Genomic DNA, 72,089 nt, shown 5'->3' on the forward strand with positions numbered 1-72,089 from the left:
CCCCTTAATTGTCCACATGGGTTTCCTCCGATCTCTCCAGTTTCCTCCCATAGTCCAAAGATACGCTGGTTCAGTGGGGGAGTGGGCCTAGGTAAGATGTTCTTTCAGAAGGTCAGTGCAGACTCAACGGGATGAATGGCCTCCTTTTTCTCTTGTAGGGATTCTATGGATTATACCTAAAGTCACACCTCTCCAGATAAAATACAATTAAAGGGTGTGGTATAATTGGACCATTATATAACCTCTCATGTGGTTTGGTGATTCCTTTTGCCTGAGATTGGGTGGGATTTTCCGGTCACGCCCGCTCCAAGACCTTTAAAATGTCCTTCCCATCCATGAAGATTCATTCCCGTGGTGGGCTGGCCTGGAAAATACCCAATTTGGGATATTTAGTGACATTTCACGAAGTTAAAGCCTTACTAGGTTGTCATTGTTGTATATCAACACATTCAGTCCCAATTTTAAAATACATTCTGCTCCTAGTTTGATATTAGATTTCTACCTAGAATTAACGAGTGAACCCTAAGGCATTTTGGAAAACAATGGAACAGAGTTGTTTGGAACCTCAGAATTTCTCTGCAGCATAAGCTGAGGTATTGAGGAATGGCACAACTGAGAGGCTACTTCTTATTTCTAAATGCCCAGAACCCTCAGTATTTTTCTTTTAGTTACGATTGCACCACCACTGGACGAGGGTGTGATCACAACATGACAAATTTACATCGACAGATATCAGTATAAATTGTGGACGTAGGAATATTGATGTTTCAGTGATGAATTACGGTCGTTAAGCATTTTGAGCTTAGCGACCATAATTCCATAAGATTCCGGGTAGTCAAGAGTAAGGATAAGAGTGACCTGCGGGGGAGGGTGCTTAATTGAATGAGGGCAAATTACATCCAAATTAGGCAGAAACTGGGGAATGTGGATTGGTAGCAGCTATTTGAAGGCAAATCCACATCTGACATGAGGGAGGTGTGTGGGAGGCTTTTCAAGACCAGTTGATTGAAGTGGAGGACAGGTATGTCCCTGCAGAAATGAAGGATAGAAATGGCAGGATTCGGGAACCATGGACGACAAGGGAAATTGTAAGCTTAGTCAAAAGGAAAAAGGAAGCATACAATAGGGCTAGGCATCTAAAAGTTGACAAAGCCCTAGAGGAGTACAATGAAAGTAGGAAGGAACTTAAACGTAGAATTAAGAGGGCTAAAAAGGGCAATGAAATCTCTTCAGCAAACATGGTCAAGAAGAATCCCAAGTCTATATTAAGAGCAAGAGGGTAGCAAGAGAAAGAGTAGGCTCACTCAAGGACAATGGAGGGAAGTTATGCGTGGAATTACAGGAAGTGGATGAAATCCTTAATGAGCACTTCGTACGATATTCACCAGGGAGAAGGACATGACGGATGGTTGAGGTCAGGGAAATGCTCTTGAGAATGTCAATATACCAAAGGAGGAAGTGCTGGGTACCCTAAATTACATTTACTGAGAATTAATTAATAATCTTTATTGTCGCAAAAAATTGGAGGGGGATCCGAAGGGGAGGCAGAGAGCACAGAGTCTCACTCTATGCAGATGATCTGCTCCTCTACATCTCAGACCCACAAAGCAGCATGAACGGAATCATCGCGCTCCTGAAAGAGTTTGGGGCCTTCTCGGGCTACAAACTCAACATGAGCAAAAGCGAGATCTTCCCAGTACACCCGCAGGGGGGGGGGGGGGGGGGGCAGGACTAAAGTGGCTGCCGTTCAAACAAGCCCGACACAAATTCTGCTACCTGGGGATCCAAATAGCCCATGACTGGAAAGGGATCCACAAATGGAACCTCACCAGCCTGACGGAGGAAGTAAAAAAGGACCTGCAAAGATGGAACACACTCCCACTCTCCCTCGCGGGGAGAGTCCAGACGATCAAAATGAACGTACTGCCCAGGTTCCTCTTCCTGTTTAGATCCATTCCGATCTACATCCCCAAGGCCTTTTTCAAAGCGCTGGACAAACTTATCATGGCGTTCGTATGGGGGGGGGGGGGGGGGGGTGAAAATGCTAGGATCCCAAAGAAGGTCCTACAAAAAACAAAATCCAGGGGGGGGCTAGCCCTCCCGAACCTACAATTCTACCACTGGGCGGCAACAGCCGAGCGAGTAAGGGGATGGATCCAGGAGCCAGAAGCCGAGTGGGTGCATGCGGAGGAGGCCTCCTGCATGGGGACCTCCCTCCGGGCCCTTGCCACGGCAGCACTCCCATCCTCCCTCTGAGGAAGAGGAAGAATAGTCGGGTGGCCAAGAATCAGGGGAAAATGGACGGGAATCGGGGGAAGGTAGCCGGTGGGGGGGGGGGGGGGGGGGGGGGGGGGGGGGGGCTATTGGTTCGTTATGGGGGGTTTGTTCGCATGGTTTTACGCTTATTTATTTTTCTTGTTAATTTATTGTTTTTGTATTGGAAGGGAAGAGTTACTGTTTTTCTCTGTTGTGATAAAAATTTGTTGTTGAAAACTTGAATAAAAATTATTCCAAAAAAAAAGGAAGGACAAAGCCGCAAGCGACAGTCTGATGGCAAGCTGTGGCCCAAAACCAAATTGTAAACAAATGCCTACAAACATGTGCCTCGGCCATATTGGGGAATGTAAAATATGTATGCTGGCTAAAGGGGGCGGCCACAGTTGTTATTATGAAGGTGCTTACCTGTAACTATACATGTCAATGTTTGTGTGTTTTTTTTTCCAAATAATTTGTAATTTGTTGGATATAAAATATGAAAACTCAATAAAAAACATTTCCAAAAAATAATCTTTATTGTCACAAGTAGGCTTACATTAACACTGCAATGAATTACTGTTGAAAGCCCATCATCGCCACATTTGGGTACACAAAGGGAGAATTCAGAATGTCCAAATTACCTAACATCACATCTTTCGGGACTTGTGGGAGGAAACCGGAGCACCCGGAGGAACCCCATGCAGACACAAGGAGAACGTGCAGGCCCCACACAGACAGTGACCCAGGATGAGAATAGAACCTAGGATCCTGGCCCTGTGAAGCAACAGTGCTAGCCACTGTAAGGTAGACAGGTTCCCAGGGCCGGATGAGATCTATCCCAGATTACTGTGGGAGGCAAGGGGAGAAATAGCTGGGACCTTAACAGATATCGTCACATGCTCTTTGACCACAGGCAAGGTTCGAGAGGATTGTTGTTCCCTTATTTAAGAAAGGAAGCAGGGATAATCCAGCAAATTATAGGCCAGTGAGCCTGACATCAGTGGTGGGGAAGCTTCTGGAAAAGATACTGAGAGACAGGATATATGCACATTTGGAGGAAAATGGACTAGTTAGTGACAGGCAGCGTGGTTTTGTATGGGGAAGGTCATGTCTCACCAACTTGATTTAGTTTTTTGAAGAGGGGACAAAGAAAATTGATGAGGGAAAGGCTGTGGTTGTAATTTGTATGGGCTTTAGTAAAAGGCAAAAGAGAAACCAGAGTGTACTTATATGGATTTTAGTAAGGCGCATGACAAGGTCCCAAATGGCAGACTGGTACAAACTAAAATCACATGGGATTCGAGGTGGGCTGGCTAGATGGTTACAGAACTGGCTTGGTTATAGAAGTGATGTGGAGATGCCGGCGTTGGGCTTGGGTGAGCACAGTAAAAAGCCTTACAACACCAGGTTAAAGTGCAACAGGTTTGTTTTTGAATCATCAGCTTTTCCTCACCTGAGGAAGGAGCAGTGCTTCGAAAGCTAGTGATTCAAAACAAACCAGTTCGACTTTAGCCTGGTGTTCAATGACATCTTACTTGGTTATAGAAGACAGAGAGTAGCCGTGGATGGGTGTTTTCAGAATGCAGACCTGTAGCTAGTGATGTTTCGCAGGGCTTAGTCCTGGGATCTCTGTTATTTGTAGTATATATAAATGATGTGGAGGAAAATGTGGTGGTCTGATTAGCAAGTTTGCAGATGACACGAAGATTGGCAGAGTTGCTGATAGTGCTGAGGATTGACAGAGGATAGAGCAGGATATAGATAGATTGGAGACTTGGGCACAGAAATGGCAGGTCGAGTTTAATCCAGACAAATGCGAGGTGATGAATTTTTGAGGATCAAATCTAGGTATGAATTATACTGTAAATGGCAGAACCCTTAGAAACATTAACATACAGAGGGATCTGGGCGTGCAGGTCCACAGTTCCCTAAAATTGGCAACACTGGTGGCCAAGGTGTTTAAGAAGGCATATGGTCTGTTTGCCTTCATCTGCCGGGGCATTGAGTAAAGGAGTTGGGAAATCAATTTGCAGCTACATAAAACTTTGGTTAGGCCGCATTTGGAGTATTGCGTGCAGTTCTGGTCACCACGTTATCTGAAGGACGTGGAAGCGTTGGAGAGTGTGCAAAAAAGGTTCACCAGGATGTTGTCTGGTCTTGAGGGTGTTAGCTATGAGGAGAAGTTGAATAAACTAGGATTGTTTTCACTGGAAAGATGGAGGCTGAGGGGGGGTGGGGGGGGGGGGGGGGGGGGGGACCTGATAGTGGTCTACAAAATTATGAGAGCAACAGACAAGATGCATAGACAGAGGCTTTTTCCAAGGGTGGAAGTGTCAATTACAAGGGGGCACAGGTTCAAAGTGAGTGGAGAAAATGTTAAGGGAGATGTGCAGGGTAAGCTTTTCACACAGAGAGTGGTAGGTGCCTGGAACGCGCTGCCAGAGGATGTGGTGGAAGCAGGAATATTAGCACCATTTAAGAGGCATTTGGATGGATATGTGAATAGGGAGAAAATAGAGGGATACAGATTGAGTAAGGCAGAAGATTTGTTTTTGTTAGGGCATCATGATCAGGACAGGCTTGTAGGGCCGAAGGGATTGTTCCTGTGCTATACTTTTCTTTGTTCTTCTTATAATGGTTAAAGTTCACATAAGAGCTCACTGGGCTAAATTGCTGGCTTTTAAAGCAGACCAAGCAGGCCAGCAGCATGGTTCGATTCCTGTACCAGTCTCCCCGGACAGGTGCCGGAATGTGGCGACTAGGGGCTTTTCACAGTAACTTCATTGAAGCCTACCCGTGATAATAAGCGATTTTCATTTTCATTTTCAAGAGTGTGGCAAGACATGGCGACAGCACATAAGGATTTATAGATGCCAATGCATTTGGATGTAAAAAGTTTTAATGTTATTAATTCACACTCAATAAAGTATGTCGTTTCTATGTAAGAAAATAATGTGCATGCGCTAAATAAAATAGATCATGTTATTCATCAAATGAATTGTATGTACAAAACGTTACATACGAATGAACATTCATACAAACATACAAATTAGGAGAAGAAGTAGCCCATTCGGCCCCTCGACTCTGCTCTGTCAGTCAAAAAGATTAAGGCTGATCTGATTGTGGCCTCAACTCCACATTCCACCTAACCTTGATTATTTAAAAAAAATAAATTTAGAGTACCCAATTCATTTTTTTTCCAATTAAGGGGCAATTTAGCATGGCAATCCAGCAACCCTGCAATCATTGGGTTGTGGGGGTGAGACCCATGCAGACATGGGGAGAATGTGTAAACTCCATACAGACAGTGACCCAGAGCCGGGATCGAATCCACGTCCTCAGCGCCGTAGGCATCAGTGTGAACCACTGTGCTACCCTGCCGCCTGGAGCCGAAGAAGATGAGAGAAATCTTCGGAGCGCCATGGGCAAAGAATGTGACATTACGAAGACCATTTTTAGAATTGGTCAGTTAATGAGGTAAATTGTGCCGAATTTAGCAACATGATTGAAGCTTTTACACACTTTATATTGTGCCAAACAGGTGTGGCACTCGTCAGAAAAATGTGTAAGTGCAGGATTTGCGATAAAAGAAGGTGTACAGAGGTACACAAGAGCTGATCTAGTGATGGGGAAGGTGATGGAAATGGTCCAAAAAGAAACAATGTCAGATGTTCATCGTAAAAATCCAGACCACAAGTCCTATGTCACACGAAGACTTGAATTGACAGTTCAGAATCGCATTTTACTTTGGGGAATCCAAGTGATTATTCCTCCGTGTTTGTGTAGTAAAATGACAGACCAACGACATGAGAGACATCCTGGTGTGGCATGCAGGTGGTCAGGATTAGATGCTCAAATCAAAGAGTAAGTGGGGCAATGTTAGTCCTGTGCAAAACTAAGAAACATTCCACCACTACAACCAATACATTCATGGGAATGGCCGACCCCGCTATGGCAGAGAATACACATAGACTACCCTGGTCCAGTGGAGAGTCACATGTTCCTAGTGATTGTGGATGCACACTCTAAATGGCCAGAAGTCGTTACTATGAAATCACGACAACTGAATAGACCATTGAGAAGCTAAACAAAATATTCACAAGATTTGGTACACTGGAGCAGGTTGTAAGCTGTGCTCAGTTCACATTGAAGGATTTCAAGGATTACTTAAGAGGGAAGAGCATATAGCACATAAAGTCAGCTCCATAGCATCCTGCAACAAATGGGTTGGCCGAACGTTTTGTTCAATCATTGAAACATTCCATCAAGGCATCGAAGGACCAAGGCGCTTTGGCAAGAAGAGTGAACAAATTCTCAATGTCTTATCGGAATACTGCACACGCAACACAGAGTTCACCAGCAATGGTGCTGTTCAGGAGGAAACTGTGAACACAGTTTGATTTGTTACTACCACCTGATATTTCACAGATTGTCAAACGACAACAACAAGCACAGATTGCTCGGAGACAACAAAACCCTAAAGAGCGAGTATTCAATCAAGCAGACCGAGTGATATCCAGAAGAAAAACCAGCAATGAGAACTGGATACCTGCTGTGATCCTAGCAAACACAGGTTCAGTATCATATAGCACACAGGCAGACAATGAAAGAGTTTGGTGATGTCATGCTGACAGCTACTAGCTTCACAAAGTGAATTCACAGACCTACTTCTGTTGGCAAATATAGACAGCGATAATTCTGAGCAGAAGCCAGATGCAGAGATAAGTTCAGATTTTGTTTCTGAGGCCTTCCCAATACCTATAGAGATGAACACTGGAGTAACTTTCCAGCAGATGGAAGAAGGACACTTCCAAGGTCTCGAGTAGCCAGGTTCCAGAACGTTGAATACAACCTCAAAGGAATAGACGTCCACCTGAGAGAATGTCTTACTGAGTTACTCTATACACTAAATATGTGTATAGAGATAATGCACAAGTGGGTCTGTTGTAAAAAATGTTAAGCAGTTGTCCTTGCACTAAAGACATAAAGGGGAGGGGTGTTATGTATCAGAGAATACATCCCTGCTGGGGAAGCATCACGTGATTTGTGCAGGTTACCGTTCTCCACCTTGAATTGTACCACCTCCCTAATAAAATCTCTCAAAGTGTGTGTAAGAATCCCCAGTGTGGGCACCTCCAGAACTTTTCTCTTTGGGGCAAACTCAAAGATATAACACACAAGAATACTCAGTTTCCTCTGTACCTCTGTACCACTTTCTCGCCATTTAAATAATATGCTGCTTTTTTATTCTTCCTGCCAAAGTGGTGAACAAGAGCTGTTGGGAGTACAGATGGTCAACTTAGCTCACCTGAAATTTTCTTCTCTGCTGCTGTTACATAATGTCAAAGGAGAGAATGCTCAGAGCTATGTTTCATCTTAGAAATGCTCTGGGGGCAAATTTCACATTTATCGGTTGGGCAGTAAGCTGACACAGAAATGAAATGAATGAAAATAGAAATTAGGCATGTTCTATAATGCGCTACTTCACCACAAAGCGGTGGTGGTGATTATTATCCTGTAGGCTAAATCTTAAGATATCAACAGAGATCAGCATGGCGCCTCTGAAGAGAGCTGGTGTATTCAGCTGGTGAAGGAACAATGGAACCCTTGTGGTGGGGCGGTAAGGTGAATTTTCACCCCTCCCCTCTCGTAATGGAACATAACAAAACAGTTGTTAATGAATTGATGTTTCATATTGGCATGAAGCTGGTGGGAGAAAATGCAATTTTAATGATTTGAGGAGACTTGATTTTAATTTGAATAGTGCTTAGTCAATGCTCCTTAGCTGTTCTCTCAAAACGGCACAGCAATTATTGGTCTCCTATTTTTTACATCTGTTTGTTAGTAAGCAATTCAAACATTTTCCAATGGTAACCACTTTGATTATTTACCCTGCTCGTTTCAATTGAATACATTTTAATCTATCATAGATGGTACACCAAGCCATCCAAACAAGGATTAACTGAAATTTTAAAAGCTGAAATGAACCACTTGATTTATGCAAGTGAATGTGATCCATAGCAACGCTAAAGCCATAAAAGGCAGCAGGTCAAAGGTCAATCAGGAGCGGCATCCCTAGTAGAGTTTTTTTATCCCTAACCCAGGTGTGTCAGGCCAATTCATAGTACTGTTCATTTGCTGCATTAGCTGATATTGGAAAGCTCAGACATCACTTGGGATTAGGATTGCCAACTCTGGCTGGACATATTCTGGGACATGTCGGCAGACTTGATGTCACAAAAATCCGGATGTGAGAGAGGAAAACATACCGAGGCCTTTACTGAATCCATTGCAAAGGCCCATATCATACCAGCTAAAACTCCCTGTATAAAGTCTCACCAATTCACACAATTGTTTTTTTCAAAATAATAAGCTCGGACTAAAACAGCACTCCTTTCACCTCAGGTTTTAGTGGAAAAAATGCTTTCTAGGCTTAGCTGTGTAAGTTTTGGATCCAGCATCCCAGAGCTCTCTTCTTTTACCCCCTTCCTTCAAATTGCTCCCATTCGATGGGAAGAGACAGGCAAAGGCGTCCATGAGCTCAGTACACATGCACGACCTTCCTCAGTGACAGTTTAAATTTTATGTCATCATGTTGCCCAATATGCAATCAGATCAACATCTGCAATGAATGATGTGCTTCTGTGTACAAATTATTGTGCAAAATAAAATAATTTCCTTAAAATATCCACCGAGACGTTCCAGCCTCACCGGAGTGGGTTTTCCCCACAGCGGATCAGCGATCCATTCCAATCCCCATGGGACTTGAAGGTCTCTCCAGTGTGAGGGATTGGAAAATCACACCCAACATTTTAAAATCTTCTGGATTTCTTTCAATAGCTACTGGGAAACTGATACCAATCCCAATAGTCTCCCTGCCAGCAGCACTACTTGGGATTGAAGCTGGGACATTCCTGCTCTTAATGATGCATTTATCATCAAAGATGCTTCAATTAACCACCTCTACAAAAGGGTTGGGATTGGTCAAGCTTACGATAACTATCAAGTAAGAAGTCTTACAACACCAGGTTAAAGTCCAACAGGTTTGTTTCAAACACGAGCTTTCGGAGCACGGCTCCTTCTTCAGGTGAATGGAAAGGCTTGTTCCAGAAATGTTTATATAGACACAGTCAGAGATGCCCCGGAATGCGAGCACCTGCAGGCAATCAAATCATCAAAGATGCAGAGAGAGAGGTAACTCCAGGTTAAAGAGGTGTGAATTGTCCCAAGCCAGTTCAGTCGGTAGGCCTCTGCAAGTCCAGGCTTGTTGGTGGGGGCCGAATGTAATGCGACATGAATCCCAGATCCCGGTTGAGTCCGCATTCATGCGTGCGGAACTTAGCTATAAGTTTTTGCTCAGCAATTTTGCGTTGTCGCGTCTCCTGAAGGCCTCCTTGTAGAATGCTGACCCGGAGATCAGAGGCTGAATGTCCTTGACTGCTGAAGTGTTCCCCAACTGGAAGGGAACAGTCCTGCCTGTTGATAGTCGCACGATGCCCGTTTATTCGTTGTCGCAGTGTCTGCATGGTCTCGCCAATGTACCACGCTTCGGGACATCCTTTCCTGCAGCGTATGAGGTAGACTACATTGGTCGAGTCGCACGAGTATGCGCCGCGTACCTGGTGGGTGGTGTTTCCACGTGTAATGGTGGTGTCCATGTCGATGATCTGGCATGTCTTGCAGAGATTACCCTGGCAGGGTTTTGTGGTGTTGTGGTTGCTGTTCTGAAGGCTGGGTAATTTGCTGCAAACAATGGTTTGTTTGAGGTTGCGCGGTTGTTTGAAGGCCAGTAGTGGGGGTGTGGGGATGACCTTGGCAAGATGTCCATCCTCGCTGATGATGTGTTGGAGGCTGCGAAGAAGATGTCGTAGTTTCTCCGCCCCAGGAAAGTACTGGACGACGAAGGGTACTCTGTCAGTGGTGTCCCGTGTTTGTCTTCTGAGGAGGTCGGTGCGGTTTTTTGCTGTGGCGCGGTGGAACTGTCGATCAATGAGTCGAGCGCCATATCCCGTTCGTACGAGGGCATCTTTCAGCATCTGTAGGTGTCTGTTGCGCTCCTCCTTGTCTGAGCAGATCCTGTGTATACGGAGGGCTTGTCCATAGGGGATGGCTTACAACATACAACAGACACCTACAGATGCTGAAAGATGCTGAATAAACGGGCATCGTGCGACTATCAACAGGCAGGACTGTTCCCTTCCAGTTGGGGAACACTTCAGCAGTCAAGGACATTCAGCCTCTGATCTCCGGGTCAGCATTCTACAAGGAGGCCTTCAGGAGACGCGACAACGCAAAATTGCTGAGCAAAAACTTATAGCTAAGTTCCGCACGCATGAATGCGGACTCAACCGGGATCTGGGATTCATGTCGCATTACATTCGGCCCCCACCAACAAGCCTGGACTTGCAGAGGCCTACCGACTGAACTGGCTTGGGACAATTCACACCTCTTTAACCTGGAGTTACCTCTCTCTCTGCATCTTTGATGATTTGATTGCCTGCAGGTGCTCGCATTCCGGGGCATCTCTGACTGTGTCTATATAAACATTTCTGGAACAAGCCTTTCCATTCACCTGAAGAAGGAGCCGTGCTCCGAAAGCTCGTGTTTGAAACAAACCTGTTGGACTTTAACCTGGTGTTGTAAGACTTCTTACTGTGCTCACCCCAGTCCAACGCCGGCATCTCCACATCATGGATAACTATCAAGGAATCTTCCTACTTATGCATTGCTGGGAAAATACTTGCACAAGTTCTGCTGAACTGTTTGGCGCTGCATTTCGAATAGGGCCTCTCGCCAATGCCGAGCAGTCATTACTGTCCTTTTCACAATGGAGGAGGACACCCTGGAGGTTGGCAGGGTGGCGCGCATAAAAGGCAACAGCCAGGGAGAGATGGGTATGTTGGCATTAGATAATGCATTGCCACACGGCACTTAATTATGATCATGTTGCTGTCACCGCTAACTGAGCTGTCATGATAAAGAGGAAGAAGAGCATTACAGAACCTCTTTGGAACTTAAAAAGACCAAAAGAGAAAGTTCAGAGGAGCAGCGATTATGGTAACAATGAAAAAACAAATACACATTGGCCAGACTTTTACCAGCGTGTCATGAGTCCTGCAAATGCAGGTCCTGAGCCAGCCTTGGTGTACAGTGGGACCCTGGATGGGATGTTACCAGTGGTGGCCAGTTTAGAAGACACCGCTGGGAACACTTTTCCATTTCGGATTGTGACATGCATCTCCAAATGGCTGGCCCAATCAGAGGGCCCACACCTTAACAGCCGTAGCAGAACCAACTCCAGCAAAGCCATTTAAACTGCAGGGGTGGCCAATGCCATCGGGGATATGGGGGGGGGGCGGGGGGGGGGGGGGGGGGGGCTCCTCCTTGGGCCATTGAACACTGAGGAAGGAAAAGGCCACTGTACCCCCCCCCCCCCCCCCCCCCCCCCCAATCTGGAAGCCACAGAGTGGCCACCTTAATGTACCTGGCTGTCTGCAGGGGCAGGGGCTGCCGTTCCATGCTGGTAAAATGTGGCAGGGGTGTAAAATGTCTAATAAAACATTGTAACTGGGCCTGTGTCTGGTTTGCACACAGCCAAACCACTGCCATTTCCAACTTATGCTGGTGTGAAGTTGTCAGTAGTCCCTTCTGATTCTCTTTGCTGCCATTTTACTATCCTTGCCACCTCCCAGCCCATCTCCAGAGAGCTGGTAAAGTCCCAGGCTTTGAATCTAGAAGTTAGAGAAAACTTACCTAACACACAAACAGATTTTTCTGGTATAAGGCATTTGACAATTAACTAAAACACCAGCCTAGTTTGTGTACTCAAGTCTCTGGAGCAAGGCTTGAACATATGACCTGGTTCAGACGTGAGAGGGTTCTGTAGTGGGCCTAGTTTTATCGAAAGTCACTTAGCCTCAGCGTCCCAAACTAAGGAAGGAGAAATTGCAACAGGATTGGCCACGATAAATTGCCTTTAGTGTCCAAAAAGGTTAGGTAGGGTTACTGGGTTACGGGGATAGGGTGGAGGCATGGGCTTAAGTAGGGTGCTCTTTCCAAGGGCTGGTGCAGACTCGATGGGCCAAATGGCCTCCTTCTACACTGTAAAATACTATGAAAAACTCTACAAATTCTATGATTCCCACTGTTGATTCTGTCACCGCAAGATGAGGATTGGCTGCAATGTTTCCCGTACTTGACAAATTTGCATGCACCATCAATGTTCAGACTCAAAGAATGACCACATGGACAAGACATGCAGAGAGAAGGGGGAGGCCGTGGACATCAAATTGAGCCACTGTGTCTTGAGCAAAGGGGATTAAAATTCACAGGAAAATGTAATTGATAGAACAAACAGGAGAAAAATATTTCTGAAAAATAATTTAACTGAGACAATTTACTAATGCCTATGGTATCGAATGTATGACTAAGTAGGTTTCACTATGAACCAGGGGACTTTGAACTGATTAAAACAACCTATGCCCCATTTACAATGAAGAGGTAACTCGGTCATACAACCTCATCGACATAGTCTGAGAAGTCTGGCATGCTGAGCTTTTATTCTAAAGGTTAAAATATGGCACTCTCTCATCATTTGGTAATTTTAATTGACTCTTCTAATAAAAGAGGTGAAGTTCCAATGTACATTTTGTTTGCAATTTGCTAGTGATATCAGAACTTTGCTCAGCAGCAAACTGTAAGCAGTCAGCATCACAAGGTCATACACGTGCATGTTCAGTGACGACTTTCCACGCTTGTTATCTGCAATGTAGCAAGTCCCAAGGTCACTCTGTTCGTTAGCAGTTGATCCTGCGAAGAGGTGAAGTTTCATGGAGATTGTGGTCTCTGCCAAAGACACAACAGTCATTTTCAAAATCAGACAAAGTGAGTGAGTTAGTGAACCAAAAAAAAACAGCTTATATGTTAAGGATCAGAAGTTAGATGAGCTCAGATCACAAAAAAACGACACCATAGTTCGAAACTATTCGAACTAAAGGGTCGGAGTGAGTTCTGAACAACATGAGAATCAGAAACCTCGGATAAATATTATGCCAGATTTAATGATTAACAATTCACCAGAGTTGGTAACCCTGGAAGTAACTTAACACATATGGCTTCTATTAAACACTGTACAATTCCATTTCATATGGTCATTAAAGCTCAGGCCAAAAATGATAGCACCTCTGTGTGAAATACAGAAAGCAATCTTTGGATGAATGGGATAAGCTCCAGGGAGAATCAAATGAGAAATATAATTTAAAAAACAAAGTACCAGCAAAAAATAGAAGTCGAGTATATTCCTATGAGTCTGAGAAATGGTGAAGAATAAGACCACAAAAGCGGTATAAAGAGATCAAAAAAACAACTTAAAAACCCATTTGTCTTCACAAATGATAGCTGTGGACAAATCTCAACCATTTTAGCTCGGTCAAGAGCCCATTATATGTTGAAACACTGTACAAAAAAACCTTATTATTTTAAAAAATAAATTTAGAGTGCCCAATTTTTTTTTCAGGGGCAATTAAGCGCGGCCAATCCACTTACTCTGCACATCTATTTAGGTTGTGGGGGTGAGACCCACGCAGACATGGGGAAATGTGCAAACTCCACACGGACAGTGACTCAGGGTTGGGATCGAACCCGGGTTATCGGCGCCAGGAGGCAGCAGTGCTAACCACTAAAACAAAACTTATTCTGAAGATGAAACTACCCTGAATATATTATGAAGATAATCTTTGCCTTTTAACAGAAAAAAAATAATATAACATGAGCCAGAAGAGCTGAATCATAGGGCATTTAAACATATTTGATTAATAAGTTAACCATTCCAAATGAGCTACTAATAATCAGGAAGCACATTTCCAGTTGTATAACTGAGCAGTAAGGACAGGTAACAATTTAGCCTATTATTGAAAATTATTATTCAGTCACCTCTGTGCGATAACCAGTTGTGAATCTCTCCCAAAGTGAAGTGACCTCCACAATCACTTTACAATAAAACAGAAAATGCTGCAAAAACCCAGTGGCCGGGGTACTCTGTCAGCCGCCGCCGAAATTGGGAAAGGTGATTGGGCGGAGAATAGGTTATGACGGCAAAATGGTGCCGGCTTCACACCAAATCTTCGGTGCCTCGACATCAGCTTCAATGCGTTCCACTCTGCACATACAGTAAACACCGTTTGCTTATCATTAGCAGGCCTGACCTGGAATTCTCCGGCGCCTCTGTGATGCTCCGTCTTCAGTGTGGGAAATTCCTGGGGCTGATTTAGCACAGGGCTAAATCGCTGGCTTTGAAAGCAGACCAAGGCAGGCCAGCAGCACAGTTCAATTCCCGCACCAGCCTCCCCGAACAGGTGCCGGAATGTGGCGACTAGGGGCTTTTCACAGTAACTTCATTTGAAGCCTACTTGTGACAATAAGCGATTTTAATTTCATTCATTCATTTTCATTTCATTTCATTTCAAATTCCTGATGGCGAGGTTCACTTGTGCATTTGAAAATTGGGAAATAGGTGGTTTTGCTAATGAGGACAGAGAGGAGAGAGGACATGGAGAGGCGCGACCATGGGCTGCCGGTCCTGACACTGGCCGGGCTGGCTGGGGGAGGGGTGTACCTGCCAGGGCCGGATGCGGTGGGGTGACAGTGGGACAGGCGTGGGGTTGGGATGGCCCCCCACTGGACCGGGGTGTCCAGCCATGGACTGCCATTGCCGTGACCTGCAAAGCAGCCATCTTGCTGCACCCACCGCGGCCCCTTGTTCTGCAGTGTGCAACCGGCCGTACGGGTGCCCCCACCCCATCACCCCTCGCACCCCAGTGCCCGCCCTCCACTCTACGGCCCAGCTCCGACCCTCCACCCCACTACCCTCTCACACCATCCTCCACCTAACCACCCCCCAGCCAGCCGCCACCCTCCAGCAGGGCATCACGTGTCCCGCCACAGGGTGGAGGCAGATGGAGGTCCCGGAGCGTACTGCTGCCCTGGGCAGTGCCAGCCAACGGTAACCTGGCTGCAGGGATGGGTGCCAGGGCAGAGGACCCTCAGTGCCGAGCACCGATGGGGCCAGTGGTGCAGGGATGGGGGGGGGGGGGGGGGGGGGGTGGGGACATGCAGAGGCAGAGTCTGCTGTGCCAACCAGGCCACCGTGTAGCTTGTTTGACCTCGTTGGGCACGGGGGTGTGCACCATACTAACATGATGGCCTTTCACGCCCTGCAGGCAATGGATACTGAAAAAACCCAGCAATGGTGGCCTTCCTCCAAGTTGCTGCAGCCGTGGGGGATGCACTGTGACTGAACGAGTTGAAGCTTCTCAAGGAGGAGGAAGTTGCAGCAGCTGAGTGTGCACCAGAGAAACAGGATGCAGCTGCTGAGGATGGAGAACTGGCCGCTCAAAATGCTGAGGAGGAGGAGGTGCAAAGAAGGCGCCACATGACGCCTCGTGTGTACCGGCAGCGCCTGTCATTTGAGAACCTGCCGGACCGGGCATGCCATTGAAGACTCTGGCTGAGCAAGGGGACACTGCAACATATCTGCCGGATCATGATGCACCTGGCACCGCAGGGGAATGGGGGAAGGACACCCACTCCCGGCGGTCGTCAAGGTAACGGTTGCCCTGAACCTTTATGCCATGGGCTCCTTCCAGGCGGTGAGTAGGATCTCACAGAGTTTGGTGCACAGGTGTATCTGTGCCGTAACAGAGGCCCTATCTGCCCAGTCGGCACAATACATTAATTTGAATGTGGACCGAGCCCACAGGGATGCCTGGGCAGCGGGGTTTGCTGCAATTGTCGAGATGCCCCAGGTCTAGTGGTGATTGACAGGATGCATGTTGTCCTATGAGTACCAGCAGATGCCAGGCCGATCTTCACAAACCGATAAGGGTTCCACTCGATGAGCATGCAGCTGGTCTGTAACCATCAGCTGTGGATAATGCATATCTGCATCCAATACCCGGGCAGTGTGCATGACGCCTTCATCATGTCACACTCGCCAGTTCCAGGCCTCTTCAGGGCGCATCTTCATCTGGGGGTTAGCTACTGGACGACAGGAGTTATACACTGTGCAGGTGTCTGATGACGCCTACCCGGAGGTCACAGACTGATGCTACAACGACGCCCATGCTGTGACCAGGGGCGTGATCGAACTGTGCTTCAGCATCCTGAAGATGCAGTTCAGGTGCCTGTACCGCTCTGGAGGGAGTCCTCCCGCATAGCGCTGGGAGGGTCGCCCGCATCATGGTGGCCTGCTGCATCCTTCACAACATCACGCAGCAGATAGGGGACGTGCTGGAGGAAGAGGATAAACATTAGTCCTTCCAACGTGAAAGATGTAGAGGAGGGCGAGGATAGGCAGGACATGGGACCCGGATAAGCACGGGACGCCTGGCCATGCGGTGTTGGCCTGGGTGACACACATGGCCAGTAACAACCTCTAGCTCCTGCACGCAGTTTGGCTGGATGCTCACCAACAACCCTGGCTCTGCGATTTCATGGCCACAATGGACGGCACCATCAGTTTCAGAAGCCCAAAATCTGTCTGAACGGCACCTACTTCCTGGGATGAAGTTTCAGACTGTGGTGGGTGAAAAATTATTTTTGACGTTAGACCGCAGAGCCAGTTATTAACTTGCAGCTGACTCCAAATGAAAAGACAAAGCTGCTGTACCTGACCTGTGACAGCATGCCAAAAACACACCAAAAGCCCACGAGGCTGACAGCATTCTGAAGTAGCATCTCCCAGGAGTATCCAGTGCTGAGTAAAACAAGCATTTTGTTGCTATTGCATATCACAACAACCTACATGTGCAAGATTGGATTTTCCATTCTCGGAAAGATGTAGATGGCACAGTGGAACTGGCAGAAGTCTGCACTTGATACATGCATTGCTCTCTCCTCCTGTGAACCTGATTAAGATGAGATTGTGAGGACCAAACAGGCTCCCATTTTGCATTAAAGGTGTGGGTTGCGAAGGTCGATTGGTTGGCAAAAGTGAATCCCAGGAATCAAAGATTTGAAAAACACTATCATGGAGTACAGGAGCAAGGAGGTTGTGTTAATTTGTGTAGACACGAGTTCGACCTCAGCCTCTCAGCGCTGCATTTTCAGAAGGATGTGAAGGCATTAGAGAGAGTGCAGTAAAGATTTGCAAGAATGGTTTCAGGGATGAGAAATTTCAGTTATGAAGATAGATTGGAGAAGTTAGGACTATTTTCCTTGGAGAAAGGAAGGTTGAAAGGAGTATCGAGACAGGTGTTTAAAGTCATGAGGAGATGGAGAGAATAGATCAGAGAAACTGATCCCAGTCATGAATGGATTGAGAATGAGAGGGTACAGATTTAAAATAATGAGCTTAAGAAGCAAAATCAACCTGAGGGGGAACCTTCCCACACAGCGAGTGGTTAAGGTCTGGAATGCACTGCATGAGAATGTGGTGGAGACAGGGTGAATCAAATCATTCAGAAGGGAATAGACTGTCATTGAAAAGAAGAACATGCAGAGCTATGGCAAAGAGGCCATTGCAGATACAATGAGCGAATGGCCTCTTTCTGTGTAGCAATTCTGTGATTCTCTCTCCACAGATGCCGCCAGGCAGGCTGCATTTTTCCAGCACTTTCAATTTTTATTTCAGATTTCCACGATCTGCTGTATATTGCTTTTATTTCGTAATATTTCTGCCAGTTAACCCTTGCAGTGGCACAGATGGTGTGCATGCTCGGTAAAACTCACGTCAAACGTTAATGCAATGTAATCATGTCAATTTTTCAGAACCTCAGTTGTTGAAGAAGCACTTTTTGGGGCACTTACTTAGCCAATGGAAAATTCATTTTTACAATTTCTGTCCCAATTCTGATATGGGCAGTGGAATGCCTCTGATGGTACAGTTGGTAAAAGCAGAGAAGAAATGAAACACACAGGGGAGAAGGCACTAAATTCCTAGGCTGTTGGATGATTTAATCTAGGGTGACAATAGGGAGACTAACTTGCCCTCAGCAACCTTTCAGCTGCTCTTCATTATCCAGGGACCAAAGCTGGAAAATCCATATATATGAATGGAAACTTAAGGATATAAGAAATAGGAGAGTGAGGAAGCCATACAGTCCTGCCTGTCTGCTCTGCCATTTCATAAGTTCATGGCTAATTCCTGGCCTAAATTCCAATTATAAATTATAATCTTTATTAGTGTCACAAGTAGGCATACATTAACACTGCAATGAAGTTACTGTGAAAAGACCCTAGTCGCCACATTCCGACGCCTGTTCGAGTACACAGAGGGAGAATTCAGAATGTCCAAATGACCTAACAGCACGTCTTTTGGGACTTGTGGGAGGAAACCGGAGCACCCAGAGGAAACCCACGCAAACACTCGGAGAGTGTGAAAACTCCGCACTGACAGTGACCCAAGCTGGGAATCGACCCTGGGACCCTGGCGCTGTGAAGCAACAGTGCTAACCACTGTGCCACCGTGCAATTTCCAGGTCGATCCCCATAACTCTTAATTCTCTCAGAGTGCGGAAGTCTGTCAATCCCAGCCTTGAATGTGTCCATTTTCATCTCTCTGTGATAGAGGAATCCAACGATTCACAACCCCCCAGTAAAGAAATCTCTGCTTTTCTCAATCCCAAATGGCAATTCCCTAATCCCGAGTCTATGGCAGTCGATGGAAACTGCCTCTCAGTTCCTAGACCACCAAACACTCTCAGAATGTTGTGGTTCAATTAGATCATCTCTCTTTCTTCTAAACCCCAGGGAGTATTGGCCTATTCTACCCAATTCCTCCGCATGGGATAGTCATTTCTTCTCAGAAATCAACCTAGTGAACTTTGCTGCATTCCCTCTAAAGCAAGTATATTGTTTCTTAAAAATGGAGATCAAAACTAGACACAGTACTCTAGACTGGTCTCAGCCAATGTCTGCACTCCAATCCTCTCCAGCAAAGGTCAAGATACAATCTACCTTCCTAATTTCTTGCTGTGCCTGCCTGCTTATATTCTTTGTTTCATGTACAAGAACACCCTAATCCCTTTGACCACCAGCATGCAGGGCAGCACAGTAGCATTGTGGATAGCACAATTGTTTCACAGCTCCAGGGTCCCAGGTTCGATTCCGGCTTGGGTCACTGTCTGTGCGGAGTCTGCACATCCTCCACGTGTGTGCGGGATTTCCTCCGGGTGCTCCGGTTTCCTCCCACAGTCCAAAAATGTGCAGGTTGGGTGGATTGGCCATGATAAATTGCCCTTAGTGTCCAAAATTGCCCTTAGTGTTGGGTGGAGTTACTGGGTTATGGGGATAGTGTGGAGGTGTTGACCTCGGGTAGGGTGCTCTTTCCAAGAGCCGGTGCAGACTTGATGGGCCAAATGGCCTCCTTCTGCACTGTAAATTCTATGAACGGTTCTATCTAATAATTTCTAACTATTTAAAAATATTCTGATTTTCTATTTTTCCTAGCAAAATGAACAGCATCACATTTTCCCACATTATACTACTTTTATGCATCAAAGAATGCACCCTGCTGGTGAAACATCACGTGATCTGTAGTGACGCCAGCAGTGTCTTTTGCATGGGGCATCAGTTCTCCATCTTACATTGTGTGAGCAACATATCCGAATAAACCCCTCATTGTGTTTGTAAGAAACCCAAGGTTGTGGCCCTTCTGTACCTTTTCCTTTTGCCACACTTAGAGAACATACCAAAAGGGAAAACTAGCGACACGATTGCGGCAAGAAAAAAAACTTGCTGAGGCAAACATCGTCAGCAGGAAAAGTGGAAACAACGACAAGAATGAAAAAAGATTCTCGGGACCAGACTTAATGTCGGGTGAAGAAAAAGCCACTGATGCTGAAGGTTTAAAAGAAAACGTGGCTCACAACCATGAGTAAGCAGTGAATGGTAGAACCCTCAAGGGTATTGACAGTCAGAGAGATCTAGGGACTGTGCACGTGGTGAAGTGAAATGGGCTACGGGAACGGGGATTCAAATATCTTCCAACTCTGCCAGCCACTACTCAGGAAAAAGACAAGCCACAGACAGGAAAAAAGGAAAATTTTGAGTTTGCATTGTGGATAAGGAGGTCTCTTATTTCATACATCAAAGAGAAATGAAGGGGTGGAAGGTTGGTTGAAGGATAGACACTGGGAGCCAATATCCAGAATGGCGGGAAAAACAGGCACCATGGATGCATTTGATGAAAACGGTTAGAACTTGTACGAAGAGAGATTTCAACTTCATCTCATAGCTAATCAAACATAGAATCATAGAATCCCTACACTGCAGAAGGAGGCCATTCGGCCCATCGAGTCAGCACTGACCTTCTGAACGAGCACTCTACCCATATCCACTCACCCAACCACCCCTCCCTACCCCCGTAACAACATAACCTAATCTGCACATTCCTGGACGCTAATGGACATTTTATCATGACCAATCCACCTAACCTGTATATCTTTGGACTGTGGGAGGAAACCGGAGCACCCGGAGGAAACCCACGCAGACATGGGGAGAATGTACAAACTGCACAGAGACAGTGACCCAAGGTTCGAATTGAACTTGGGTCCTTGGCGCTGTGAGGCAGCTGTGCTAACCACTGTGCCAACATGCCAACCATTATTCTGTTTTTCACGCCTTCATTTAGATGATTAGATCTCCTGCCGACAGCAGGCTGAGTCACATTCAAAAGAATAAAACATTTTGTTGCGCATACAAAGCACTTTTCACAGCTGGGTTGCACAGTGGTTAGACATAGAACATACACCTAGAACATTCAGTGCAGAAGGATACCATTCGGCCCATCGAGTCTGCACTGACCCACTTAAGCCCTCACCTCCATCCTATCCCCATAACCCAATAACCCCTCTTAACCACTCATGGGAGGAAACCGAAGCACCCAGAGGAAATCCCCACAGGGAGGAAGTGCAAACTCCACGAGACAGTCGCCCAAGGTCGAAAATTAATCCGTATCCCTGATGCTGTGAGGCAGCAATGCTAACCTGGCCAGCACGGTAGCACAAGTGGAGGGCCGAAGGGCCTGTTCCTGTGCTGTACTTTTCTTTGTTCTTTGTTCTTTGTAAGCAGAACAGCAGTTCAAAAACTTGACATTGTGGGGAGTGGGCCTGGGTGTCGTGCTTTTTCAGACGATTGGTGCAGAATGGCCTCCTTCTGTACTGTAGGAATTCTATGATTCATTTATTTTTATTAAAAAAAAAAAAATTTAGAGTATCCAATTCCTTTCTTTCCAATTAAGGGGCAATTTAGTGTGGCAATTCATCGATCTTGCACATCTTTTTGGATTGTGGGTGTGAGACCCACGCAGGCATGGGGGGAATGTGCAAACTCCACACGGACAGTGACCCGGGGGCAGGATCGAACCCGGGTCCTCAGTGCTGTGGGATTCTACGGTTCTATGAGATAAGTGCTGTGCACCGAACAAGCTTCACCTCTTCCATGACTTTGAGGTTAGTGATGCTATTTTCGCTTTCTTGGGGGCCTCGCTTAACTTCACTCATATTGAGTGCCGGTAACAAAACTGCGCCAAGGCTGGACATGGGAAGCAGGCAAAGGTTGGAGGGGGTATATGGTGGAGTAAAGTCTGGGCAAGGGACGCAGGTTAAACAAGGAAAGGAGGAAGGGAAGGGTGTCCAGGGAAGGGCGAGTGGAGTGTCTGCGGAAATGGGGTGAGTGTCTTAGAGCACTGAGTCAGTGGTGTCAAAAGTGGAGCCCTGGGGGTTGCACTCAGGGCACTGGTAATGGGAGGGAACAGTTATAGTCAGAGGCGCAGGTCTAGTTTGATGGTCTGGTAGGTGAAGGTAATAATTATAATGTTTATTAGTGTCACAAGTAGGCTTACATTAACACTGCAATGAAGTTACTGTGAAAATCCTCAAGACGCCACACTCCGGCGCCTGTTCGGGTACGCTGAAGGAGAATTCAAAATGTCCAATTCATCTAACTAGCATGTCTTTCGGGACTTGTGGGACGAAACTGGAACACCCGGAGGAAACCCATGCAGGCACAGGGAGAATGTACAAACTCCACAGAGACAGTGACCCAAGGCTGGAATTGAACACGGGTCCTTGGTGCTGCGAGGCAGCAGTGCTAACCACTGTGCCAACGTGCCAGCCATAGAGGTTCTGTTTTTCATGCCTTGATTTAGATGGTTAGATCTCCTGCCGACAGCAGGCTGAGTCACATTCAAAAGAATAAAACATTTTGTTGCACATACAAAGCACTTCTCACAGCTGGGTTGTACAGTGGTTAGACATAGAACATGCACATAGAACATACAGTGCAGAAGGAGGCCATTCGGCCCATCGAGTCTACACCGACCCACTTAAGCCCTCACCTCCACCCTATCCCCAGTTGCAGTGTGATTTTGGTTTCGTTTTCAGAGGTGGATAGCTGCATTCAAAGCAAGCAGCTGTATAATGATCTATCTCTACTAGCTAAGGAATGTCTCCAGATCATTGATGATTTCAAAGTAATACCTGTTTCTGTAGAGCATTTAAACCTACTGTCTTTATTTTAAAAAGGATTTAACTTGTGGATGTTGTTTGGAAAGTTATCAAGGGTTATCTATAGAGTACTGTATCATTTTGGAGGGTGGTCAGGATTGGTTGTTGATAAACTGTTTACTGTGTGTTTATAAAATATTAACAGGATTCATAGAATAAACATTGTTTGGTTTTAAACATACTTCAACTCTCTGTTGCATCACACCCGTAAAGTGGGCCCTTGTGCTCCCCATAACCAAAATCTATTTAAAGTTGTGGGTCAGGTGAACTCCATGATATATTTTGGTGCACTCTAAACCCTGACCCATAATAGTACCCATTATACTACCTCAGAAACTAGGGAGCAACTTTTAAAACTACAAGACAGGATGACCAACGTGCATGAGAAAAATACAGGTACAGAATTACGAAGTATAAAGTTGAGATAATACAAGTTGACATCCGGATCCCACAGAAGGTATGTGGCAACCAGCCAAAATGACAAGGAATTGTTCAGAACTATTGTCCGAGAAGGTCAATACACACAAATGCCCAATGGCAAACCATAATGAAGGACAAATCAGATCCATTCCAGCTCCTCAATCTCCATACAGTTCTATTCCATCTAGGACAAGATTCCAGGAGCAGCATCCAAGAACGACAATCCCGTAGATCACTATGAGCAATTAAAGAAATCTCCAGACATGCCACTATCACGAGATCTGGGCATATCAGCAGATTACCTTCACAATTTAGGCACTCGTAGATTTATCAGTTCTACACACATGTCCTGGTAACTAAACATGAACATGCATTGTAAATAGTTTCATTTCTTTGGAAGGGGGAAAATTACAGCATCTTTTTTAAAAATGCTGTAATATGCCTTTAAGAAGGGAAATGTATCATGTGATCCTTTCTTAGTTTCACTCTTGCTTTGAGCAGATCACACATAGCTCTGAAGTATTCTGGGCGGAATTCTCCCATCGGGAGACAAACCGCCGACGCTAGAGTGAAACCCGGAGTGTTTCCCTCCGGCGTCGGAGGCCGCTCCTCGCCCCCTATTCCACTCCCCCCCAGGGGGGCTAGGAGCGGCGGCGCGTGAATTCCGCGCGCCGGGCCTTGACGCTTGTGTCAAAGCGGCGCCGAAGTGACGTCAGCCACGCATGCGCGGTTGCCGTCTTCCCCTCCGCTGCCCCGCAAGACATGGCGCCTTGATCTTGCGGGGCGGCAGAGGGAAAAGAGTGCGTCCTTTAGAGACGCCGGCCCGACGATTGGTGGGCACCGATCGCGGGCCAGACATCTGCTGAGCACCCCCGTGGTGCTCGATCCTCCCTCCGCCCCCCACAGGCCCCACATTCACCGGTCGCGCGCTGTTCACGCCGGCAGCGACCAGGTGTGGTTGGCGCCGGCGTGAACCGGTCGGGTTCGGCAAGCCGCTCGCCCCATTTGGGCCGAAGAATCGGCGGTCACCGATTCTCCGAGCGGCCTGTCGCAAAACGCGACACGCCATTTTGGGGGGGGGGGGGGAGAATCGCAGGGGGTGCCAGGGCGGTGTGGCGTGATTCGCCGGGCCCTCCCGCAACTCTCCCCCCTGCCGTGGGGTGCGGAGAATCGCGCCCTCTATGTTTATAACCATGTCTAACTGTTCCCATATTCCTAGTCTTAATAAATGAACATGCAATATGTTAACCCAATCCTTCATGAGTAACTGGTGCCTTGTGCCTTGTATAGTAAATAAGCCCACAGTTATTATAATAACATGAAACCTCCCACCTTCCGTTTGCTATCAATTTGAGCTCATCCAACACTCTGCTGCCTGTATCCGAGCTCACAAAACACCTTGTTCGCCCATTATTACACTTGTGCTCGCTGACCTACTTTGGCTTCCAGTCTACCAATGTCTCACTCTTGCAAGTCTTTTCCCTGTGTCCATATCACTTCATTACCTTGCCCTTCCTTATCACTGTAACCCATGACCAGTCCCACAATCCTCTGAGACTTTGGAGTCCTCTCTCACTAGCCACTCATGCATTTCACAACTTTGCCTCTCTGTTGTGACTGCCCTCTGGCATCTAGGCCCTTGAAATCACTCCCTAAAACTGTCCATCTCTCACTCCTCCTTTAAGATGTTACTTAAAAACTCACTCTCAAAGCAAACTTTGCATCATCTGCTCTGATGTATTTTCTTGGGCTTGGTGCCATTTTTTGTTGATTCTGCTTCTTTGATGTCCTTCTAAATTAGAAGTTTCACGTTAATGCAAATTGTTGCTGCAGCTTTTATATATCGCCACATGTGATTTTCTTTGTAGTCTCTCAGAATATTGTTGGAGGAACTTACTATTAGAACATAGAACAGTACAGCACAGAACAGGCCCTTCGGCCCTCGATGTTGTGCCGAGCCATGATCACCTTACTCAAACCCACGTATCCACCCTATACCCGTAACCCAACAACCCCCGCCCTTAACCTTACTTTTTAGGACATTACGGGCAATTTAGCATGGCCAATCCACCTAACCCACACATCTTTGGACTGTGGGAGGAAACTGGAGCACCCGGAGGAAATCCACGCACACATGGGGAGGACGTGCAGACTCCGCACAGTCAGTGACCCAGCTGGGAATCGAACCTGGGACCCTGGAGCTGTGAAGCATTTATGCTAACCACCATGCTACCATGCTGCCCTCGGATTGTCCTATTGTCAACAGGACTTCCAGATGTCCTGCAATTTCCATTAAAGATTAATTTATTTCTAATTTAGTAATATTGTATTGTCCCCAACTACCAAATATGCATCAGGTGAATCAGGAAAAGTATTTTAAAAATCTTTTATTACAAACTATGATGAACTTTTATCCATCTTCGATGCTCGAATTGGTGTAGTGCATTTGATAAATCATTGCAACCGTAGCCAAAGATTTAATAGAACCACATGGCCATGCCCCCATTGTGTCTGAGCCGACCACTTGAAAGAACCATGGTCTCTACTCATCTCCGCTTCAGGTATTTATCCAGTTTTTGGTACTCATAATGTGACATGAGCATTTTAACGTATCTTCCATGGCAGAATTAAGCAATGGAATGAAAATACCATAGTGCATTCATTCACAATTAATCAATGCAGCCAGATCTGTTGTGAACTTTTATGGAAAGTACCCCAGCATTTGTACGGTAGCATTGTGGATAGCACAATTGCTTCACAGCTCCAGGGTCCCAGGTTCGATTCCGGCTTGGGTCACTGTCTGTGCGAAGTCTGCACATCCTCCCCGTGTGTGAGTGGGTTTCCTCCGGGTGCTCCGGTTTCCTCCCACAGTCCAAAGATGTACAGGTTAGGTGGAGTGGCCATGATAAATTGCCCTTAGTGTCCAAAATTGCCCTTAGTGTTGGGTGGGGTTACTGGGTTATGGGGATAGGGTGGAGGTGTTGACCTCGGGTAGGGTGCTCTTTCCAAGAGCCGGTGCAGACTCGATGGGCCGAATGGCCTCCTTCTGCACTGTAAATTCTATGATAATTTGTAATTTTACTTTTTATCTTCAGGGAGTGTTGCACTGTTGGAAGTGCTGTCTCTCAGATAAGGTGTTATTACATGGCCCCGTCCACCAATCAGGAAGGGAAAGCTTGCATGACTGTAATTTGAAGAAAGGCATAGAAAGTCTGGCCAATATTTATTGGTGTACCAACATCACCAAAAACAGATTGTGTCATCATTAGTACATTACCGTTTGTGGAAAATCGCTGTGCACAATTCCAGTGCCTTGTTTCTTATATAACTACCGTGTCTATGGTTTAAAAGCACTTAATTGGCTGTAAAGCACTTTGGAATACCCTGAGCTTGTAAAAGACCCTCATTCTTTCATTTATATCAGACTGTTTAGAAGGCCTATAGAGCAACTCGCTATCTGGGCTGCAGTTTACCAGCTGTCTGAAGACAGTTTGGAAGGTGGGAAGTGATGACCATCAATTCAGTTGAGACAGTTTGTACCAAAGAACAGTGGCTTTAATCAACTAGATGTGTGCCAACCTGTAGCTTCTCCCGCACTGAGAGCCTGTCTCAGATTGGCCGGTTATATACCTCCTCAGAGGGGCGGAGCCACAGGCGGAGCCAACAGCAGCATCAACACAACAATTCAACAGCAACAGTAACAGTAACAGTAACCACAGTAAGTATATATAATAGTGGATGTCGATGACAATAATAATAATAGAACAACAGTGAGTATATACAATAACCATACGTGGCTCACCACATTCACCCCCTGTTAAGAAAATAAAGTCCGGCGGGGGTGAAGTGGGCTCACAGGTTAAGTCTCACAGGAGCCCGTATCATCTGCTGCGAGCGCCGCAGCCCCGGCTGCGGTGTGGGCACAGGTGTCGAGACCATCTGCTCCGTGAGCATGTCATCCTCACAACAGGGTCCCGGACAAGGCGCCGGCGCAGGGGCGGAGCTAGTGGATCCAGGGAGGAATGTTGGTGTAGATGGGGAGGTAAACGGAAGGGGTGCGGTGATGGTGGGCGTGGGGGTACTCAAGGAGCCAGGTCCCAGGGGGAGACTGTGTCCTGCCGTCCGTCGCAATGTGCCACGTAGGCATACTGAGGGTTCGCGTGAAGGAGCTGGACCCTCTCGACCAGGGGGTCACCTTATGGCTCCTCACGTGTTTCCGGAGTAGGACAGGCCCAGGCGTTGTTAGCCAGGACGGAAGCGCGACCCCGGAGATCGACGTCCTGGGAAAGACAAATAGCCGGTCGTGAGGGGCCTCATTTGTTGCAGTACACAAGAGTGACCGGATGGATTGGAGCGCATCGGGGAGGACCTCCTGCCAGCGGGAGACTGGGAGACGTCTAGACCATAGGGCCAGGAGGACAGCCTTCCAGACCGTAAAATACTCCCTCTCCACCTGCCCGTTTCCCCGGGGGTTGTAGCTGGTAGTCCTGCTCGAGGCGATGCTCTTACTGAGCAAGTACTGCCGCAGCTCATCACTCATAAAAGAGGCGCCCCGATCGCTATGTATGTAGGTAGGGAAACCGAACAGGGTGAAGATACTGCGCAGGGTCTTGAGAAAGTACGCGTTACGGTCAGTGGAGGGGAGGGGCCCTTTGAAATCCATGCTGAGGCTTTCAAAGGGGTTGGAGGACTTCACCAGGTGGGCCTTGTCTGACCAATAGAAGTGTAGTTTGCACTCCGTGCAGATATTCAGCCAGCGACTCACTCTGGTGCTGGCGCCGCGTGGTCAGGAGGTATCGAGAGAGTACCTCGTTCACTGGCCTTACAAACTGTTCTTTGAGCAGCTCCACTTGGAGCTTATTAATAATAATAATAATAATAATAATAATAATACAACAACCGTGAGTATATACAATAGCCATACGTGGCTCACCACAGGAAGTTTGGAAAAATGGCAACGGAAGACATTGAGAGGGGAGCCCACATGTTGGCACTGCCACAGGATATTATCATAGGTGGGAATGCCGAAGTTGGGAGTCTGTCAGGTATGTTGAGGCATCCTCCCAGTGGCTTCACACCAGGTAAGGTGGAAGGACAACCTTTCTTTGAGGAGATTTCTTGGAGGGACCCCTGTGGCAATGACCACCCTTATACTGCTGGAGAGGTTTACCCTTCTGATCTCTGGCCCTACTTGCCTGCCTGGCGCTGGCGCATTAAATAAAAATTCTTACCAACCCTGCAAAGGTGCCTCAACCTGGAGATATGATCTCCTTCTCCCTGCAATACAATCACTCTGCAGTGACCATCTCCATTAGTGGTGTTTCCAGGTCTGCAGGGTTGTTGGCTCTCTGGGCCAGCAGCTCCAAGAGGTGGGCTACCATCCACAATGGAACAGCAGCCACAATGGCAGCCTCATAATAGGCTGCGATTGATAAATGTTGATCCGATAATGGCATTGCAATATTGTGCCCATGGCGTATCTTCCTCATACATAATGTCATTATAAAAAAACATCAGAGTAGGCATAGCTCAGGTGAGTTGTTGCAGTGAGAAATGAGTGCCTTGCAACTTCTGAAAATACTTTAAATAATCTAAGAGAAGGTTAATAAGATATAAAAGAAGTTTTAAAAACAGGAAAAAGGTCATGAACAATTTTGCACATACACCGTTCCACAAAATGAATGTCCCAAGTCTAAAGCAAGAGACAGTCTCAGAGTTTTGGAGGGGAGGACCTACGGTTCCTCCTTGATGAGGTGAAGAGGAGGCATGAGTGATTGTTGGGGTCTGAGGGGGCAAAGAATGGCCAGGAAATTATCGTGGCATCAAAGAGTGAAGTGGCAGAGGCCCTCATTACAACCTTCATGGTCCCATTGTCAGGAAGAAATACCAGCTTATGATTGCGAAAGATCAAAGAGCCAGTGAGCAATAACATAACAAATGAGAGGAGTTCTTCTCTATGGGTGGAATAAAGTAGGCATTCCGCTGATTTCCAGGTGTGGGATAAATATGTTTTCAGTAATTAAGATGTATTCAGTTTATTTTTCCCTTGTTTAACGTAGATTTGTAAACACGTTGCTTCTTTATCTGTTCCTGGCCGGGTTTGGTGACTTGTTATAAGTATCTTTCTTGGGGATGTGCCATTAAATGCCATCTGGGTACCAAATATTATTACTTTGACATGTGAGTCATAGTCCATGTGAATATTTAACTCTGTAAATCCACGCAGAGACAAAACATCGCAAAATGTAGCCACATTTACCCTCAACAAGTATACAATCAGAAACATCACTATTTTCACATCATCTCATTCAAAGCATTGTAGCACCATTGCAAAGCACCAGAACATGGTAGATTGATAGCAGTATATGGAGAAGGATGAATTATTCCAGCCATGACATTAGGATTGTTTTATATCAAACTGGAGAGTGATAACCACTTATCTCATTCAGTTTTGCTTCGTTCTGACTGCACAGCTAACATCTTTATTTTCAAGTTACATGTTATTGTACAAGAAAGGTACAACTGTGCAATTCACAAGGTCACTCCTCCCACTCACTTCATTGGGAAACAGAATGTTCCAAGGTTGCAAATTAACACTGAGTCACTAGACGGGGGCCAATACATTTGGCAGTAGACCAACAAAAGTGGGAATACAATCAGTCTGCTGGACCAACAAAATTATCTAACACACACCCATTCTTTTGTACACAACTAGTTGTTCATGCAAGTTTATTTTTACAAGACATCTCCAAGAAATACCTGTCTATTGCTACAATCATGATGTTTATAAGATTATTACATTTTAGGATTGTAACTTTAAATTTAGGGTAAATGAAAGAAGGCATATGGGCTGTTCTGAAGTCTGCCTGATACTAAGCCTGGATGGTTTGATTGTTGGAGATCAAAGGAAGGTTTAGATAGTTTTTACTGAGAAAGAGGTGCAAGATATTTATGCTTGGAGACATGGTGTTAAGAACTGGGGAAAAATTAAGATTAAAGAAATGAAATAATCTTTATTAGTGTCACAAGTAGGCTTACATTACCACTAAAATTAAGTTACTGTGAAAATCCCCAAGTCACCACATTCCGGCACCTGTTCGGGTGCACTGAAGTAAAATTCAGAATGTTCAATTCACCTAACAAGCACGTTTTTCGGGACTTTGTGGGAGGGAACTGCAGCACCCAGAAAAAACAAACGCAGGGAGAATGTCCAGACTACGCACAGCCAGTGACTCAAGCCGGGAATCGATCCCGGGTCCCTGGCACTGTGAAGCAACAGTGCTACCCACTGTGTTACCGTGCCGCCCATATTGGGGAAAAACAAAATAAATCAGGGATTCGATAAGAGCAGCTGTCTGAACAAATTTTGGGATGCGAATTAGCAAATCAGTGAGAAAGGCAAGTGTTTACCGAGGTGACGAGAGGAAAACAATGGGGTATAGAAGAGGTAGCTTCAAGAGATAAGAAAATTGACAATTACATGCTAAAAGCTGACTCAACTGGTTGGATAAAATCAAAGGGAAAGAATTATATATCCATAGAATAATAATAATAATCTTTATTGTTACATGTAGGCTTACATTAACACTGCAATGAAGTTACTGTGAAAATCTCCTAGTCGCCACACTAGGGCGCCTGGTCCGGTAGACAGAGGGAAAATTCAGAATGTCCAAATGACCTAACAGCACGTCTTTCAGGACCAGAGGCAGACACGGGGAGAACGTACAGACAGCACACAGACAGTGACCCAAGTCGGGAATCGAACCTGGGACCCTGGAGCTGTGAAGCAACAGTGCTAACCATGGTGCTACCATGCTGCCCTGACAATGACTGGGGAAAGGCAGACAGTCGCATCTACCATCGCTACCATCACAGTCACACCCAGTTTTAGAAACAATCTCCAGAAAAAAAGTACCAGATTTCGCCTTCGCTGAAACTGAAGACGGTTTTCTCATACTTGGCAAATAGCCTGTGCATGGCAACTATCTGCTGGATTTAGCTCATAGCATTATATAATGTTGGATGTTGTTTGGGATCAAAGGGGAGTCTAGGAGTTCAGAATGTAGGTGTTTGGGAACCAAAGGGTAACTTCATGTAATACTGTGTACGTACAGCCATCAGCGTAATTAAGTGTTGTAGTGTATTGTAGCCCTTCTGTTGTATGTTTTTTTTCCTTTTAAGTTAATAAATATTCTTCATTAATTGTTCACACAATGACTAGACTACTTCTCCCTGGTTCACATATTTCTTCTCACAGTATACCAAATTGACAATATACACCACTAAGAACCTGTATGCTAAGTTACCTTTTTGGGTTTTGGATTACTCTTGCATTTAACATCAGCGAGGTTCTTAACTGTAACATTCTCTGAGTTCATCATGAGTAGATCCTAAGTCTCCCAGACTCCCAGATAGGTGTTGTTGGTATTGGATTGTAAACAGATATAATGCAAGTCATTCATTTCCTTCTAAGATGAAAGAGATTTGGGATCAAAGATAGCTAATTAGCATTTCTACCTTAGCTACAAGGTAGCGTGGTACATTGGCGAGACCATGCAGACGCTGCGACACCGGATGAACAGACATCGCGTGACAATCACCAGGCAGGAATGTTCCCTTCCAGTCAGGGAACACTTCAGCAGTCAAGGGCATTCAGCCTCTGATCTCCGGGTAAGCGTTCTCCAAGGCGGCCTTCAGGACACGCGACAACGCAAAATCGCCGAGCAGAAACTTATAGCCAAGTTCCGCACACATGAGTGCGGCCTCAACCGGGACCTTGGATTCATGTTGCATTACATTCACCCCCCACCATCTGGCCTGGGCTTGTGAAATCTTACCAACTGTCCTGGCTTGAGACAATTCAGACCTCTTTAACCTGGGGTTACCCCTGTCTCTGGATCTGTAAAGATTTAATTACCTGCAAATGCTCGCACTCAAAGCATTTTCTTGCATGTTTGACTTTGTCCATATATACGTTTCTGGAACATACCTCTTCATTCACCTGAGGAAGGAGCAGTGCTCCGAAAGCTAGTGATTTGAAACAAACCTGTTGGACTTTAACCTGGTGTTGTAAGACTTCTTACTGTGCTTACCCCAGTCCAATGCCGGCATCTCCATATCTTAGGTACAAGGTTAATGTGTTTCACATTGCCATGGGGAAGAGGGCATAAGAAACCATTTTTGAGATAAGATTACAGGCTTCCCTATAAATAAATGTGTATATCGACAGCAGTAGATTTGGGATTGTCTGCAGCCTGGTGAGGGGCAGAGAGCAGGAGAAAGTGGCAGCCAGTTTTACACCTGAAGCAGAGAAAATGCTGACTCTATTGTTCATCATACATAATGTAGATGGAGAGTCTGTGCTCAGATGGCAGAGATACAGTTCATTAGGCTATAAAGGCGATTTGAAGAATCACTTAGCTTGTGCTGGAGGGATGGAATCTCCAGTGTAATCCTCACAGGGAAAGTTAGATCTGGGATCAAGGTTTACTTTGCTGGGAAACATAAGCAAACCATTGGGAGCTGAAAATAACTTGAGACTCGTTCCTGGATGATGATGTGCCCACTTAAGGGACAATGCATCGAATAACTGAGTTGAAATATACGTTTTCGCCAATATTAATAATAATCGTTATTATTGTCACACGTAGGCTTACATTAACACTGCAATGAAGTTACTGTGAAAATCCCCCTAGTCGCCACACTGGGGCGCCTGTTCAGGTACACTGAGGGAGAATAAAAAATGTCCAAAATCACCTAATAGCAAGTCTTTTGGGACTTGTGAGAGGAAACTGGAGCGCCCAGAGGAAACCTACGCAGACACAGAGAGAATGTGCAGACTCTGCACAGACAGTGACCCAAGTCGGGAATCGAACCCGTGCCCCTGGCGCTGTGAAGCAACAGTACTAACCACTGTGCTGCCGTGCCATCCATAATCAACTGATGTGTGGCCATGTCTGAATTTGGTCCCAGCAGCCCCCTCACAAATCCCACGTCATCCTAATTCAGTGCATATATGTTCACCAGCACCTCCAGAATCCCCTCCAACACCCCACTCACCATCTCATATCTCCCACCCGGCTCCTGCACTTCCTTGGCACTGACATAGAACATAGAACATAGAACGATACAGCGCAGTACAGGCCCTTCGGCCCTCAATGTTGCACCGACATGGAAAAAATCTAAAGGCCATCTAACCTACACTATGCCCTTATCATCCATATTCTTATCCAATAAACTTTTAAATGCCCTCAATGTTGGTGAGTTCACTACTGTTGCAGGTAGGGCATTCCACGGCCTCACCACTCTTTGCGTAAAAAACCCACCTCTGACCTCTGTCCTATATCTATTACCCCTCAATTTAAGGCTAAGTCCCCTCGTGCTAGCCACCTCCATCCGCGGGAGAAGGCTCTCGCTGTCCACCCTATCTAACCCTCTGATCATTTTGTATGCCTCTATTAGGTCACCTCTTAACCTTCTTCTCTTTAACGAAAACAACCTCAAGTCCATCAGCCTTTCCTCATAAGATTTTCCCTCCATACCAGGCAACATCCTGGTAAATCTCCTCTGCACCCGTTCCAAAGCTTCCACGTCCTTCCTATAATGAGGCGACCAGAACTGTACGCAATACTCCAAATGCGGCCGTACTAGAGTTTTGTACAACTGCAACATGACCTCATGGCTCCGGAACTCAATCCCTCTACCAATAAAGGCCATCACACCATAGGCCTTCTTCACAACCCTATCAACCTGGGTGGCAACTTTCAGGGATCTATGTACATGGACACCGAGATCCCTCTGCTCATCCACACTACCAAGAATTTTACCATTAGCCAAATATTCCGCATTCCTGTTATTCTTTCCAAAGTGAATCACCTCACACTTCTCCACATTAAACTCCATTTGCCACCTCTCAGCCCAGCTCTGCAGCTTATAACCTGTAACCTGCAACATCCTTCCGCACTGTCTACAACTCCACCGACTTTAGTGTCGTCTGCAAATTTACTTACCCATCCTTCTGCTCCCTCCTCTAGGTCATTTATAAAAATGACAAACAGCAACGGCCCCAGAACAGATCCTTGTGGTACGCCACTCGTAACTGAACTCCATTCTGAACATTTCCCATCAACCACCACTCTCTGTCTTCTTTCAACTAGCCAATTTCTGATCCACATCTCTAAATCACCCTCAATCCCCAGCCTCCGTATTTTCTGCAATAGCCGACCGTGGGGAACCTTATGAAACACTTTACTGAAATCCATATACACCACATCAACTGCTTTACCCTCGTCCACCTGTTCAGTCACCTTCTCAAAAAACTCGATAAGGTTTGTGAGGCATGACCTACCCTTCACAAAACCATGCTGACTATCCCTAATCATATTATTCCTATCTAGATGATTATAAATCGTATCTTTTATAATCCTCTCCAAGACTTTACCCACCACAGATGTTAGGCTCACCGGCCTATAGTTACCGGGGTTATCTCTACTCCCCTTCTTGAACAAAGGGACCACATTTGCTATCCTCCAGTCCTCTGGCACTATTCCTGTAGCCAATGATGACCTAAAAATCAAAGCCAAAGGCTCAGCAATCTCTTCCCTGGCTTCCCAGAGAATCCTAGGATAAATCCCGTCAGGCCCCGGGGACTTATCTATTTTCACCTTGTCCAGAATTGCCAACACTTCTTCCCTACTCACCTCAATGCCATCTATTCTAATAGCCTGGGTCTCAGCATTCTCCTCCACAATATTATCTTTTTCCTGAGTGAATACTGACAAAAAGTATTCATTTAGTATCTCGCTTATCTCCTCAGCCTCCACACACAACTTCCCACCACTGTCCTTGACTGGCCCTACTCTTACCCTAGTCATTCTTTTATTCCTGACATACCTATAGAAAACTTTTGGGTTTTCCTTGCTCCTACCTGCCAAAGACTTCTCATGTCCCCTCCTTGCTCGTCTTAGCTCTCTCTTTAGATCCTTCCTCGCTTCCCTGTAACTATCAAGCGCCCCAACAGAAACTTCACGCCTCATCTTCACATAGGCCTCCTTTTTCCTCTTAACAAGAGATTCCACTTCTTTGGTAAACCACGGTTCCCTCGCTCTACCCTTTCCTCCCTGTCTGACTGGTACGTACTGATCAAGAACACGCAATAGCTGTTCCTTGAACAAGCTCCACATATCCAGTGTGCCCAACCCTTGCAGCCTACTTCTCCAACCTACACATCCTAAGTCATGTCTAATGGCATCATAATTGCCCTTCCCCAGCTATAACTCTTGCCCTGCGGGGTATACTTATCCCTTTCCATCACTAATGTAAAGGTCACCGAATTGTGGTCACTGTCTCCAAAGTGTTCACTTACCTCCAGATCTAACACCTGGCCTGGTTCATTACCCAAAACCAAATCCAAAGTGGCCTCACCTCTTGTTGGCCTGTCAACATATTGTGTCAGAAAACCCTCCTGCACACATTGTACAAAGAACGACCCATCCAATGTACTCGAACTATATCTTTTCCAGTCAATATTAGGAAAGTTAAAGTCTCCCATAACAACTACCCTGTTACTTTCGCTCTTTTCCAGAATCATCTTCGCCATCCTTTCCTCTACATCTCTAGAACTATTAGGTGGCCTATAGAAAACTCCCAGCAGGGTGACCTCTCCTTTCCTGTTTCTAACCTCAGCCCATACTACCTCGGAAGAAGAGTCCCCATCTTGCACCCTTTCTGCCACCGTAATACTGTCCTTGACTAGCAGCGCCACACCTCCCCCTCTTTTGCCCCCTTCTCTGACTTTACTAAAGCACCTAAACCCCGGAACCTGCAACAACCATTCCTGTCCCTGCTCTATCCATGTCTCTGAAATGGCCACAACATCGAAGTCCCAGGTACCAACCCATGCTGCCAGTTCCCCTACCTTACTTCATATACTCCTGGCATTGAAATAGACACACTTCAAACCACCTACCTGAACACTGCCGCCCTCCTGCGAAGTCAAATCTGTGCTCCTGACCTCTCTACTCTCAATCTCTCGCACCCCAAAAGTACAATCCAGGTTCCCATGCCCCTGCTGAATTAGTTTAAACCCCCCCCAAAGAGTACTAACAAATCTCCCCCCCAGGATATTGGTGCCCCTTAGGTTCAGATGTAGACCATCCTGTCTATAGAGGTCCCACCTTCCCCAGAAAGAGCCCCAGTTATCCAGAAATCTGAATCCCTCCCGCCTGCACCATCCCTGTAGCCACGTGTTTAATTGCTCTCTCTCTCTATTCCTCGTCTCACTATCACGTGGCACGGGCAACAACCCAGAGATAACAACTCTGTTTGTTCTCGCTCTGAGCTTCCATCCTAGCTCCCTAAAGGCCTGCCTGACATCCTTGTCCCCTTTCCTACCTATGTCGTTAGTGCCAATGTGGACTACGACTTGGGGCTGCTCCCCCTCCCCCTTAAGGACCCGAAAAACACGATCCGAGACATCACTTACCCTTGCACCTGGGAGGCAACATACCAAACGTGAGTCTCTCTCGCTCCCACAAAATCTCCTATCTGTGCCCCTGACTATTGAGTCCCCAATTACTAATGTTCTACTCCTCTCCCCCCTTCCCTTCTGAGCAACAGGGACAGACTCCGTGCTAGAGTCCCGCACCCCATGGCTTACCCCTGGTAAGTCGTCCCCCCACAAGTATCCAAAACGGTATACTTGTTACTCAGGGGAACGACCGCAGGGGGTCCCTGCACTGTCTGCTTCTTCCCAGTCCCTCTTACAGTTACCCATCTATCTCCAGTCTTTGGTGTAACTACTTCCCTGAAGCTCCTATCTATGACTACCTCTGCCTCCCGAATGATCCGAAGTTCATCCAACTCCAGCTCCAGTACCATAACTCGGTCTTGTAGGAGCTGGAGCTGGCTGCACTTCCTGCAGGTAAAATCAGCAGGGACACTAACGGCATCCCTCACCTCAAACATTCTGCAGGAGGAACATTGCACTACCTTCCCTGCCATCCCACTTAATTTCAACCAAGTTCTGGTAAACAAATATAAAACAAATAAAAAAATAATAATATAATATAGCACTTACCTGCTCACCCCAATGGGTCTTATTATTAGGTTAGAGGAGGAGGGCGGGTGGGAGACACTACACGTGTAGTGTCTCGGGTATCCTCTCCACCACAATTTATTGGCTAGGAGAAAATCCTTCCCAGAAGTCCGCGGGTCGTACTTCCGGTTCCCGCCTTATATTATCTTTGCTCCCACTGGCACCCCGCCGCTCTCAATGTGTCCCCTCCCGCTCTTTTCAATGTCCTGGCTGTCTCTCCTCTCGCGCTGTTTTCAATGTCCCGGCTGTCTCTCCTCTCGCACTGTTTTCAATGTCCTGGCTGTCTCTCCTCTTGCGCTGTTTTCAATGTCCTGGCTGTCTCTCCTCTCGCGCTCTTTTCAATGTCCCGGCTGTCTCTCCTCTCGCGCTGTTTTCAATGTCCCGGCTGTCTCTCCTCTCGCGCTGTTTTCAATGTCCCGGCTGTCTCTCCTCTCGCGCTGTTTTCAATGTCCCGACTGTCTTACCTCTCGCGCTATTTTCAATGTCCTGGCTGTCTCTCCTCTCGCGCTGTTTTCAATGTCCCGGCTGTCTCTCCTCTCGCGCTGTTTTCAATGTCCCGGCTGTCTCTCCTCTCGCGCTGTTTTCAATGTCCCGGCTGTCTCTCCTCTCGCGCTGTTTTCAATGTCCTGGCTGTCTCTCCTCTCGCGCTCTTTTCTATGTCCCGGCTGTCTCTCCTCTCGCGCTCTTTTCAATGTCCCGGCTGTCTCTCCTCTCGCGCTGTTTTCAATGTCCCGGCTGTCTCTCCTCTCGCGCTCTTTTCTATGTCCCGGCTGTCTCTCCTCTCGCGCTCTTTTCTATGTCCCGGCTGTCTCTCCTCTCGCGCTGTTTTCAATGTCCCGGCTGTCTCTCCTCTCGCGCTGTTTTCAATGTCCCGACTGTCTTACCTCTCGCGCTGTTTTCAATGTCCCGGCTGTCTCTCCTCTCGCGCTGTTTTCAATGTCCCGGCTGTCTCTCCTCTCGCGCTGTTTTCAATGTCCTGGCTGTCTCTCCTCTCGCGCTCTTTTCAATGTCCCGGCTGTCTCTCCTCTCGCGCTGTTTTCAATGTCCCGGCTGTCTCTCCTCTCGCGCTGTTTTCAATGTCCCGGCTGTCTCTCCTCTCGCGCTGTTTTCAATGTCCTGGCTGTCTCTCCTCTCGCGCTTGACAAACCCTGTCTTTTTACTCAACAGAATGACCGCACGCCCTGCGACTTTGAGTCAAACCCTGAGTGAAATACCTGACCCACCAATCCTTTCTTAACCTAACCTTATCTTTCACCTTCTCAAGTGCGCAAGGACCCGAGATCTTTTCACTGGCCTGCTCAGCCTCCGCATGTTCCATATTATGAGCCCTCCCAGAGACTTGCGCCTCCACTCCCCTCTACTATCCTCCCCTACTGATTCTGGCCCCTTTAATTTCACGCTAAACCGGGCCTATCCAAGATGTCCACCCATTACCACGCTTTTCCTCGAACCCTGCCACCTTACATCTCCCTTCCGGCCTCCCCCCTTCCCTCCGTCTTCCTCTGCCCCCACCTCACCCTGTTCCCATCCCGTCGGCCAACCCTCACGGCCATCTCCCCTACCTCATTTCCTATCTCCCTCTCCAATCATCCCCCCATCCTTTCCTCCTTAATCTGTGTAAATGGCTCCCCGTGGATCTCACCCTCCCCCACCCAAACAAAGACACATCTAAAGCCACAGGTTACCTCCTTCAAAAAATAAACACCACCACAGGTGGCAGGACGGGGAGGGCGCAGTAGCCCCCTTACAAACTTACTACCCCAGAGCAAATAGTCACCATAATTAAATCCCTCGCCAGAGAAGAAAGAAAAGCCCACCCACCTTCCGACCCCCACACTACCCGCGTCCTCCAAACTCTGTTGTGCCAATTCCTCGGCCTCGCATCAAAGTTCTGTTCACCCGCAGTTTGTGCTCTTTAATAAAGTCATTGGCCTCCTCTGGGGTTTTAAAATAGTAACCCCACCTTCAAAAGTCACCCATAGTTTCACCAGGTATAGCACCCAAGACCTGATCTGCCATCGATAGAGAGCCTTGGCCCTGTTAAACCCAACACATCTTTTCGCCAGCTCCGCTCCAATGTCCTGGTATATTCGGACTTTGTTCCCCGCCCCTATTCAGAGTTCCATTTCTCCATGGCCCACCGCAGGATCATTTCCTTCTCCACAAATTTGTGGAGCCTCACAATCACCACCTGCGGTGGCTCCCCCGCTCTTGTCTTCTGCCTTAGAGACCTATAAGCTCTATCCACATCTGGGACATTGTTCAGTAACCGCTCCGCCACCAGCCCCACCAGTATCCTCTTGACACTTCTCGTAGCATTCGTGCCTTCCACTCCTTCAGGAGGCCGACCATACGCAGATTCAGCTTGACCTTCATGTTGACCTTCTCCTCTACCTTTGCTGTTAATGACTTGCCCCAGGTGTCCCACCTCCGCCTCCAATGCCACCATCCGATCACTGTGGTCAGACATCACCCTCTCCATCACCTGGATCTGCGACCCCTGTGCCTCCATGCACTTTTCCACCCTCTCCATCAAGCCTTTCAGGGGTGCAACTGCTCTTTGATGGCCTTCGATCGATCTTCCTGCATCTCCTTTCATTGCTGTTGGAACTCCTCTCTGATGAATGGCATCAGCTGCTCCATCTGGGGTTTTCCGACATGCAACGACCCTTCCCCCGCTGCCAGCTTTCCAATTCTTGCTGCGCCACGGATCTCTTCTAATTCCTTGGCCAGGTTTTTAACCTTCTTCTGCGGAGTCTGATAACCAGTGGACATGCTATTCCCAGGGGGATCTCCTTCTCCACACCTTCAACCACACTTTCCAGTCAAAATTCTCCCATTTTTGGGTAAATAGAGCTCAAAACCATGCCTTCGAGCCGGAGCTGGCCTGTGTGCGATCACTCACCCCATGGCTGCCACCACAAGTCCATCATCCCGGTTTCGCCTAATCCTACAGATTAGCATCTCCAAGATTGTTGTCCTGATCTTTCACATTGCCTTGCTCTACATGATTTGATCAATTTCCTCCAGCTGTTTGTCTCTGCTAAAATTCTCTACTCTTTTGATCCCAGATTACCATTGGTTCACTTGCTCCCTTTTACCAAGGGAGATCTGTCCTTCAGCTCCTATACCCATGGCCTTTGGAACATTTTACCAAAATTACTTTTTAAAATATCTTTTTATTCTCCTCATCTTCAGCAAATAAACAACAAAAGAAAACAAACAAAATCAAATGCAGTGTCAATCACCAAACAGCATCCCCTTCAGTATAGGGACCAAAGCATCAGCCGTACATTCCAAGTAAAAAAGAAAGAAAATTAACCATCAATCAGTAAACCGTGTACTCAAGAACAAAATAACCCCCAACCACGCCGTTCACCCCCTCTAATGTTTGATGGTAACCAATTCTCAAAAGTGCATAATAACACTCGCCCGATTTGTAGAACCCTTCCTTCTCTGCGCAAGTCGAGGAGACACAGCCTGAGTGAAACACATCCAGAGTGGGAAGTTGGAACTTTTGTAATTTGGTGCAGTGGGGTAATCAGGAAAGGTAAGTGGTAAATCTAATTCTGCTGTTTTTTCAGTTAAAAGTGCAGTGTGTAGATTAGTGTCTGATTGGCTGAAGTTGCCCCCACCCTAATTGCTGAGAGGCAGTTAGCTGTCAGTCATCTGAGGCCTGTTTAGTGGCACAAAGGTGCACATTGTATTCTTCTCTTTGAAGCTTAAGTAGTATGAGTCACCCTGGTTAGCTGAGGTCTGTATAAAAGACAGACAGAAAGCGCACTCAGTAAGCTTTGCGCAAGTGAAGGAGACACACTCAGAGAGGGAAATTGGAACTTGGTAAATTGGTGCAGTGAGGTAATTCGGTGCAGAGTGGGAGAAGGTGCTTTTTCCCTACTGTTTTGTTCTCTCTCTTACTTCTGGCCTGTAACTTTTAATCTGCAGGGAGAGAACCAGAGAGCATCTGAGAACCTGGGAAGTTAAGTGATGTTTATTTATTTTTATTTTTATTACCTTTTCAGATTGTGTGTGGGGGGGAAGGGAAACTGAAGTGACATCACAGTAAAGCTGTGACCTGATTGGCCTGTTGGGAATCTACACTAAATTTAAAAATTAAGCATTGTTAAACTGATTAAACATAATTACTTAATTATAATTTAGAGAGGTATCTAAGCCAGAGATCGGAGAGTACTGTATTTAGCTTTCACATTTATAGTAGAAATCTAGTGCTAGAAAACATATAGTTAACAGTAACTTTTTTTTTAATGTTAAATTAAATTTACTAATTAATTGACGCAATGTCAATTAGAGGGGTGCAGTGCTCTGACTGTGAGATGTGGCAGGCCCGGGAGGCTTCCAGGGTCCCGGATGGCTTCATCTGCAGAAAGTGCACCCAACTGGAGCTCCTCACAGACCGCATGGTTCGGTTGGAGCAGCAGTTGGATGCACTTAGGAGCATGCAGGTGGTGGAAAGCGTCATAGATAGCAGTTATATAAATGTGGTCACACCCAAGGTGCAGGCAGAGAAATGGGTGACCACCGGAAAGGGCAGGTAGTCAGTGCAGGAATCCCCTGTGGTTGTCCCCTCTCGAACAGGTCTACCCCTTTGGATACTGTCGGAGGGATAGCCTATCAGAGGAAAACAGCAGCAGCCAGAGCAGTGGGACCACGGTTGGCTCTGATGTGCAGAAGGGAGGGTCAAAGGGCAGAAGAGCAATAGTCATAGGGGACTCTATAGTGAGAGGCACAGATAGGCACTTCCGTGGAGTGAAAGTGACTCCAGGTTGGTATGTTGCCTCCCTGGTGCCAGGGTCCAGGATGTCGCCGAACTGGTAGCGGGCATCCTGAAGGGGGTAGGCAAACAGGCAGAGGTCATTGTACATATTAGTACTAATGACATAGGCAGGAAGGGGCATGAGGTTCTGCAGCAGGAGTTCAGGGAGCTAGGCAGAAAGTTACAAGACAGGACCTCTAGGGTTGCAATCTCGGGATTACACCCTGTGCCATGTGCCAGTGAGGCTAGAAATAGGGAGACAGAGCAGCTAAACACGTGGCTAAACAGCTGGTGTAGGAGGGAGGGTTTCCGTTATCTGGACCACTGGGAGCTCTTCTGGGGAATTGTGGATAGAACAATTGCTTCACAGCTCCAGGGTCCCAGGTTCGATTCCGGCTTGGGTCACTGTCTGTGCGGAGTCTGCACATCCTCCCCGTGTGTGCGTGGATTTCCTCTGGGTTCCCCGGTTTCCTCCCACAGTCCAAAGATGCGCAGGTTAGGTCGATTGGCCATGACAAATTGCCCCTCCTGTCCAAAATTGCCCTCAGTCTTGGGTGGGGTTACTGGGTTATGGGGATAGGGTGGAGGTGTTGACCTTGGGTAGGGTGCTCTTTCCAAGAGCTGGTGCAGACTCGATGGGCTGAATGGCCTCCTTCTGCACTGTAAATTCTATAAGAAGGACGGGTTGCATAGAAACTGGAGAAGCATAAATATCCAGGCCGCGAGGTTTGCTAGTGTCACACGGGAGGGTTTAAACTAGTATGGCAGGGGGGTAGGCACCAGAGCAATAGGTCAGAATGTGAAAGCATTGAGGGAGAACCAGGGAATAGGGCCAGTATGGCTCTGAGGCAGACCAGAAAGGGAGATGTTGCTGAACACAGCGGGTCTGATGGCCTGAAGTGCATATGTTTTAATGCAAGAAGTATTACGGGTAAGGCAGATGGATTAGTACTTGGAACTATGATGTTGTTGCTATTACAGAGACCTGGTTGAGGGAAGGACAGGATTGGCAGCTAAACGTTCCAGGATTTAGATGTTTCAGGCGGGATAGAGGGGGATGTAAAAGGGGTGGCGGAGTTGCGCTACTGGTTAGGGAGAATATCACAGCTGTACTACGGGAGGACACCTCAGAAGGCAGCGAGGCTATATGGGGAGAGATCAGGAATAAGAAGGGTACAATCACAATGTTGGGGGTTTACTACAGGCCTCCCAACAGTGAGCGGGAGATAGAGGAGCAGATAAGTAGACAGCTTTTGGAAACGAGTAAAAACAACAGGGTTGTTGTGATGGGAGACTTCAACTTCCCCAATATTGACTGGGATTCACTTAGTGCTAGGGGCTTAGACAGGGCAGAGTTTGTAAGGAGCTTCCAGGAGGGCTTCTTAATACAATTTGTAGACAGCCCAACTCGGGAAGGGGCTATACTGGATCTGGTATTGGGGAATCAGCCTGGCCAGGTGGTAGAAGTTTCAGCAGGGGAGCATTTCGGGATCAGTGACCACAATTCAGTAAGTTTTAAAGTGCTGGTGGACAAGGATAAGAGTAGTCCTAGGGTCAATGTGCTAAATTGGGGGAAGGCTAATGATAACAATATTAGGCGGGAACTGAACAACCTAGATTGGGGGCGGATGTTTGAGGGTAAATCAACATCTGACATGTGGGAGGCTTTCAAATGTCAGTTGAAAGGAATTCAGGACTGGCATGTTCCTGTGAGGAAGAAGGATAAATACGTCAAATTTCGGGAACCTTGGATAACGAGAGATTTGTAGACCTTGTCAAAAAGAAGAAGGAGGCATTTGGCCTGGGCTGGGAACAGACAAAGCCTGTCTGGAATATAAGGAAAGTAGGAAGGAACTTAAGCAAGGGGTCACGAAAAGTCATTGGCAAATAGGGTTAAGAAAAATTCCAAGGCTTTTTACACGTACATGAAAAGCAAGAGAGTAGCCAGAGAAAGGGTTGGCCCACTGAAGGATAGGCAAGGGAATGTATGTGTGGAGCCAGAGGAAATGGGCGAAGTACTAAATGAATACTTTGATTAGCATTCACCAAAGAGAAGGAATTGGTTGATGTTGAGTCTGGAGAAGGGTGTGTAGATAGCCTGGGTCACATTGAGATCCAAAAAGCCGAGGTGTTGGGTGTCTTGAAAAATATTAAGGTGGATAATTCCCCAGGGCCTGATGGGATCTATCCCAGAATACTGAAGGAGGCTAGAGAGAAAATTGCTGAGGCCTTGACAGAAATCTTTGGATCTTCACTGTCTTCAGGTGATGTCCCGGAGGACTGGAGAATAGCCAATGTTGTTCCTTTGTTTAAGAAGGGTGGCAAGGATAATCCAGGGAACTACAGGCCGGTGAGCCTTACGCCAGTGGTAGGGAAATTACTGGAGAGAATTCTTCAAGATAGGATCTACTCCCATTTAGAAGCAAATGGACGTATTAGTGACAGGCATCATGGTTTTTTGAAGGGGAGGTCTTGTCTCACTAACTTGATAGAGATTTTCGAAGAGGTCATAAAGATGATTGATCCAGGTAGGGCAGTGAATGTTGTCTATATGGACTTTAGTAAGGCCTTTGACAAGGTCCCTCGTGGTAGACTGGTACAAAAGGTGAAGTCACATGGGATCAGGGGTGAGCTGGCAAGGTGGATACAGAACTGGCTAGGTCATAGAAGGCAGAGAGTAGCAAAGGAAGGGTGCTTTTCTAATTGGAGGGCTGTGACTAGTGGTGTTCCACAGGGATCAGTGCTGGGACCTTTGCTGTTCGTAGTATATATAAATGATTTAGAGGAAAATGTAACTGGTCTGATTAGTAAGTTTGCAGATGACACAAAGGTTGGTGGAATTGCGGATAGCGATGAAGACTGTCAGAGGATACAGCAGGATTTAGATCGTTTGGAGACTTGGGCGGAGAGATGGCAGATGGAGTTTAATCCGGACAAATGTGAGGTAATGCATTTTGGAAGGTCTAATGCAGGTAGGAAATATACAGTGAATGGTAGAACCCTCAAGAGTATTGATAGTCAGAGAATCTATGTGTACAGGTCCACAGGTCACGAAAAGGGGCAACACAGGTGGAGAAGGTTTTCAAGAAGGTATATGGCATGTTTGCCTTCATTGGCCGGGGCATTGAGTACAAGAATTGACAAGTCATGTTGCAGCTGTGCAGGACCTTAGTTAGGCCACACTTGGAATATAGTGTTCAATTCTGGTCGCCACACTACCAGAAGGATGTGGAGGCTTTAGAGAGGGTGCAGAAGAGATTTACCAGGATGTTGCCTGGTATGGAGGGCATTAGCTATGAGGAGCGGTTGAATAAATGCGGTTTGTTCTCACTGGAACGACGGAGGTTGAGGAGCGACCTGATAGAGGTCTACACAATTATGAGGGGCATAGACAGAGTGGGTAGTCAGAGGCTTTTCCCCAGGGTAGAGGGGTCAATTACTAGGGGGCATAGGTTTAAGGTGCGAGGGGAAAGGTTTAGAGGAGATGTACAAGGCAAGTTTTTTACACAGAGGGTAGTGAGTGCCTGGAACTCGCTGCCAGAGGAGGTGGTGAAAGCAGGGACGATAGTGACATTTAAGGGGCATCTCGACAAATACATGAATAGGATGGGAATAGAGGGATACGGACACAGGAAGTGTCTAAGATTTTATTTTAGTCGGGCAGCATGGTCGGCATGGGCTTGGAGGGCTGAAGGGCCTGTTCCTGTGCTGTACTTTTCTTTGTTCTTTGTTCTTTGTTCATCCCCCTCAGCTCAAATGTCACCTTCTCGAGAGTCAGAAATTCCTGCAGCTCCCCCCCCCCGCCAAGCCGAGGCACAGGGCGGAGAAGCTGACCTCCACCCCAACAGGACCCGTCTTTGGGCAATCAGCGAGGGTGAAGACAAAGATATCTGCCCCCGCACCCGCCTACATTTTTACCAAAATGACTTTACCGCACTATTTCCCTCAATGCTTTCAAAGACTCTGAAAGGTTCTGCACTGGATCGCTGCTTCCGCTGCCCTTCTTTCATTGTTAGATTGCTTACCGGATCTGAATAGTGAAATGCTCAGAGAGAATTAACAATGAAGGAAATTGGCATGCCTTTCAAGGAAGAGCTTTGCGCATGCCAATGATATCTGAGGATCTTCTATAAATGAACAATTTAGAAGTTCATGATTTAAAATTTGCGATTTTCTTTTTGTACTTTGGTTCTCTGAGGTTTAGAGCCAGTTATGTTTAATTCAGATATTTTGTCAACTGAGTTGAATTCAAATGTCAATATGTTATCATTCGTAGCAAGTATACGAAGCACATGATTTACACACAGAAGGCATTAAAACGTGAACTGCAATGATAACTGAAGATAAATGTGCTTCTTGAGTCTAATTTTACAGGCAAGATATGTCATGCAGGTGAAGTCTAACGCTTATTATCTACGGCATTTTCATCATTAGTAGACATTAAGATAAAGTGGTCGTATACTTATGTACAATCATGTATCATTTTGTCATTTTATGCCTGTCAAAAACAAACCTGTACCTGAAGACATTTTGACAGTAAATGTCAAAAGAGTTGTGAATGTGTTGTTAAGTGCTGCATTTAACTTTTGAGTGATAAAGTCAACATTACATGGTAGCACAGTGGTTTGCACTGTTGCTTCACAGCACCAGGGTCCCAGGTTTGATTCCTGCTTTGGTCACTGTCTGTGCAGAGTCTGCATGTTCTCCCTGAGCGGGATTCTCCAACCCCCCACCGAGTGGGAGAATCGCCGGGGGTCGGCATGAATCCCACCCCCGCCATCCTCCTAATTCTCCCGCCCCCCAAAAGCAGGCCCGGTGTGAGTCGCGCTGCCCGCCTCGGAGAATGGCGGGGTCCGGTGCGACTCAATGGCTGCTGGGGCCGCCTGAATTCTCCGGCCCACGATGGGCCGAAGTCCCGCCCGTCTGTAGCCGGTCCCGCCGGCGTAAATCAGAGTAGGTCCCTTACCAGCGGGACCTGGTGGTGCGGGCGGGCTCCGGTGTTCCTGGGGGGTTGCAGGGGGATCTTGCCCCTGGAGGTGCCCCCACAGTGGCCTGGCCCGTGGTCGGGGCCCTCCGATCTGCGGGCGGGCCTGTGCCCTGGGGGCACTCTATTACTCCGCATCGGCCATTGTGGTCCTCCGCGATGGGGATGACGCCAGCATGCGGTGGCACTTCCGCGCATGCGCCAACTCGCGCCGGCCGGTGGAGGCCCTTCGCCGCCGGTTGGCGTGGCGCCAAGCCCCAATCCCACGGGGCCCCTATCCCGCGGGGCGCGAACCACTCAGGGTCGGGCCTGGCCTGACGCCGGAGTTGTTCACGCCACTCCGTCCCGCCGGGTACGGGAGAATCCAGCCGCCCGTGCCTGCGTGGATTTCCTCCGGGTGCTCTGGTTTCCTCTCACAAGTCGCAAAAGACGTGCTTGTTCGATGAGTTACACATTCTAAATTCTCCTGTGTACTCGAATAGGCGCCGGAGTTTAGCGACTGGGGAATTTTCACAGTAACTTATTTGCATTGTTAACGTAAGCCTACTTCTGACAATAATAAAGAAAGTAAGTGCATGTTGGTTTTCCATGTTTTTCAGTGTTTAATTATTTAAATTATTATTTTTTTATAAATTTGAGTACCCAATTATTTTTTTCCAATTAAGGGGCAATTTAGTGTGGCCAATCCACCTACTCCACACAGATTTTTGGGTTGTGGGGGTGGGACCCATGCAGACATGGGGAGAATGTGCAAATTCCATGCCGATCGAACCCAGGTCCTCAGCGCCGTAAGGCAGCAGTGTGAGTGAGACATAGATAACGGAGCCTGCTGAGGCATCCACTAAATTTTTCTCGTCTCGTTTCCAGGTACCAGCAAGAAATGGATGAAGTAAAGAGGGAAGACCACCCACAACTCCAGCCCTAAACCTACCTCTGAGGGTGATGTCATTCACCGGTACCGTTCACCAATGCAGAGGCATTCGCCTCTGTGGCTGCATGTTCTTGAGTAGGCTTGGACTCACAATCTGGTAAGCGCATCATTGGTACGTGTCCACAGCTGGCAGAGGAAATGAAATGAAATTAAAATCGCTTATTGTCACAAGTAGGCTTCAAATGAAGTTACTGTGAAAAGCCCCTAGTCGCCACATTCCAGCGCCTGTTCGGGGAGGCTGGTACGGGAATTGAACCGTGCTGCTGGCCTGCCTTGGCCTGCTTTCAAAGCCAGCGATAGGTGACAGCTAGGTGACAGCTAGATCACTCACAGCCCCTGTTGTGCCCTGAGTCTCTGGACTCGGCCTTAAGAAAACAGTTGGGAGATGCAAAGAGGGTATAAAGATCCTAAGCAGGCCATGGCCCAATGGCCTCGGGCACCAGAGAACACCTGCCAAAGTCATCATAGTCAACAGGGCCGATCCGTCAGCAGGCTTCCCCCACCTCAATTGTGGATGTCAGAACATCATCTAGGAAGAGGAAAAGAAAGATAAAGAGATTGTAAAGGCACACAGATGGCACGGGTGCATAACTATTGTATACAGTTTTGGGACTTATAAATACTTGTTCACTTACACTGGAAGTGTCTCATATTTTCACCTTCCTGCTTGTTGCTGCATGGTCATGGGTATTTAATCACATGAAACTTGGTCCCCCATCAGAGTCCGATAATGACCTCCTATAGAATCACTTCTCTCACATTATCAACATTGTGATTACTGAATATTCCGAAAGGAGGATGCTTAAACACTGGCTATCAATTGTGACTATACGGCCTTGGTTTCATGTAATCCGTTACTTGCAGCTCATCAGTTTCAGAATTGTGACAATTATGTCTGCTCAGAATGTGCAGCGAGGCCGTTGCGTCTCCTGCTGCTGTTGACCTGATGTGAGATATGGATGGGGACACAGATCCTCAAGAAAAGCTAAACTGGCCACGTGGATGGCCAGGAACGCTGTATGTGCAAGTTGAGTGTTAAAAGAGTGAATCTCAGGACAGCACGGTGGCACAGTGGTTAGCACTGCTGCCTCACGGCGCTGAGGTCCCAGGTTCGATCCCAGCTCTGGGTCGCTGTCCGTGTGGAGTTTGCACATTTTCCCCGTGTTTGCGTGGGTTTCGCCCCCACAACACAAAGATGAGCAGGGTAGGTGGATTGGCCACACTAAATTGCCCCTTAATTGGAAAAATGAATTGGGTACTCTAAATTATTTTTAAAAAAGAGTGAAGCTCTCCACAATAGAAAACTAGAGGCTTCCCTCGATGCTAGGAAAATGATGGGATGCCCATGTTCAATTGTAACTCAGCTAATATGCAGGTGCAGGCTGTAAGTAAGGAGGCAATTGGCAAGTTACCCTTGACTGCAGAAGGGATTGTGTGTAAAATAACATTTTTTTTGCACTTTACTTCAGCCTTTGTGAGGCCTCATTTGGAGATTTGTTTGGCCTGCTCATCTCCTTATCAAGGGTAGCAATTGACCTCGAATAAAGGGGTTGCAATCAAAATACACCGGAAACCATTGAAGAATCTGTCACCTCCCTGATGTATGTGTGTGTTGCTGACTGGAAAATGCTATTCAGGTCCCCAGTGAAGCCCTGAAAGGAGCCACTTGGAAGAAAGTTTAAGGTGGCTTTAGAAACTTGAGGAAGCCACAGTCAGAGTACAGAGATGAATTTAATTATACAATATTCTGCTCAAGGCAGCAACTTGCTCCCAGTAAAGACCTTGCTGTGAGAACTAACCACACCAGTCCCTGCTTTGGGCGAGCTTGCAATATACCCAAGATTGGGTCATTGTTCGCAGTCACACTGGCCCTTGGTCACCAGCATTCTGACCTTCTTGAGGCCTCATTGCCTCTTGCTGCTCAGGCCATTGCTCTTCCTGGCACTAGGCTAACCTTCGTTGGTTCCTTTTTATTTGGACGAGAGCCAGTAGAAAATTGGGACTGGAGGCCTGAATCATCAAGGTCTCAGTGGATCTGTGAATGGATTGCAGTGATCCACCTCTGTGGTTTTGCCTCCATCTCTGAGGATTAAAGCCCATGCTAAACCCTGTGCTTGGCTTATGTTTACATTTGGCATCCCACTTTACTGCTTTCAGGTGAAGGGGACCCAGGAGGAACAGCAATGAGCTGTGCATGGAGACATTGTGCATTGACTGGGGTGAACCCTCCCTCAGACACTATTCAGGTTACAGTCGAGACTCTTATGAGAATCATTGCCTTGGCATCATAGAAATACTTACTACATAAGCCCGTCTCAGCCATGACCATTTACCAAGGAGAATAGAGGTATGGAGTCAGGAGTTTGCTGTCATCTATCACCCATTCTCCTCGGAGTCCCTTTACCCCACCACCCCCTCACCCCTCCATCTCTCCATTTATCCCCACCTCCGACAGCAGCAGATGCCAATCAGCAAACAAGAAGCTTGTTGCTTCTCGGTGGAATGTAATCCATTAGTGACGGAGCAATGCTGGTTTATTGGGCGTTGGAAGCTCGAGAGCAGAACTCAGATCAGGCTGTTTCACCGTGGAGTAATAATTAATAGGGTGCCCCTTCACTCGATCCGAAATATGAGACATCAATTTCTCCCATTTGAAAAAAGGCCCCTCTCTTATCAGCGGTTTTGTGAACTATGAACCTTGAGGACTTCATTATGGTGTTTGTGAGATTGGCAGCACACTAAGCACCTTCTACCCTCCCCTTGTTACCTATCAAGTTCCCTCTATCTCCTACACAATCACTGCCTTGTCATTCCTATCCCTCCTGTAACCATTCAATCTCTGCCCGTTACTCTACACCCAATGATCATTTTTGTGGACTTTCCTGCTCGCCCCACTGTTCCTGTAACTGTTGACATGTCCATCTACTCCTGACCCTAACAGATCCCATTCTCAAGGCCAGCTGCACTTTGACTCCCCCCCTCCCCCCACCAAGAAACCATCAAATATCCATCCATCATACCTGATTCAACTCCATACCCTGACTGTGGCTGAACCCTCTGCCTCCCAGCATCCTCATTCAAACTCTTAAGACCATATTCTCAAACTCACAGGCCACGCCTTTAAGACCATAAGACATAGGAGTAGAATTAGGCCACTCGGCCCATTGAGTCTGCTCTGCCATTCAATCATGGCTGATATTTTTCTCATCCCCATTCTCCTGACTTCTCCCCATAACCCCTGATCCCCTTATTAATCAAGAACCTATCTATCTCTGTCTTAAAGACACTCAGTGATTTGGGCTCCGCAGCCTTCTACGGCAAACAGTTCCCAGATTCACCACCCTCTGAAGAAATTCCTCCTCATTTCTGTTTTAGAGGATCGTCCCTTTAGTCTGAGATTGTGTCCTCTGGTTCTAATTTTTCCTACAAGTGAAAACATCCTCTCCACATCCACTCTATCCAGGCCTTGCAGTATCATGTAAGTTTCAATAAGATCCCCCCCTCCTTCTAAACTCCAAGGGCGCGATTCTCTGCAAAGGCGGAGAGTCGTGAAGGCTGCCACGAAACCGGCCGTGTTTCACGGCAGCCTCCGCGCCCCCTCCCGGGACCCGATTCTGCTCCCCGGTCGGGGCTAGCATTGTGGCCCCATGAACTCCGGCATTGTGGGCTTAACGAATTTCGCTAAGCCCGCACGCCAAAGTTAGCGACGGCTGATGCATATGATGGCGTCAGCCGCGCATGCACGGATTGGACGACTCCAACCCGCGCATGCGTGGATGATGTAATCCATGCATATGCGTCAGACCCACGCATGCGCGGTCCGTAATGCCCCTCAGCCGCCCCGCGGACTTATCCTGTGGGGCGGCGGAGGGAGAAAGAGTGCGCGGGAATCAGACCCGCTGCCCGCAATCGGTGGGCACCGATCGCAGGCCCATGCCACCCTTGGCACGGCCGTGGTGCGGCCGTGCCAATCGGTGGCATGGTTGTGCAGAACTGCACTTTGCGGCCGTTTTCACGAACTGGTATAGCAGGTGTATTAAAAATCGTGAAAACGACCGTAAAGGCCTTGGAAATCGGCCCATCGGCCAGGGGAGAATCGCTGCTCGCCGTAAAAAAACGGCGAGCAGCGATTCGTGTCGGGGGGCGGGTGTGGGGGGGGGGAGGGGGAGAATAGCGGGAGGGCGTCGGACCAGCATCGCCGTTAAAATTTGCGCCACCCGCTATTCTCCGCCCCGTCGTGAGTGCGGAGAATCGCGCCCCAAGTCTAGACCCGGAGTCCTCAACCGTTCCTCATATGACAAGCTCTTCATTCCAGGGATCATGCTTGTGAACCTCCTCTGGACCCTTTCCAAGGCCAGCACATCCTTCGTTAGATACGGGGCCCAAAACTGCTCACACTACTCCAAATGGGGTATGACCATTTATACAGCCTTAAAAGTACATCCCTGGTCTTGTATTCTAGCCCTCTCGACATGGATGCAAACATTGCATTTGCCTTCCTAACTGTCGACTGAACCTGCACGTTAGCCTTAAGAGAATCATGAACAAGGGCTCCTTCGTCCCTTTGTGCTTCTGATTTCCAAAGCTTTTCCCCATTCAGAAAATAGTCTAAGCCTCCATTCCTCCTTCCAAAGTTTACATCCTTCTCTCTACAAATCTCAGCACCCAGAGAGGCCATCCACCTCCCTACATGTGTGACATGCTTACCCTCCTAAACATGATCGGGACAGTCTGACTTCCTTATCTAGACACCCTCCCCCCCTTATCCCCTTAACCTGCCTCCCCTGTCCAGCACCTGCTTCACCCTTCCCCATTCTTTCTTTACTCTGATACAAAATGTATGTCAAGTAAGTAATTTTGATTTGTTTTTACCAGATGAGGTTAAACATGCTTTTTCAAACCAATTTTTAGCCCTTGTCGATTCTTCTACTGAGGAAAAGGCCAAAGGAGATGTGACAGGCTAACTTGATCCTCCTTGGCCACAGCTGATACATTTCACTCGGACAATGTTGTCCATTAGAAATTTCTGTCTCGCTGCAAGTATAATGACAACTGCACTGTTTTAGTATTTGTACAAATTTTAGTAAAACATACCTTGCAAAGATTCACGCGATGCAGGCCACTGCATTTCACCCGTCTATTTAATTAACAAAGATCTGCAACCATTCGGTAACCAAGGAAATAAAGCTCAATAACAAAATATACACACAAACTGGGCCCTTCACCTAATCATTTTATCAATAAATAGGCAATGAGTTTAAAGTAAACGCGCATATACTATGCAAATATGCATAGTATTGTGAGATATGCCTAACAATGTTGGGTGAAATTCTCCCATTTTGAAACTGGGAGCGTGATCTAATGGAAAGGTTTCTAAGTGTGGTAACAAGCGTAAATTGCCGTGTCCTTCCCGACAGCCAACCGGGCGAGACCGCTACCAGTCTGTAATGCCAATTAGCGCCGGTAATGTTGCCCCACGGGTTTCATGCGGAAATGACTGTCCCACCAGCTGATTCGCCTGGACTGGCCCCGACAGCTCCCCGTTAACGAGGGGGAGCAGTACTTAAACCGATACCGCCGAGAAACCCCAGACAGCATGCAGCCATGCCACCCCGCAGACCTGCTCCACGATTTAGAGATGCCGACCTGGCCAGACTGAGCCCAGATGGATGTCCTGTTTCTCTGAGGGGGGCAGAGGGTCAGCCACAGGGTAGCCAGTGCCACCTGGGAGCCAGTGACAGCAGCCGTCTGCGTCACAAGTGCCACCCAGTGCTGCAAGAACCTAAATGACCTCCACCGGGTCGCAAGGGTGAGTTGGCATCTGCCCCCTGGCACCAGTCTCGCCTGCCATTACCAGCCGCGTCCCCTCAGCACAATATCGTGTCTGTGCCCCAGCACACCCTGACACCCACCAGAACACCCCATCCATTACCAGCAATGGCGCCCATGCCTGTCCCTCTCAGAGCCCCCCAAGATGCAGGAAGTATGCGGTTTACAATGCCCTCTCTTCGTCCCTGCAGAAAAAGGTGGCCCAGACAGGCGGCAGGGTGCCGGACATCAGAGTCCTCATCCCCTATGAGGAATGGGCCCTTGAGGTCATGGGGCTGATAGAGGGTAGGGCAATCACTGACGTCAAGCTTTGCTTGCTGCGTAGAGGTGAGTATTCACCGGTTCCGACCCAGATGACCTATCATGCCAGAATAATAATCCTTCCCTCCCACTGACCACATGTCATTCTCCCAGAGGATCTCTATCCATCCTGCCTGCCCATCTGCCACCCCCCCTGCCCCCGGCTGCCTGTCCCCTCGGTTGCCTCCCAAGAGAACACCTTGTAGACGAGCTCCAAGGATGCTACCGTCGAGCAGTCACATCTGTCATCCCCACCCTCCACCAGCGCAGAGACACACACCTCGGTGGATGAAAGTAGAGGACAAGCTTCCGGGTCACAATCTGGTGAGCACCATGCAGTTGCTGATGCATCAGGCGGAGGCAGGAACATCCAGGCGAGGCAGCAGTCAGAGGTTTTCTGGATCCCAGGACCCAGCCTAATGCTTCTTATTCAATTCAGAATTTATTGATTGAAAGTGCAATTTTCTGGATTCATAATTATCTGCATGTGAGTAGCAGCTAATTTGTTGGACAACACTGCTCACTGAACACCATTGGTTCGATTTGCTACTCAGTAATGAATAAAAAGGCATCTGAAATCAAGAATATATTTCTGCTCTGTGGCAGTGTATCAAAATGCTCCAGTGCATGTCATAATATCCACTCATGTATATAATGAGATGCAGACAGGCAGTGATTGACACACAGGATAACCAATGAACACACACGACATGGAACAACCAATCACCAGACAGGACACCACCACTATAAAGCCCACAGGGCATTAAGGCTCTCCCTCTCTCACAGGACACGGCTAGGGAGATAGTTGCAGTGCACAGGCCAATGAACATCATCACCATGTGATCGAGAGCTAGTCTGGTCAAGCCAGTAGGAGGTTATCAGTTAGGTTAATAGAGTGCCAACCCACAGCGGATTATGTACAGCAATCAACAGGTTCAATAAAACAGTGTTGGACCATCTCCTGTGTCGGAAGCCTGTTTCTCGTTTTACTGCATCCAGTTGCAGTCGATGTTAGACCAACACAGATAACACATCAGTGCACACTGCATCCAGCTAACTATGTTTCCCTAAAAACATGCACCTGAAAAAAATGTTTCTCTGTGTATAGTCAGTACCTTAATTGGCCTCAGAAAATATTGGCGGAACAGTGACATCAACTAGTGAAAGTGAAAGCATCGCCAGTGGTTCCCACATAACTCTACTGCTTGCACTTTTCCAACATTCTTTCCTGACAACCACCTCCTTTAATGTGATCCAGACATTTACCAGAAAATGCATGTTGACCCTGAGAGTGCTTAAAGCAAGAATGCCCTGCCCCACTGAAGTAAGATGGGTTACAGATCTGCCGTCAGTGCTGTTAGAATTCAGGCTCATTGCTTCATGCTAGTTTTAAGAACAGATTTACCTCTGTTGTTTTTAGTGACATTTTTAATTGGTTCAAACCCTTTACAAAAGCACAAATCAGATTAATGACAGTTAATAGAACAGCCGCGATATGCTTCTTGCACCTGCAGAAAATCTAGCTCAGTGTTATTCATTCCTATTCCAAATGGTCCTGCATTAAGCAATAAAACATTTTATTATCTTCTCTATGGCGTACTTTTCCAACTGACATCTGTCTGAGACTTCAAAGGTTTAAAATATTTTCTCCAGTAGCCTCTATAAACATATTAGATCATAGTTTAAAGAGCATTACACAGGCGCCTAACATGTAGACTTGACGTGTTCAGGACATTTTGAAAACAGCAGACAGAAAGAGGTTAGGCTTCACTCAGTTGGAGGCCTGGTACATTTTTTTTAGTAGAGCTGATTGTGTGAAGTCCACAGAGTCACATAGGCATTGGAAGTGTTTTAATAAAGGCAGAAAAGGAAGACACCCGATAATCTGACAGCAATAATGAGCTCAGATGTCTGTTCTTCCACATTTTATAACAAATAGGTACTCTTTTAGTGCCTACTTCTCCTTGCTACCAAAGGACACGTATATCACAAAGCTCCAATGGTCTTAATGGGGCAGCATGGTAGCACAATAGTTAGCCCTGTTGCTTCACAGCACCAAGGTCCCAGGTTCGATTCCCGCTTGGGTCACTGTCTGCACTTTCTCCCCATGTCCTCCGGGTGCTCCGGTTTTCTCCCACAGTCCAAAGATGTGCAGGTTAGGTGGATTGACCGTGCTAAGTTGCCCTTAGTGTCCAAAAAAGGCTGGGTGGGATTACTGGGTTATGGGGATAAGGTGGAGGTGTGGGCTTAGGTAGAGCGCTCTTTCCAAGGGCCGGTGCAGACTCGATGAGCCGAATGGCCTCCTTCGGCATTGTAAATTCTATGATTCTATGGTTAATTATTACCTGTAAGTGGCAAGAATAGATGAATGACCAAATGCCTGAATTCAAGTGTTCTAGATTGTTTCAGTTTCACTTTATTTGCTCAGTATCCAAATGACACTTCAATGAATTCTCACGAATTAAATGATGAAGGAACACAACATCCCTGTGCCATCAACCTACAATTGCACACTGGGAAACGCTAAATAAATTAGACAAATGTAAATCATTCTCAACACTTAAAAGGCCAAGCAGTCTGTATTAGTTGCAAAGTCTCAACTGGGATGAACAAATTCAGATTGTTTTTACATTGTAGTGTTAAAATGGAATTTCAAGCCGCATTACCCACGAACAGCGGTACTAAATCCCAAAAAGCCACGGAGAAAATCAATTGGACCTCTTCAGAAAATGAAACTCCAAACCATGTGTTACACAAATAAGTAGGAAAGCTATGTTTATTTGACCAGTGTAGCATTTAGAAAAACTTTTTCCAAACATTCCAATAGATATCCATCTGCCCCTTTTTCTGCAATTTGCTGCTGGTGTCTGCTACATGAGGAGACAATGCTTAAAACTTCATTGTGTGCTGGATGGAGTAGAGCACAGTATATAGTCATTCTTTCCAAACCTGACCTGTTTTTTTTTACCTCTTTGTCAACATTTATTCCATAAAATATTGCCCGTGTACATTCAGTGTGGATGTAACCCATGTGCTCACCAGGTTGAACTGAGAAAGCTCTAAAATGACAGTGAGCAAGAGGCAATGGGCCAGATCTTTTGGTTAACAGAAAATAAACAACACCTACCATTCTTTATGCTTATAGACCCTATTGTGGACTTTTGAGCAGCAACTTGAGATGATTAGTGTCTGAGGCAGTATGGTGGCGCAGTTGTCCGCATTACTGCCTCACAATGCCGAGGACCTAGGTTCGATCCCAGCCTGGGTCACTGTCCCTATGGAGTTTGCACATTCTCCGTGTGTGTGTGTGTGATTCTCACCTCAAAAACCCAAAGATGTGCAGGATAGGTACGTTATCCATGCTAAATTGCCCCTTAATTGGAAAAATTACAACAAAATGAAATAAAAATGAATGGGTGTCTGAAACCTTGCGACACTCTCTCTGGAGGATCTGTGGCCTGTGTGATAGGACAAACAACAGCGTTTCTACTCAACCAATCAGATTGAGGGGCAATATTTGCATTTTGGGGTCAGGGTCCACACTCTGTCGATGACGTCTGATGTGCAATCCGATTTTGAATGAGTTGGCCAATCAGTTGGCCTGGGGCCATGCTTGCTGTCCAATGAAGTTCAGGGTTTGGGCTCCTGATCCTGGAGGGCCAGTAGGAGCACTGCCAGCCCTGAGAAAGTGGTCTCCCCAGCATCAAAGTGAGTTCTGCCAGTGTAGGGAGCCTCAAAAAGGAAATAACCTCTGAGCACGCTTTATCATTTTAACAACCGGTAGCTGTAGCTATATCACCCTCATTGTGGAGAGGGAGGGTCCCCTTCTTTAAAAAATAAAAGATGCTGGATCTCTGTCCCCCACACCACCCCCGACACCCTCTAACCCCCTCCCCGCAACCTGGTCTATTATCAGCAAGCCACCTCCACGAATTGGCCAGGCTTCGTTCACCACTGGGGGCCCAGCTTCCAGCCAACTTCAGAACATTGGCATTCAATTGCCTCAATAGGCTACCTGCCACTTGCTGGAAGATTGTCACACACTGGGCTAAATAGCTGGCGTTTAAAGCAGACCAAGGCAGGCCAGCAGCATGGTTCAATTCCCATTCCAGACTTCCCGAACAGGCGCTGGAATGTGGCGACTAGGGGCTTTCCACAGTAACTTAATTGAAGCCAACTTGTGACAATAAGCGATTTTCATTTTTTTCATTTTCACCCCCTCCAATCTGCCTCCATCAAATGGGCCAGAGATGGCAAAATGCCGTATGCTGCTCGTCGATGCCGGTTTTTCTGGATATCCCACCTCTGGTCCCACCTCTTTTTTTTTTTTTAAATAATTTTTATTGAAGAGATTTTTTACATGAAAATATTTACCCCACCTAACCATAGACTATTACAAAATATTGCCTCTTAACAAATATCCCCCCCCCCGCCCGGCCCCCCGCGCGCGCTGTCCCTCCCCCCCCTCCCTCCCCCCCAAAAACAAACAAAGCAACAATTAACATCAAACATGAACTGCGGACAAATTTGCCCGCATTACAACCTTAAATAACCCACCACACCCGTTGTTGCCACCCCCCCCCCCCCCCGGGTTGCTGCTGCTGCGACCTCTGCACCCTATCTTTGAGCCAAAAAGTCGAGGAAAGGCTGCCACCGCCTGAAGAACCCTTGTATCGACCCTCTCAGGGCGAATTTGACCCTTTCCAACTGGATAAAGCTTGCCATGTCATTAATCCAAGTTTCCACGCTTGGAGGCCTCGCGTCCTTCCACTGTATCAGTATCCTTCTTCGCGCAACTAGGGATGCAAAGGCCAGTACTCCGGCCTCTCTCGCCTCCTGTACCCCCGGCTCCACCCCAACCCCAAAAATCGCTAGTCCCCATCCTGGTTTGACCCTGGATCCAACCACCCTCGACACCGTCCTTGCCACCCCCTTCCAGAACTCCTCCAGTGCCGGACATGCCCAAAACATATGGACATGGTTCGCTGGACTTCCCGAACACCTGACACATCTGTCCTCACCCCCAAAGAACCGACTCATCCTTGTCCCCGTCATATGGGCTCTATGTAGCACCTTAAATTGAATGAGGCTAAGCCTCGCACACGAGGAGGAAGAATTAACCCTCTCCAGGGCATCAGCCCATGTCCCATCCTCTATCTGCTCTCCCAGCTCCCCCTCCCATTTGGCTTTCAGCTCCTCTACTGATGCCTCCTCAGCCTCCTGCATTACTTTGTATATGTCCGATATCCTCCCCCCTCCGACCCAGACCCCCCGAGAGCACCCTATCGCTCGCCCCCCTGCTGGGGAGCAAGGGGAACCCTTCCACCTGGCGTCTAGCAAATGCCTTCACCTGCAAATGTCTAAACACGTTTCCCGGGGGGAGCCCGAATTTCTCCTCCAGCTCTCTCAGGCTCGCAAACCTCCCATCTACAAACAGATCCTTCAGCTGCCTGATGCCCACCCTGTGCCAGCTCTGGAATCCCCCGTCCATGTTCCCCGGGATGAATCAATGGTCCCTCTTAACGGTGCCTCCATCAGACCTCCCACTTCCCCCCTGTGTCGCCTCCACTGCCCCCAGATCTTGAGGGTGGCCGCCACCACCGGGCTCGTGGTGTACCTCGTGGGAGGGAGCGGCCATGGCGCCGTTACTAGGGCCCCCAGGCTTATGTTGCCACAGGACGCCCTCTCCATTCGTTTCCAAGCTGCCCCCTCCCCTTCCATCATCCACTTGCGCACCATCGATACATTAGCCGCCCAGTAATACCCCGAAAGGTTGGGTAATGCCAGCCCTCCACTCTCCCTACTCCGCTCCAAGAAGACCCTCCTCACCCTTGGGGTGCCGTGCGCCCACACATAGCTCATGATGCTGCTCGTCACCTTTTTGAAGAAGGCCCTAGGGAGGAAGATGGGCAAGCACTGAAATAAAAACAAAAACCTCGGGAGGACCGTCATTTTAACGGACTGCACTCTGCCCGCCAGCGACAGCGGCACCATGTCCCACCTTTTAAATTCCTCCTCCATCTGTTCCACCAGCCTAGAGAAGTTCAACTTGTGGAGAGTCCCCCAGTTCCTTGCCACCTGCACCCCTAAATATCTAAAACTCTTTCCTGCTCTCTTCAACGGGAGTCTCCCGATTCCCTCTTCCTGGTCCCCTGGGTGTATCACAAATACCTCACTCTTACCCAAGTTTAGCTTGTACCCCGAAAAGTCCCCGAATTCTGCTAGCAGTTCCATCACCTCCGGCATTCCCCCTTCTGGGTCTGCCACGTATAGCAGCAGGTCGTCCGCGTATAGCGATACCCGGTGCTCCTCCCCGCCCCTTGTCAGCCCTCTCCACCCCCCTGAGCCCCTCAGTGCCATCGCCAACGGTTCAATTGCCAGTGCGAAGAGCAGGGGGGACAAGGGGCACCCCTGTCTGGTCCCCCGGTGGAGCCCAAAGTACTCCGATCTCCTACCATTCGTCACTACACTTGCCGTCGGGGCCGAATAGAGCAGCTTCACCCATTTAATAAATCCCTCCCCAAATCCAAACCGTTCCAGCGTCTCCCACAGGTACTTCCACTCCACCCTATCAAATGCTTTCTCCGCGTCCAATGCCACCACTATCTCCGCCTCCCCCTCCACTGCCGGCATCATGATGACGTTTAGCAGTCTCCGCACGTTCGTATTAAGCTGCCGCCCTTTCACAAAACCCGTCTGGTCCTCGTGTATCACCCCTGGCACACAATCCTCTATCCTGGTAGCCAGGATCTTTGCCAGCAGCTTGGCGTCCACATTCAGGAGCGAGATAGGCCTATATGACCCACACTGAACGGGGTCCTTGTCCCGCTTCAAGATCAGAGAGATCAGTGCCTGCGACATTGTCGGGGGCACAGCCCCCCCCCCCCCATGCCTCGTTGAAGGCTCGCACGAGCACAGGGCCCACCAGATCCGCATATTTTTTGTAAAATTCCACCGGGAACCCGTCTGGCCCCGGCGCCTTCCCCGACTGCATATGCCCAATCCCCTTGACTAGCTCCTCTAACCCTATCTGCGCCCCCAGCCCCTCTACCAGCTCCTCTTGGACCTTGGGGAACCTCAGTTTGTTCAAGAAGCCCTCCATCCCCCCTCCCCTCGTCGACGGCTCTGACCGATACAGCTCCTTATAGAAGTCTCTGAAAATCACATTTACTTCTGGCCCCTTCTGCACTATGTTCCCACCCCTCTCCCTCACTCCCCCAATTTCTCTAGCCGCATCCCGCTTTCGGAGCTGATGCGCCAGCATCCTACTCGCCTTCTCCCCATACTCATAAATCGCGCCCTGCGCCCTTCTCCACTGTGTCTCCGCCTTTCTGGTGGTCAACAGGTCAAACTTAGCCTGCAAACTACGCCGTTCCCCCAGCAGCCCCTCCTCTGGTGCCTCCGCATATTTCCTATCCACGTCCAGAAGCTCCCCCACCAGCCTCTCCCTCTCCTGTCTCTCCCTCCTTTCCCTATGTGCCCGTATGGAGATCAGCTCCCCCCGGATCACCGCCTTCAGGGCCTCCCATACCATCCCCACCTGCACCTCCCCCGTGTCATTAATGTCCAGATATCTTACAATGCTGTTCCGGACCCTCTTACACACCTCCTCATCCGCCAGCAACCCCACATCCAGGCGCCACAGCGGACGCTGGTCTCGCACCTCCCCCATTTCCAAATCTACCCAGTGTGGCGCGTGGTCTGAGACCGCTATGGCCGAGTACTCCACTTCCCGTACTTTTGGGATCAGTCCCCTGCTCAATACAAAAAAGTCAATTCTAGAATAGACTCTGTGGACATGGGAGAAAAAGGAATACTCCCTCGCCCTCGGCCTCCCAAACCTCCAGGGGTCCACTCCTCCCATCTGCTCCATAAACCCCTTTAACACTTCTGCCGCTGCCGGCCTCCTACTCATCCTTGAACTCGATCTGTCCAACACGGGGTCCAGCACTGTGTTGAAGTCCCCCCCCATGATCAGGCCCCCTGCCTCCAGGTCCGGAATGAGGCCCAGTAGGCGCCTCATGAAGCCAGCGTCGTCCCAGTTCGGGGCATACACGTTAACCATCACCACTTTCTCCCCCTGCAGCCTACCCTTCACCATGACATATCTACCCTCTTTATCCGCCACCACCTCCGCCGCCACGAACGACACCCTCTTCCCTACCAGGATCGCCACCCCTCGGTTCTTTACGTCCAGTCCTGAGTGGAACACCTGTCCCACCCACCCCCTTCTCAGGCGGACCTGGTCCGCCACCTTCAAATGGGTCTCTTGTAGCATTGCTACATCCGCCTTCAGTCCCTTCAAATGCGAGATTACTCTCGTTCTCTTGACCGGCCCATTCAGCCCCCTCACATTCCAAGTGATCAGCCGGGTCGAAGGGCAGCCCGCCCCTTTCCCCTGCCGACTAGCCATATCCTGTCACCTGCTCGCCCCGAGTCAGCCCTCCCTTTCTGACCCGCTCCCCATGGCGATGGCGCCCCCCCCCCCCCCCCACCCCTCCAGTCCTCAACCTCTCCTCCCTGGCCTTTTCAGCAGCAACCCGGTGGCCCCCCCTTCCCCCCTCCCCCTCCCCCCCCCCCCCCACCCCCCTCCCCCCCCAGGCTAGGACCCTTCCTAGCCGCGATGCACCCTCCATAGTACTTCCGTAAGTCAGCTGGTTTACGCTGACCCGGCTGCCCCTGCCACACTCCGGCTCCTCCCGGCATGGGGGACGTCCCCCCCCCTTACCACCCCTCCTTGACCCCGCTCCAGCGCGGGAAAGGGAGCCATTGCTGACCACGCCCCTTACTCCCACCCCTCTCCCTCCTCTGCCCCGTGCGCGGGAAACCAGAGGAAAGCCCGCGCTTTCGCCCTGCCCCTCCCCGCCCCTCCATCTTCAGTTCCACCCCCGTCCCCGATCTCACACCGATAAATACAAAACACCCAAAAACCCCACAAGAAACACATACCCCCGGCACTCCCCCCCCCACCCCGCCCTCCCAACATAACATTATAAATAACAGAAAAAAGAGAGAAAAAACTGGTATAGAGAACAAAAAGGGTCCAAAAGATACGGCCAAGTGAAAATCCAACCAAAAGAAAGCCACGTGTCCAGCTTAAAGTACCAGAGCGGCAACGACCGCCAAGTATCCCCTGGTTCTAGTTCGAGTCCAGCTTTTCTTCCTGGACAAAGGCCCACGCCTCCTCCGGGGACTCGAAATAGTGGTGCTGGTCCTTATAGGTCACCCACAAGCGCGCTGGCTGCAGCATCCCGAATCTGATTCTCTTGGCATGCAGCACCGCCTTCGTCCGGTTGAACCAGGCCCGCCGCTTTGCCACCTCCGCACTCCAGTCCTGAAAGATCCTCACCGTTGAGTTCTCCCATTTGCTGCTCCTCTCTCTCTTGGCCCACCTCAGCACCCTCTCCCGGTCACTGAATCGCTGGAACCGAACCAGCACCGCCCTCGGGGGTTCGTTTGCTCTCGGCTTCCTGGCCATTACTCTGTAGGCCTCCTCCAATTCCAGGGGCGAAGGGACGGCCCCTGCCCCCATCAGTGAGCCCAGCATTTCTGCCACATACCCCTGGAGGTCCGACCCCTCCAGCCCTTCTGCCAGGCCCAGGATCCTCAGGTTTTTCCGCCTCATGCGGGTATCCATCTCCTCCAATCGGTTTTGCCATCTCAGGTGGAGTGCCTCGTGCACCTCCAACTTTCCCACGAGGACCGTGGCCTCCTCCTCCCTCACAGTCATCTCCTGCTGCAGCTCCCGAATTGACGCCTCTTGGCTCGCCTGTGCCCCCATCAGCCTGGTGGTCGTCGCGTTCATCGACTCCAGCAGCTCCACTTTCAGCTCCGTGAAGAAGCGCAGGAGAACGGCCTGCTGCTCCTCCGCCCATTTCCTCCAGTCCTCGGGTGCGCCGCCGGCCGCCATTTTGGATTTCTTCCCCCGCTTTTTTCGGGGAGCTGCTGCCGCTTTTTCTCCTGCCCCACTTCGCGTGACGACCATAAATTTTTCGGGGTTCTCCTCTGGGAACCTTCCCCCACCGGGAATTGCCGTTCCAGCGCCGTTAGGGGCCCTCCAATCGGCCCGAAAACACCTTCCTAACAGGAGCAGCCAAACGTGCGACTTAGCTGGTCATAGCCGCAACCGGACCTCTGGTCCCACCTCTGATGTGATTTCAAACTTCTGCCCAGAGAAACCAGGAAGTGGATATTCAAATATCTAATTCAATGTAAAATGTGTACAAGCAAGATAAAGAGGGGTAAATAATGATGGGATTAAGAGAGAGAGATAAAAGAAGGCAAGATGAATAAGTTAAAAGCTTTTAATAATACGTCTGACAATAATGGAAATCTGAAGGAAATGATTCTACCCTTGTAAATGGAAGTATTCAGTTCCAGAGAGGCTGTTTGGCAGCAATTAAAACTTACTGTTATTAAAAGCTAATCTACACTGGAGTGAAACAGTCCTAACTTGTTGTGGAGTGTTTAGCGGGTATTCAGAGTGTAATACAGCGACTTTATGCCCTTATCTGTATCTCAATGTTGTGTCTAACAGGAAGAAATTGGTATGGTGAAGCTTCTGGAGGAGTTTCTGGAGAATAGCAACCTCCTGGGTCGAACAATGCTTATGCAGAATCTAAAGGCTGCCATCTGGATTACTCCATAATAATGATGAGCGCTGATGGATCTGCCCTTGGCTGATCAGTGAAATACAAAGAAGGAAAATGGATGAGACTGGTGGTGGTAGGTGATGGATGATGGCAGTGACAGAACATACTCAACAATACAGTGGGGACAGGAAAACGATCAGAATAAATTATTTAACAATATTTAAGAAATCCATTCCTAAATGCTGGAAAGTGCACCAAACATCAAAAGTCTTGGTTTCCTAATGTGATGTTCCCACATATATCAAGAGACCCTGTATTTTAACATGACTATTGACTTTCATAAATAACTACACCTATCATTTAATACGGTGTAAAAGAATGCAAGGGTTGTTTGGTAAACTCTGCAATAATGTTCCTGTGTTATTTAATTATATTAGATAATCCAGGTTTAATATCTGAAATTACTTGTGTAGCTATCTGGATGGCCACTTACAAAGGGAAACATGGCCACTTACAAAGGGAAACATGGCCACTTACAAAGGGAAGTATGGCCACTTGCAAAGAATCATGGAAAATATGGCCAATCGAAGATCCAGACGAACTCAGAGCTTAAGTGTATATTTGCCACTAGATAACCAGACACGATCGAAACCCCCAGCCAATTTGCATTCTAATGGCCCATTTCCCCAGAACAAAAGACTTGTACTCAGGTATCAGATACAGATACAGACTCATCGGCGCCACTCCATTCACCCTGGAAGCCCAAACAGCCATGGTCAATGACCACGCAGGACATGCCCAGCCATCAAGGCACCCATCCCTTTATTGGCTAAAATCGAAGGCAGTAATCGAAGCCTGCCGAATTATTGGGTCCAAAGCTAAGGATCACCCAAAAGAGCGCAAAACCCCCGAAGGATAAAAAGAGACACTGCCATGTGTTCAGTCTCTCTTGGCCTCCATCTCACCAATTGCAGCATCACGACCAGAAGCAAGTTCAAGACCAACGATCGCTACCAGATGGATGAGCCCAGCAGAAATGAAGTCACTTCTCCAACCCAGCCACGTAAGGTCCGAACAAAGGCCTTGTTCCTCTGCATAAAGCCGGGTGCCTGAAGTTAAGTACAGGTTGTTGTAGTGTTCCGTGTAATTTAGCTTCTTTTATGTTGCGTGTCGAAGTAATTCTTGTGTGCAAATAAACTATCATTGAACTTGAACTAACAAACTGGTTGTTTGGTCTTTGATCGATATCCGGTAAAGCCTTGTGGTGGTGTCATTTGATACCTGCCGACTCTGAAAAGCAATATCATCATTAATAACTGTCATATCAGTATCCAGTTAAAAGAGCAACATTATTGGCGTCTCTGGTGCGAATTGGCAACACTTGAAAGGCTGATATAGTAACAGAATAGTTTCTAATTCATTAAAACTATGATATGTATATACGTTAAAAATAATGGCTTTGCAATGACTATTGTTTGCACTGCTGGCAAAATGAAAATCTAGGCCTCTATCTGATGATTTTCTTAAAGCATATTGTCGCCAGCAGATCCTATTGCAAATAGATTGTTCCAATTTAACATGTTTATCTCTGTCAAACTGCCTTGACAAATGGATTATTTTGGGTGCTTTCATTCTATTGACAGGGGTTCTGTTGAGCACTGCTTTTGACTCTATGCTTTATTACCAGATGTCAGACTATCTCTTCTTGACACTTCCAGGCACAGAGCCACATACCCATATCAAAAGCAACACAGCAGGGAATTGTGCACAGTTACTCACAGTCATGTTTCTACTGTAGGTATTACCATGCAAATTAATGCAATCGTCATTATTTGGAGCATGACTTATCCATTAGCATGTATTACATCAGTTCCACAAAATATACATTCACACAATTACCACTTCTTCAATAAGTTTTTAAAAAGTATTTAGAGTACCCAATTAATATTTTCCAATTAAGGGACAATTTAGCGTGGCCAATCCATCTAGTCTGCACATCTTTGGGTTGTGGGGGTGAAACCTAAGCAAACACGGGGAGAACGTGCAAACTCCACACAGACAGTGACCCAGAGCCAGGATCGAACCTGGGACCTCGGCACCGTGAGGCTGCAGGGCTAACCCATTGCGCCACCGTGCTGCCCCACTTCTTCAATAAGTGATGGAGAATGGCATCTGTTCCGTCACAGCATCTCAAGTAACATAAATAATATGTGAAAAAACTTAATGTATTTCCTGTTCTTTTTACTATGATCAACTTTTTAAAAAGTCATTGGTCCAAAGTTTTCCTGTGCCTCCAGGCATTTTCTGAACAAATTCATGTCTAAGTGACTTGCATCACTTTTAGGCCAGAGCCTTTGCTGACTGTTAATTTCCTCAATCATTTGCACCATTCCTGAGTTCTGTCTGCTGAACCCTCAGGTAATTGATTAACATAGCTCTGCCTCCATGCAGGCCACAAGAGAACTTGACTTTGCCGCATTACTCCAGTAAAATAAAACCAATCATTTTGCCACAGCGAATCTGAAGTCACACTTATAGTAGCAGTGATGTTATTTATTTGTCCTTTTTTAGATCTAGATGTTCTACATATTTCAATGTGTTTTATGGTATCAGAATTTGTTACATTGAAGAGAGAAATGCAGCCATGGTTGCATTTTTAAAAACATGCTGCATTTAATGTGTTTCAATAATGGCTTGATGGTCTTAAACTTTAATTTGCACGACACAAATAAAATAAAGAGGGATTTAAAGAAGAAGCATATTTCAACAGAATTCCAAGTCAGGCCATCTTTAAGATTCGGAACATCAAAGCCTCCAACATGAAATTTTTTCTGACTTTTGTGAACAGATTATAATTTTGGTGATATGAGGCAAACTTATGGATTTTTCCAATAACAAATGAGATGAAAGGTCACAGTACAATTTCAAATAATACTTAGAACAGCAAGTTTACAGTAATTTTCCTCATCTATTGCTTATATGGGAATATACTGCATTCCTGATTTCCTTCCATTACAGATACTTTATATGAAACTGCAAATCATTTGGTGGCAAGGTATTTACCTCACAAAGTTGTTAAACTTGTTTTTTGTGGCTGTAATTCAACATTACATTCAGATTCTACAAACCTGCTGCAATTGGTAAGAACTTACAAGTCTCTTTCCAAAAATAGCAATACGTTAATACATTCAAATATCATATTGTGTAATATAATGGGGTAAGTCAAAGCTTAGACTTTATTTTGGGCTGTACCCCAGTCTTGGGTATAATATGATGTTTATAATTTATTCAGGCTTGCTTTTGCACTTTATAGCATCTTTGAATAATTTACAGCTGCTCCACACACTGTCAGGTAGTTCTTAGTAAATATTTTGCGATTTATGTGGTGTTTTAGACCATGGAATCCAAGTCCATTATTTTAGTGTAACAACAGTGGATTGTTGTAGTTCAGGTCCAATACGTACATACAAGCATACAAAATAGGAGCAGAAGTAGACCATTTGGCTCCTTCTGCCTGCTCCATTATGCAATATGATCATGTCTAATCTGTTTGTGTTTCGAGTTCCACATTCCTATGAACCCCAAATAACCTTTGATTCCATCTATCTACCACTGATTTTAAAATATCTTTGTGTAATCCACAAATTTAGCTACCATGCCTTCACTCACCTTATTTAAGTCATTGATATAAATTGTAAAAAGTTGGGTCCCCAGCCCAGACCCCTGTAGGACTCCACTTTTCACATCCTGCCAGCTAGCCAATCTTCTATCCATGCTAATATGTTACCCCTACATCATGAGCTTTTATTTTCCACAATATCCTTTGGTATAGCATCTCATCAAATGCCTGCTGGAAATCTAGGTCCAGTGTGGCACTCCAGAGCAGAAAGGCTGAGGGCATTGAGAGTGATGTGTTAGGCGGGTTGGTTCGACGTTGACTGTAACTGGATGCAGGGAAGCTAGAAACAAACGTCTAACACCGGAGATGATCCAACACGGTTTTATTTAAACTATGAACTGCTGTACATGTTCAACTGTGGGTTGACACTCTACTAATCCTACTTACTGGCTCGACCAGACCTACTAGCTACCACATGGCAATAATGTCCACTCTGACTGTCTCAGTGTCTGGGTCCCGAAAAGAGCGGGAGTCTTAATGCCCTGTGGGCTTTGTAGTGGTGGTGTCTTGTCTGGTGATTGGTTGTTCTGTGTTGTGTGTTCATTGGTCATTCTATGTGTCAATCACTGCCTGTCTGCATCTCATTATATACATGAGTAGATATTATGACAGAGAGCATTGGCCAAATGCTAAGGGACAATATGCAGCCCCTGATTGCTGAGTGGGCTTCATTATAACAGTTCCCTCCTTGGTCTGGGGCCTCCGCACAGGCAAAATCAGACATTATCTCAGTGGGCAGGCCTTGTCAACCACTTGCCAAGCCCTCACCCGAGGGCTCAGAGTGCATGCTAACTGGATAATGTGCACAGATGTGCATGATGTGCTGCTGGAGATGGCGCACCAGGGAGTGGAACCCCTCCCTGTTGATGATTGGCACTCCCTGTCAAGCCAGTGCTCAGAGAGCACCATAGGTGTCATCAGTCACCCCCTTCACCTGAGGCATGCCAGCGATGACAGTGAATTCTGCAGCCAGGGCATACTGATGGACTGGTCCAGATTAAAATTGTAGTTCGAGGCCCAAGTGTAGTTCATAGAATCCCTACAGTACAGAAGGAGGCCATTCAGCCCATCGAGTCTGTGCTGACCCTTTGAAAGACCACCCTACCCATGTCCTATTCTCCGCCCTATAACGTCACCCAAAAGGGCAATTTAACATGTCCAATCCACCTAACCTACACATCTTTGGACCGTGGGAGGTAATCGGAGCACACAGACAATCACCCAAGGCCGGAATCGAATCCGGGTCCTTTGAGCTGTGATGCAGCAGTGCTAACCACTGTGCCCCCGTGCCGCCCCATATGTTTAACTTACAGTGTCATGCAGAATTATCAACCACCATTGAGATGTCAGCAAAACATTGGAATTCTACTCATTAAAAACAACTGCTTAGTGCGTTCAAGAAATGCACGGACGTGACAAAGATGTTGATCATATTTGCGACTGCGCAGAGTGCATCCGTGACATCATGAATGGACCTGTGCATGGATATTTGGGAGATCCTGGACAGATCCCCGCTTGAACCTTAGAAGGAACGAGAGGCATAGAATTTGAGGGCAGCTGTTAACTTGGAGCAGGTGTCCCCTTCCTACCTCTCATGGTGCCAGGTCTGTCACCACCTGGCACAGGTACTGCATGGTCTCCTTGTTCAGGCAAGTGGTTATTGGTACATGTTGTCTGGCAGCTCCTAGAAGGACCAAAGCCGGCTATGGACCTAGGCCTATAGAGGCGCCACATTGGTTCCCCCTCCTTGGCCTGATGGACGGCTGGCACTTGAGCCTCACCAGCTGATCCCTGCTGTTCTGTGGCAGGCTCCTGTCATTCAGGATCTTGTCTGGGCTGTCCCACATCCTCTGAAGTTTGTCAACTGTCTATGGTCCAGGTGACCCTTCCCTGAACTCCCTCAGTAATGGTGAGCCTCATGGTTTGGAGACAGAAGTCACCCTTGAGTGGACCCATTGCCATAAAGCTCAGGCCCTACCTATGACTCCCTCTGCCACTGAGCTATGCTTGGATATTGGGTCTGAGGTATAACTGGAATTTCATCGATGATGGACAGTCAAGAGAAGCCTAGAGGCTCTCGGGATGCTGGGAAGGCACAGCTTCACACAGGTGCAAGGAGGGATGGCCGTTGGATGATCAGCACTGAATACCACATATCCTTCTTACTGGCGATTTGTCGCACTCCTACTAGCAGGACAGCCACTGAAATTACCTATCACTTCTTCAGGCAGCCCTATCGACATTCTCACCAACCTACTCTGACCCCTTCCAGTTCATGTACTTGACACTACAACCCTTTCCCCATCAGAGACTTGATATGAAAACCTTCTATCCTCAAAATCCCTCCCTGCCATATGAGGAGCCAGATGCTGCAGCATAAGGTGTTAGTGATGGGCAATGTGGCCCTTCTCCTGGGTCTCCCAGGGAGTCTAATGGGGGTGTCGTCATTGAGCAAGCCTTGTGCATTCCTGCCAGAACAGTGGCAGCTGCTGGTCTGGTGGAGATGTTCATACTGTGCAGGCATGCTGCTTTATGTTAAGATGCTGAGGTGAGGGCACATCCTAAAGATGACAGTCATTCAGAGATGTGTGCCATTTCTGGGAGCTATTATGTGTTGAGCTTGGATTTAACACTGAGGTTGTGTTAGAAATCTGTTCATGCCTCCTGGGCAGATCCGGGATTGGTGCACTTAAACTGTGTGATACAAATTGGACTAGAATGACCTACGGGGCTGCGGGAATTCACCTGAGCCTTAAGAGGGTTCATTGATAGTCTCACCAGTGAGGTTTCTACCCTGACAGGAGCTGTGTGCCAAAGAGGGTTTCAGCAGCCACTGGTGTATGTGTTAATTGTGTGAACTCAGCTCCGCTAATCCCCTGCTTCATCTGCTGTGGAGCTGTGCAGCTAAGGAATCCAATGAGGTGTCCCAACACCTGAGATGCCGCTTGGCCATGCCCATCTCCTTGATGAGAGTGCTGATGCAACGTTGAGGATTTCCAGATGAGCGAGGTGAATGGAAATCTACTGAGCAGGAGATATCAGGGTTTTCCAGTGAAAGTGACAGCATTCAACAATTTAAACAGTCAGGAACCTGAAAGCAACATGTCAAAGTGAGTAGCTAGTCTTTCACAGCTGTATGTTCAACACCTCGCCACCAAATCCATCCCCATGATCCCCAGGTCATCAGACATACACTCCTCAACAATACCGAAACAAAACTTAAAGGTAATGACCTCCTTCCTCTTATTCAAAGGCCATGAGGCCAGGAACCCATTTTTAAATACTTGCACCAAATCAGGCTCACGTGACTCCTGGCTGCAGGGGGCAAACATCACGGGTGACCGGTGCATCGGACATTCACCCTGTTAATCGCATTCAAGTGAATGCTGATCATTCCTTTGCATTTTACCACTGCCGCAGGATGGGAATTCCGTTATGGCCGGCGGGGCAGGCCTGGAGACTCATGACGGGTTCGACGCCCGGTGCGAATCACGATTTGGGGCTGATGCGCTATTCCCCACCCGATCACAAATCGCGCTACAATTGGGAGTAACCAGAGAATCCTGGCCATGGTCCCACCAGTGTCCTGTACAAGTGAAGCATAACCTCTCTATTATTTTATTCAATTCCCCTCACAATAAATGGTAACATTCTATTAGCTTTCCTAATTACCTGCTAGGCCTGCATACTAATAATTTGGGATTAATGCACTAGGACACCCAGAT

General features: G+C 47.5%; 1 long non-coding RNA gene across 1 annotated transcript; it reads right to left on the bottom strand.

Moving 5' to 3' along the window:
- Positions 1-12,796: 12,796 nt before the first annotated feature.
- On the bottom strand, positions 12,797-48,495 carry LOC119972660. The gene is made up of 3 exons (XR_005462132.1): positions 48,415-48,495; positions 47,965-48,090; positions 12,797-13,101 (listed from the first exon to the last, which is right to left on the bottom strand). It is a non-coding gene; the product is annotated as an uncharacterized LOC119972660 (long non-coding RNA).
- Between the last annotated feature and the right edge of the window lie 23,594 nt (positions 48,496-72,089).

This window comes from Scyliorhinus canicula, chromosome 10 (assembly GCF_902713615.1).
Source record: "Scyliorhinus canicula chromosome 10, sScyCan1.1, whole genome shotgun sequence".
NCBI lineage: Eukaryota > Metazoa > Chordata > Chondrichthyes > Carcharhiniformes > Scyliorhinidae > Scyliorhinus > Scyliorhinus canicula.